The following is a 53,411-nucleotide window of genomic DNA, read 5'->3' as shown; positions in this document are numbered from 1 at the left end:
GACACGCCTAATACATTTTATGTACATTAAAGATTCCCCAGTACTAGGGACACGCCTAATACATTTTATGTACATTAAAGATTCCCCAGTGCTAGGGACACGCCTAATACATTTTATGTACATTAAAGATTCCCCAGTACTAGGGACACGCCTAATACATTTTATGTACATTAAAGAGTCCCCAGTACTAGGGACACGCCTAATACATTTTATGTACATTAAAGATTCCCCAGTACTAGGGACACGCCTAATACATTTTATGTACATTAAAGATTCCCCAGTACTAGGGACACGCCTAATACATTTTATGTACATTAAAGATTCCCCAGTACTAGGGACACGCCTAATACATTTTATGTACATTAAAGATTCCCCAGTACTAGGGACACGCCTAATACATTTTATGTACATTAAAGATTCCCCAGTACTAGGGACACGCCTAATACATTTTATGTACATTAAAGATTCCCCAGTACTAGGGACACGCCTAATACATTTTATGTGTCTATACATGTAGTCTAAACATAATTTTTTAAATCGTGAAAATATATTGTAAATATATCTTTTTCCCCCCTGAATATCAGATACAATGTATACGGTTACATGTTACGAATGTATCAAATATTTAATAGTCTATACTACTACAGTCCAAAAGCTCTTATACTCGTATGTATTACTTTCTACAACCAACAATTGGCAACTGTACATGACCCTGGCTACAAAACAAAATATGAGAAGTTTAGTACGCATTAATAAAGTTCAACATTATTCAAAGTACATGCACCCTGTAATAATTTATTCAACATAGCAATTTGCTACTGGAATACATATAAACTCAAATTGTTTAACGGTTATTTACCTTGTTTGGCCTTAAAGTTTTTCTTTCAAAGCTTTGCAGTTCACAACGGTTTTTCGTAAAAGGCACCATGCCTTTGTCAACAACTTTCATTCAGAAAAAAACCCATACGAGTTCTCGATAGCAGCCTTGACTATTAAAACACAGGTATTGCATGCTGTATTCGGCGTGTTTGTTGAGAGTCCTATTCACAAACTTAACAGTGTCCAGGTTGAAAGTTTATTTCAAACTTGGCGCATGGTAATAAACAGAGATTTGACATGAAACATTTATAAAAACTAGAAGCGTGTTTCAATTAAGAAAGAAAATCTAGATGGAAAACGTAATATGAACCAAAAAAAAAAAAATGTGTTCGTGAGGGAGTCGAACCCGGTCGTTTTAAAAATTGAAACACCTTTACATATAAGAGTCGACGACCTTATCCAACGGAACCACGCAGTAGACCATACATTACTTAGGAAAATTAACGTATAGGTGAAGTTGAAAATAATAAAAGTGAAGTCGTTTCGATTTTTTGAAATTTACCAAAAAAATGTCCTCGTGAAACAAAATTTCAAAGCGACAGTTTTTTAGAGGAAAACTCGAAGAACATGTTCATGTTAAATTTATTTTGTTTCACGGAGGCAGTTTTTCTGAAATTCGGGGATACCCCTCCATTTTAACGCTAAAAATCATATAAATCGCTTATTGCTTGATTTAAACTGGAAATAGTTTGGCTAATTTTGTCAATATGTCTTTTAAATTTATTTTCAAAAATTATTGAATCAAGACATACGTTCCATTTGGTTTTTATCATATATTTGAATAACTTAAATTTTTCCATCTTTCATGCAACACCTTTAGGGAAATTAACATGAGACGTGCAACACCTTCTTTAGGGTACTAGCTGAATTTATGTACAAATTACACACGCATTATGCATTAAAGTACAGAATCATTTATTGCATGTTTTCTTTTAGAGTTACTGCCCTTGACAAACACCTGCCATTACTTAACGAATACTGTTACATGATTTGAAAATTGAAAGTATATTGTCCGCTTATCAACTCGGCAAGGGAGCATTCAGTTGACCAATATTGATTTGTGAAGTAAAAGCCGACAGTCAACAGGAAATCGCAAATCAATCTTAAGTGAATTAACCCCCCCCCCCCCCCCCCCCCCCCCGATCTGATCTCCGGGATGTCTTGCTTTATTGTCAATGTTCTGAATTTTGTTTTAAAGCATTTGACAAGGAATCGTAAAAAATAATCATGGCATCCTGAACAAGACATACTCATCAATTCTTAACGCAGACTGTTATTGTATATAATGGAGGTATTTTGAGAACTTTTCAATAAAGAATAAAAATAAGCACGAAATGACAGAAACACGTAATAAGATAAAATAGGATGTAAACTGTCATATGTAGAGGGCAATGCTTCCATTTCGTAGAGTCATTGAGAGAAATTTAGAACACCAAAATGCTGTACTGCCCTTCGTTTTCATAGAACACGTGATTGGTTTCGCGCTTTTACGAAAATGCTGGAAGCGTGCAGAAACTCAATAAATTCATTCAACTATATGTCCAACGTGTATATATTGAGAAAGTTAATTTGTTTTCAATGGTTTGCACGGATTTTTAATGGGAAACTAATATCAAACAATAATGATTTAATCTTGTCATAACACATGTCCAGTCTGACCTTCTCACTAAATATACAAATACTGTCATAACACATGTCCAGTCTGACCTTCTCACTAAATATACAAATTGATTGTAGGCCAACATTTGTAAAGTGTTGTTAGTGGAGTTCTAATTGGACTTAATGATGTGTATACCTATCAGATTGATTTTGCGTAAGCATTGGAAAAAGTGGTATCTTCGCAGTTCTAAGTGGTATCCAAAACAAAACCTTCCCTCGATATTGCCGTTATATCATACAAATTGATTTTACGTGAACAGTTTCTCTTCTGCAGTTTTATTTAGACTTAAACTGTCTAACCGAAGATAACATCAGCATGTTGCGACTTTCGATGGAAAACTAATTAAGTCAACATGATTTAATCTGGTGTAATAAAATACTAATTCATTGGTTACTTGAACATTAGTAACTATACACTGTCCCTCTCTAATAAAATACTAATTCATTGGTTACTTGAACATTAGTAACTATACACTCTCCCTTTCTAATAAAATACTAATTCATTGGTTACTTGAACATTAGTAACTATACACTGTCCCTCTCTAATAAAATACTAATTCATTGGTTACTTGAACATTAGTAACTATACACTCTCCCTTTCTAATAAAATACTAATTCATTGGTTACTTGAACATTAGTAACTATACACTGTCCCTCTCTAATAAAATACTAATTCATTGGTTACTTGAACATTAGTAACTATACACTGTCGCTCTCTAATAAAATACTAATTCATTGGTTACTTGAACATTAGCAACTATACACTGTACCACTCGACAGCTCATCAGGAAATACTTTCTATCCCGGGAAACAATAAATGTTCTATTTTCCTCGTAGTCAATGATTTTATGGAATGATGTTACTGCCATACATCCTGACATTGTCATCGTAGCATCCACATCGGAACATCGCTATCGTCACATCGTAACATCGCAAAATCGTAACATCGCTATTGTCACATCGTAACATCGCTATTGTCACATCGCACCATCGTAACATCGCTATTGTCACATCGCACCATCGTAACATCGCTATTGTCACATCGAATCATTGTAACATCGCTATTGTCACATCGAATCATTGTAACATCGCTATTGTCACATCGAATCATTGTAACATCGCTATTGTCGCATCGTAACATCCACATCGCAACATTACCGTCGTCATATCGTACCATTCTATCACTGTGGGGACAGTACAACGTTTATTGATGCATGGAGCAGTAGTATTCTATAATAAATAGGTGCATGCTATATATGTTATATAATTTAAACTTTCTAAAGACAGTGAAATACGAAAAAGAAGATAATGTCCCTTATAATTTAAAGTGGTTCCATCATAGATACGCCAAATATTGTTCTAGCCAAAATAACTTCAGACAACACATTTGACGTATTTCCTCGGGGGAGACCGTATGGGTTTACATGCCACACTGAAGGGGGTACATTCTCGTGAATATCTCTTCATATGCTCTGAACTGAGAAATTTACAGTCAGCAATTCCAATTAATGTTAAATCGTTACCGTTAGGAAACATCACTTGCTGATCGATTCATGCGTCACGGTGCAGTGGCTGTCAATATTGTTTCTGTTCTAACCCCTTTGCTGAGCCCAATGAACGGTAGAAAATTTGTCATGAGCTAGGCTTGGTATCGATTTTCATCTTGTTTAATTGTCACCCGAAAATCGAATTTTAATATCCCTTTTAGCACCAGTGTCTGTGGTTGATCAACGTTTGAAATAATAATTTTTTTTTAAAAATTTTATTTCAAAATCTTGTTCAAGCTTATATATTCATTTGTTTTAAATGGGTATATTAAAGTACCTGAATTTCAATAGTTAATCTTTTAGTTATCACCATAGAAGACCCCGAAACTTTTATCTTGTTGTGAAAAAAGGTTATCAAAGAGAAAGAAAATTAAAAATAACACGTATTTTTAGAAATCGTATCAGAAAATTTTGAAGACAAACACTTAATAATTTGTAAGGCAGATTTGTTAATCTTCGTCGTTTCATTGCTTTGTTTTTTATAGATCGCGAGGAAAAGTATGCAATTGCACTGTGACGAACATGAAATATTGATAGTTCGTATTATTCAAAAGCAATTATCGTTATACACTGCGCAAAATCAATACCGTATTGAATAAGCATCGGTTGTTATTGAGACCTAAAACGGTATTTTCTCGCTTACATTTAACACGACTCTTCCAGGAAAACGTTAGGAATAAAAATTTTCGCACATACAACACATTCTGCTAGGGAGGGAGTATTTTCTCCTACGCCAGGTAAGTCTAGTTTTTTAGTACTCATGTTGTATAAGTCATTAACTACTTGTAGTATATTACTGTAAATAGTTCCGACTTTAGATATACATGTAAATAATAATTTACCTATCTATTATATATTCAACATCTCTATACAAAGTGACACGATGATTTAAGATTGCAGGTGAAATAAATAAACGTTAAAATATCTGCATCCTGAGACGATTGTCAATGTTCTTACTGCGATAGGAATTTTATAAACGCCGGACCCTTACTTTGAGCCCCACACTAATCTAACGTCCACGGTAAGACAACTGTAGCGTAGATGGTGATATTCACAGATATAACTAGGGGAGAGAAACCAGGTTCATAAGTTAGTGATAAAAAATAACTGTGTTAACTTTCTCTCTTCTTTAAAATAAAACGTCATAATAATTATGTTAATTACGCCTTCATTAAATGCGTAGTTTGTAAGTAGAAACATGTACATATAATTGTAATAGTATTGGTGTGATCCAATAAATTTACAGCGGAATTTCACAAATACGATGTAAAAAAGCTCATTCCGCGTGCGCAATTTGTATGTGTTTATTTGTTATTGTATGAATAGCAATTGAGAAAGAGCCTGATAAACTTTAGACTGCTTATACATTTCTTTACGGAAAGAGCACCGAATGAAGGCGTATAAATCTTCACGCAGTCTCGCCAACAGCACCGAATGAAGACGAATAAATCTTCACGCAGTCTCGCCAACAGCACCGAATGAAGACGAATAAATCTTCACGCAGTCTCGCCAACAGCACCGAATGAAGACGAATAAATCTTCACGCAGTCTCGCCAACAGCACCGAATGAAGACGAATAAATCTTCACGCAGTCTCGCCAACACATCGAATGAAGAAGAATAAATCTTCACGTAGTCTCGCCAACAGCACCGAATGAAGGATATGAAGTATTCATGTAGTCTCGAAAATGTCTGCTTACCGAGTATTAATCAGGACATAGATCATCATGATATCTGAATGGAATGTAGTTAATATAACTACATGGATAGCTTACATTTTCAGAATTTGTTGATCTCTATAAAATGTCCGGTCCTCTCGTTTTGTTCACTCCATTCTGCAAATGGTACCATGATTTTAACAAACGTGACGATACTTGCATATCATTAACTAATTTTTGCTGATAGCTGATGATATTTTTAGAGGATTGTTGGACTTTGTCTCTTTTTGACCTTTTTTACCCTCTTGTATTTCCAATATTCAAAACCAATCGCGGTAGCTCATTGGTATAGTGTTCGTAACCGGGAAGGCATAAGTTCGAGCCTCACTCGTGCCATGGCCGCGTCAAACTTAAGACGTAAGCATAGGTAGTGATTGCTTCTTTTGCCAAACGCTATGCATTTAGAAATGAGAATCATGGATCTTACAAATATGACCTAAAAATGGCGATCCCGTGTCGCGGCAGGCGTTGGCACGATAAAGAATCCTGCTACAGCCGTAAGCACATAGCATAGTGTTTCCCTAGAACTGGTGACGTTTCAGTATGAGTGAAAAATTCTTGACGGGACGTAAAACAAACACACAATGAACACTTGAACGTTTTATACACGTATGTAGAGACAACCAAACCTGCTACAAAGTTTGCCCGAGTAAGGAGAACATCAATGACGACTGCCATGCATTTGAGGAAGGAAATGAAAGGTACATATTTACTTGACAGTGTGCAATCAAATCATGGCTGCAGCAATTGGCTTATATATTCTGTATGGGTGATCGAATTAAACGTTTTGACACGCGTTTAATTCCAAGCAATTATATATTCCAGAACAAAAGAACTTACGGGTTAATACCATATAGAATGCATGCCATTAAACTTGCTTCAGATGCAGCAATTGACTTATATTTTCCGGATGGCTGATTAAGTTAATATTTCGAGACGGACGCAACACCAAGAAACCCTAACCCGATTTATCAAACGCACGGTCTGTACTGAAAAGTACTTGCATGTACTTAGATTACCTGGGGAAAACATTTGAAATATTTTTGTCAATTCCGAAACTGATAATGCAAGATTACCTATAGAAACAGGAAGATGGAGAGACATAACTAGAGATTGTAGAATTTGTCGGCTATGTAACAGACATGCGATTGGTGATGGATTTCATTATGTCTGTCCTTATGGTGATGTAATCAGAGTCATCATCTCTACAGTTTCTAAATCGATAACATCAATATCAGGTACACGGTGAGCATCGCGGGATGTATGCCCACCCCCCCCCCCCAACTCGTTCTTAGAATGATTTTCTAATGAAATCGGAAATCATTTCTATTTGTTTATTTTAAATCTTACTTCTTACGCGATGAAGACCTTGGTTTTTCTTTAAAACAAACTTTTTTAAGCAGCCCATGTATTAGATTTATCGATACTCCAAATTAATTTTTCTGTTTCGGGCCGACGAATAGGTGTTAAAGTCGAATACTGGAACTTGTCATATAATGGCATTGCATATAGTTTTAGTACAGATGTAAAAAGAACAAATACGTGTATACATCATGTACCACAAAATATTACAAATTAAGGAATATGGATCGAGTGTGGACGGTGACAAAGACATATAAAACAAAACATCTCAGCATTTCAAAGGTTAATCTGCAGTGTAAATGAAGACCAAGGAGAGCGCCTAAAGTAACCGATTACACGACATAACAGTACATACAATTAAGATAAGGGCACCTTCATCATTCTGCTCTTGTAGGACGTTTTTTTTATTGCATTTCCTGCGTTTTATTCCGATAATCTACAAGTTTTTGACACATCGATTTCTAAAATGCTGCAATGTCAGATTAACACATACAAAATTGATATGTTGGTTTTTTTTTTAAATTTCAAATTGATTCTCAGCATATATCTTATGCATGTGGTCTCTCAGCTGCAGGGTACATACCACGTGACAACACCATGCTCTGAACAGAATCTTTTGAATTATCAAAGGGGTTTCTATTGTCATCAAATTCAGTTTTAAACAGAAATATATTACTTCATATTACTTTAGAAAATATCATCGAATATCATAATATGACACCAAGTAGTCATCCGTTTAAACGCTACTTTGAGGTAGAGTAGGTACTACCAGACTCAGTAACCGCGGTTTCGAAAAATAGGTAGTGGATGATGTCATATTTGACATATGCACACTTCTTTTACGTTCCTTTTGCACTCATTTGAGACATCACCAGGTGTAGGTAAAGTATCTTAGCGCTTTACAGTGGCGGTTTTTAAGTTTACGTCCCAATGTCTGTCGCGACACAGGACATCTGTTTCTCCATCCGAAAGACCCGTGATTCTTAATTCTAAATGCCGAGCGTTTGGCGAAGGAGCAACTGCCACCCATGTTTACGTCTTCGGTTTGGCGCTGCCATGACACTTGTAAGCGGACTCCAACATTTTTACGATTTTAGTGTTTACGTTTTACACAACAAATTAAAGTAACATATCTCAAATACAGACTTGAATTTTTTTCTTCAAAATAAAAAACACATAAACCATGTTGTTAAAAGTCCAACAAATACGATTAAATTTTGATAATGCCACTGACGTAAGTTTAACTCATGTATGCTGAAATCGATGAACGTTTAAACACGACAAATCAACGGATTTGTGAGATTTCAAAGGCCCGTGTCATGCATGCTTCATCGATGTTTTTACGTCAGAATATGATCCAAATAGGTGGAATAGATAATTTATAAGCATTTCGTAAGTAATATTTCACTTTGACTGACGGTTTTATTTGCTACGTATTCTGTGACATCTCTCTGGAAGAAAACATTTCCCATTTTTTACCCCATAGAGAGAAACTTGGGTAAATTCCCGATCGACGTTCTCACCGATAGCAAAAAGTATCGTAATATTCATTTAATGAATAAGATTTGATAAATGGCTGTACATGACAAAAACTCAAAGATCCCGTTTGCGAAATTATCCATAATTTGTAAATAAGTTTTGTGTGAATTTGAATTTGCCATTTTTAGTGCAGGCTTCATTTCCAGGGAGAACAAATACATTACTTGGAAAAAGCTAAGTGGTGGTCTGCGAATGCGGAAATGAGCATCGATGAGGAATTTATTAAACAAATTAATAATCCTGTTCCACGCGTTCGTATGTCCCTTGCCACAATCCACGGTCAGCCTCCTCATTGAAAAATTGCATATATGTCAATATGGATAGTATGAAAATTACCAGTAGTCATAACAAATGTCTAAGAACAACTGACTGCACTACTCAGTATTTATCATAAATCTCTCTCTCTCTCTCTCTCTCTCTCTCTCTCTCTCTCTCTGTGTGTGTGTGTGTGTGTGTCTCTCTCGTCCAACGCTTGAAAACCCATAGCTATGTTGAAACATTGACACACAATGTATTGGAGTTTACAAAATGTATCAGAGTTTACATGTGAGGTGTTCATGTATGTGAAAAATATATTGGAGTTTACATAATGTCATGAGTTTACTTACTGTATTGGGTTCAAATTGACAAGAAAAGGAGATTATGAAAAGAATAGAAACTAGGGAATTTGTTTCAAAGTTTACATTTTCCAGGCACACACATTTCAAAGTTATAAAGAAATACAAAGAAAAACAAAAATGGATGCATGACATGGGTTTATATGTATTTTGGGGTTATATTTAAAAGCTATAAATAATGTATGGTATAAAGAGAGAATAATTGATCCATGTTCAATGTCCTACAGGGACCTGATGCATTGGAACAGAAAATATAGAATGTTGAAATATTGGTGAAATTAATAAAAATTCATGTAGTAACAATTGTATTTCAATGTAATGCATTCCCGTGGAAATCCGGGTTAGAATAGGTCGTCAGTACTCTAAGAGGGTATTAAATGGGGCGGCCCTTCGGTTGAGACCGCAAAAACCGAGACCCGTGTCACAGTAGATGTGGCTCGATAAATATTTATTATTACTACAATAACTTGATCCGAAGAGTTGGATCACGTCGAGTTGACAGGCGCGGATCATCAGATCACACGAGACGCGAAGTGTCGAGTTTGATCTGATGATCCGTGCCTGTCAACGAGACGTGGTCCAACTCTTCGGATGTAAGCCTACTTTAAGACTAAAGGTACGAGTAGGTCAAACAGTTTTCCAGATTTTTCCCCGTTATGGATACAGATATTGCCCTAAAATTGTGTCCAACCCCCCTCTCAGAGAAATACATAATCAGTTCACATTTAAGCTAAATTAGTGCACCATGACCTACTTTAGGACTAAAAGTAGGCCAAATAGTTTCCTGGACCTTTTCTCATCATGGATACATATATTGCACTGACATTTGTCACAACCCCTCTCTCAGAGAAATACATAATCAGTTAACATGTCAGCTGTATTGGTAATCATGACCTACTTTAAGGCTAAAGTTGGTGAACGTTTTGCTTTGACCTGGTTATCTGGGAAATATTTTGCACAATTATTAAACTAAAGGTCCAAGTTTATCATAACAGGCGAGTTATACAGGGGTGTGGGCAAACTTCACCACAGGTGTGATAAAGTGTTGTGATATGTGTTCAGAATGTATGTAATGTTGTTTCAGAGGGCATACTATGCTTTCAGGTTGAATTTCACTGTCCGATGGGCGTATAATGTACCGTTTGCGGTACTCTTGTTTTTTGAATGGAAATACTTTTTGATACACTTTTTATGTAGATGAATTAGAAAGTTTTTTTTAAAACAAGCTGAATAAACATATTTTCCTGTAGGTTTTTCCACAGTTTGAAGAATGCATGTGTAACTATGTGTCACTAAGGAAATTTAATTGATAGAATGATATGCTGGTATAGATTTCATAACTTTAATGCATTTTGAAAATCTGAAACTCTATAGTAAGCTTGACACTTTAAGTAAGTTCATAATACTGCACAAAGATGTGAACAAGCACAAACATACCTCATTCACTACCTTTACAAGCATACCTCAATCACTACCTTTACAAGCATACCTCAATCACTACCTTTACAAGCATACCTCAATCACTACCTTTACAAGCATACCTCAATCACTACCTTTACAAGCATACCTCAATCACTACCTTTACAAACATACCTCAATCACTACCTTTACAAGCATACCTCAATCACTACCTTTACAAACATACCTCAATCACTACCTTTACAAACATACCTCAATCACTACCTTTACAAGCATACCTCAATCACTACCTTTACAAACATACCTCAATCACTACCTTTACAAACATACCTCAATCACTACCTTTACAAGCATACCTCAATCACTACCTTTACAAACATACTTCAATCACTACCTTTACAAGCATACCTCAATCACTACCTTTACAAGCATACCTCAATCACTACCTTTACAAACATACCTCAATCACTACCTTTTTGTGAAGTCGAGCACGTTTTGGGACGTGAAGCTACATCACATTTTGATATACTTTAATGTCTGTATGAAGCAGAGCACACATGTTCGTGATTTTTTACATGCATGTATGTGAACACGTCACTTTTTGATGTAGATTACTATCTGTGTGAAGTCGAGTACACATGTTTTTGATTTTTTACATTCTGTTTGGGCCTTTTTTTTTGGAGGTACTAGTGAAGATTTTCGCTGTTAAACGCTAATTTGTTAAGAAACACTTTCCAGGGACTGACACTAACGGCTGTCCGATTGTCCGGGACAACTTAAAACGGTGGTCGGACAACTAAGTTCTGTAGTTTACCTGTCCGATGGGACAACCAAAAATAAATGAAGGGTATCCGTGAAATTTTAATAAATTCTACGTGAAAAGAGTCCTTAAAGTTTTTGAATAACATCTCGTCGATAGAAATAATCTGATAATCAATATGGCGTTTTTCTGGTTTTCCCTGATCTAAATTTAGATTGTTCATTAATATCGACCAATCAGCTTCACGGTGTATTTTAATCGCGCCAATCAGATGTCTCTATTGTCGCGTGATTCTTGGAAGTGAACAAACAGATATAGAACACTTTTTCCGAAGTTAAAATTGAATAATTTTTACGAAAAACATGTCCAAAATGAAAAATTATCAATAGGTTATCAAATAATACTTTATTAAAAAGAATTTAAGGGGAATATTCTCTGATTATTTGATCCATTATAGTCTTAAATAAAACATATTACGACGTAAGAAATGACATAAAATAAGTCAATATAAAAGTCTACTGGTACTATTTTTATTTTTTTATTAGACACAAAAATAATTTTTATTAGACACAAAAATACAATAAGTCACTGTGCAATTTGCTGCAGATCTGGAAGTACATAAATATGGCTCAACTTCTGTCTGTAACTAAGTGTTCTGCCTGCAAACATTAAGGTAAAAATGTATATACATAGATTGCTGTCTGAGTGACAGGAGTTTTGAAACCATTCAATACATTATTATTAATTAATGATTTCACATGGAGATCACAAGAAAACCAGGGTAACACTATTAATAAAAAAAAACACTCATGAGAATGCAATGCATATACATTACAGTTTTTTGTTGGTCAGTTTCGGACAAGTACATTTTCCATTCGGACAACCTAAATTTCATGTTAACTTGTCCGAAGGGACAGGTTGGTATTAAAATTAGTGTCAGTCCCTGCTTTCATTTGTGATTAGATAAACTTGGTTACCAAACACACAAATCTTTTTAAATTTCTAAACACTTTCTCATACATGTTTAGAATTTTTAAATGTTTATGAATTAAACATATAAAAAAGGAGGTGACAACAAATAGTTTAAAAGTGTTTGAATTCTAAATACATTTTCAGTGTATTTATTGTAAACTTCACTCACCATTCATCCTGCTGGTTTTTAAATAATCGCGTTTATTATTTACACGATGTGAGTTGCATTCCACGAAATTTTCCAATCTCTACCCAGAGGTATCATTCTTTACACTCGTATATGTTCCTGACGCTATTCAAAAACTTATGAAAAGTAAAACCATGTTTTGTCGCTGGTGGGGATTGCAGATGCAAAATTGAAATCAAAAGTTGAGTTAAAAATAAGATTATGTCTTCATAGGATATCCAGGATTTTCGACGCATTAAATGAAGTAGGATTTTGCTGTGTTTATTCATTATTTGATCGCACAGCATTACGTACATGAAATGAACCAATAACAAGATGGAATTTTGTTGTTGTTGTTGTTGTTTTGGGTTTTTTTAAAAACGTTTTTCCATTGAATTTGCGAGTAATGCAAAAAATAGACATGGTTTCAAAGGAAAATATTTGTCGACAATCTCAGTTTTTAGCAATATTAAATTACACAATTCTATAACAAGTCTTTTTTTTTTTGGGATACTTTATGTCCTTAAACAATGAAATGCGAAATGAAGGCGTCGGTATACTACAAGCAGGCATTAGTCAGGGGAGTTAGCCAGACGTTTCAATAGTCACCCCTGTACATTAAGCCATTTTTTTAGCATCGCCAGACAGGATAAATAAATGATTGCCCGAGACCTGGTCAACCGTTTGTGACAACGCCATGTCATCAAGCGAACGTACGGTAACGTCACTTCCGGGACAGGTTTACGGCTGTTGAGACTACGGCGAGACGACGTCATGCTGAGTTCATTCATCCTAGAACAGTATCCGGAATATCGAAACGTCATAAAATCCGCTGCAGAAGTCATTACAAGGGGTTCAACTTAAACCGGAGCCTAGAAGCTGACGGTACAGCTGGAGTTTATCGTCGTGTATACATGTAACGTTATGTGTCACGTGGCAGATTCGGCGGAGGTAGTCTGCGGTACAATTAATATTGATTGATTGTATATTGTTTAACGTCCCTCTCGAGAATTTTTATCTCAAATGGAGACGTCAACTAGACCGGTGACGGGCTTCAAATTTAGGCGTTTACTTGGCGCTTCCGGCCATTGTGCAGTGAGGGTTCTTTAGCGTGTCACACCTACATATATGTACTGTGACACGGAACATTCGTTTTTTCAAGGTCATCTCCGATGACCTGTGACATTCACATCTGATGTCGAGCGTTTGGCGATGGAACTGTCACTACCTGTTTTAACGACTTTGATCTGTCGCGGCCGGGATTCAAACCCCGGCCTTCCACATGCAGGGCGAACGCTCTAACCTATAAATCACCGCGGCAGTGGGTGATATACAATTTTTGGTTCACAAGTGGACATATTGCATTACAACCATAATTGCCAGACAGTATGTAGACGAAAATATACATCCTGTGTTAGTACATGTATCATTACTACAACAGCATGGGTAATGCAGAGGATTGAATATTAATTCAAAACAGGACAATGGGCACACACACACATCGCAAGATTGATTCAAAATTTTCTTCAAACAAACGGCATCAACGTGTATGATTAGCCCACTATGTCCCCGGACTTAAACTGTATCTGTAAGATGATATAGAGAGACACGTACGTGTGCATCACCAGCCTCGGAAATCGCAAAAACTTTGGGTGGACATCATTGGACAAATGTGACTGACTGGAAAAACATTGTTATAAATGTTCAAAATAAAGAGCCATAATGCAAGAGATTATCCCCACTATTATCAATATATTTACTTTTTAAAATTAGATGCTTCAATTTGATAATGTATCCATGATTTAAAAATTTGTAATTTTCTTTCTTTGTCTTAGTTTGACTACAATGCCTTGCGTAGAAAATTACTATATATACTTAGTTTGATACAAAATACTTCATGTACGTACGTTAACCCTATGAACTGTATGGTGCCTGGTAGTAAACAACACACTGCACTGACTACTAATTACAGTGTAAGGTGTCGCTTTATGGAGAGAGTTTTCATATTTACGTATGTGTAGTAGAAGATATGAATTATTGCTAATCATGAAATAGGGGATTCCCTCTCCTCAATTACGTTTACAAAAATTTACAGCCTGTATAAGTTGCTAATTTTCAACTGTAAATTCTTTTCAAAAGACCTCAGATAATGACAGTTTTATTTCATTTTATGATATCTAGAATCCCCAATGATAATTCATATCATAGAATGCTTTATGATGAAAGTGACAATACAATACAAAATGCTTGAAATATTATAAGTCAGTTGATAACACTATCATTTGTTCCCCGTAATTGTTGATGTCACTCAGTCAGATTTTATTGAACATTGCGTTGATTGGATGAAATGAAACACTATTCTACAAGAAATGGGACAAGATATATTCAAACTGTTCCTCTAAAAAATTAATCGTCTATCGATTTTTGCTGTATGTTGTCAATAATTAAACTACTATGGATTTTGCAAGTATGGTTTCAAAAGTTAAACTACTGTGGATTTTGCCTGAACATATTTGTTCAATGATTAAACAGCTATGGATTTTAACAACAGGGACATATCTAGAGTGGAAATTATGGAGGTTAAGGCGGTTCCACTCCTACCCACCTTTGCTGAACATGTTTAACAGAAAAGGTGAATTTTCATTTTTTTAAAAAATTTTTTGTTGTTGCCATTTTTGGGTCTTCACATTCCTTCTTCGAGCGGAGTATATAGAATCTTGGGTCGTACCTCTCCCTCATGAAAATTTTAAAGATCTGCCCCTGACCCATACCTTTTCAACAATTTAACAATAATGGATTTTTTTCCAGCATGTTTTCAATAATCAAAAGAACAAGAGATGTTTGTAAAACATATATGCCCCCCCCCCCCCCCCCCCCCCATGGTGCAAAATTGAAAATGGTTATACACATGCATCATTTAATTGATAGTAGTATCACCAATTCAATATATTGAGCAGACAATATCTTCCTATGTCAGTAGTAGATGTGAGCTAAAAATCAATAGGGGTCATCTACTCCTTATGCTGTACCAGTGTACCAAGTTTGGTGTCACTAAAGCAAATAATTCTTAAAATATAGGAAATGATTTATTACTATGTCCAGTTTAACCCTTGACCTTTGCCCATGTGACCTCAAAATCGATAGGGGTCATTTTCTCCTGAAGATGTACCAGTGTACCAAGTTTTCTGACTGTCAAGCAAAGGGTTCTCAAGATACTAAATGTACAGTATATTCCTATGTCCAGTTTGACCCTTGATGTTTAACCATGTGACCTCAAAATCAATAGGGGTCATCTACTTTTTGGGATGTACTAGTGTACCTAGTGTCAAGCAAAGGGTTTTCAAAATATTGAGCGAACAGTGTCTTCCTATGTCCAGAGTAGATTGACCTTTGACCTGAAAAACGATAGGGATCCTCTTTTACTCATAACCAGCCCACATATGAAATATCATTACAATTAAGTGAATGGTTCTCAAGATATTGAGCGAACAACATGTGGTCTACCGACAGACCCACCGACCGACAGGTGTACAAAGCAATATGCCCCTCTTCTTTGAAGGGTGGGGAAGGGCATAAAACTATTTGGAGACGATGTATTATATATGGAAGTCGATTAGAACCACACTGAGAAAAATTATATACAAGCGTTAGAATGCAAAGGAAAAAGGCGTACTAACACGAATTCTATAAATCCTGCGGCCAATATTCTTCAGTGTATAGCCATTAAGCAGTAGATTACCAGAACATATTACACAAGAAAAATAAATAAATAAGTTTAAAATCTAATACTTGTTGAGATTTTGATTTCATGTCTTTGACCTGATTAGACGTTGTGTATTGTCTTATAACAGCTGTTAAATGTAGACCTATCTTATAGCTTTTCTTAGATCTTACCTTCTGTTTTTATACTTTCGTGTTTTGCTAATACAACAATAAAATCGATAATTAATAACTTTATTGTACTATCATGAAAATGAATCAGTGTATGTTACTTTATAAATGACTTAAGGATATTTGGCATTGAACGTTCCCAGATCGATACCCCAGTAAACAAACAGGTAGCAAAACACAGACAGGTTGACCCTCTTCCGCGTGTGTGTATAGTGTGGTTCCAATGTGTGTTCAGATTAGGTCAGATCTAAAACATATATGTAATCCGTCAATATAAAGTTTTATACTTGAAATATCTTTCAAAATAGTAGACCATACAATCTCGCTTTTGTAGTCAGCATGAAATATCGTTATGGAAGCTGTCATGACGTCATGAAGTGACCTTTAGGTAATTCGTAGCTGTATAGGGAAACGATCTCCTGTATATTTCTGAGCAATAGTACATTAGAAATAAACAAGTGAAGACAACGAATAGTGATCAATTTCATAGATCCTATCAGGAATGCAAAATTCAGAGAATTAGGGCAAACATAGACCCCTGGACATACCAGAGATGGGATCAGGTGCCTAGGAGGAGTAAGCATCCCCTGTCGACCGGTCACACCCACCGTGAGCCCTATATTTTAATCAGGTAAACGAAGTAGTCAAACTCAATATGTAATTTAACAATTGGTATGAAAAACGTCGAACAGAATTCTAACCAGTGCCAGATCTGTTTACAAATTAGATCATTATAACGACCATGGAATTTGCGAAATGCTGACTTTAAACGAGGCTGATCAAACCTTAGTAAAATAAACTTATTTGTCAGTAACCTGCCTGGATTAAATAATTGAACATGCTCTTGTGTATCGAATCAGTTGAGAGACACAAACACCATACGCAGGTGACAGTGGTTAATTGATTGTTTGTTTTACGTCCCGTCGAGAATTTTTCACTCATATTGAGACATCGGGTGATCATGGAATATTGCTACACAAATATGGGAAGTTGACGATGGAGAAGCTGAAGTCATCTCAGCAGGCAGGGGGGCCCAGTTGCTCCTTATCTGTTTCTCCTCTGTGCTGAGATTTTGGCAATTCTTATAAAACAAAATAATATTAAAGGCATTTTTGTTAATGACAAAGAACACAAAATCTCCCTTGATGGCTCACTGGAATCTTTATTTGCTGCTCTTGATATTTTATATTTCTCTTTTAAATTTTCTGTTCTAAAAACAATTAGTTCAAAAATTGTATGGATTGTTTCAAAAAACTTTTTCAAACTACTGTAAGTTTTCACCATTCAAGACGGAAGCTAGACTCTCTTTACTTGGAATTCAATTCTCTGTAGAATTGGGAAAAAAACCCATAGATATGCTGTTGGACTGTTAGTCCCCGATGGTCTCTACAGCCCAGTAGCTAAGTACTTCGTTACTAGCTTGAAAATACGGATGTATATTTAATTGCTGCGATAAAATTTATAGAAATTCATTTCAAAATTAAGGATTATCTCCCTTATGCATAGCTCTATCCTAGGACGAATTTGGCTCCAGTTTTTGGCACTCTAGTTTTCCTTTCAGCTCTTACAAGTTTACTGTTATTTCGAATTTTCAAAATTTCAGCTTCAGCATCACTGAATAGACATTATTTGCCGAAATGCGCATCTGGTGCATCAAAATTGGTATCGTATAAGTTTTATATATGAATTACAATCTTTTATAGTATTTCATCAAAAATGAAGTCTCTTATTCAACAATGGAACCGACGGATTCTTACGCCTATTGGCCGGGTTTTCATAATAAAAACCCTCATTTTACCAAAACTAAATCATTTATTTCTCTCTTCCTACACCACAACATGAAAAAATTGCATCACTGCGGACAGATATATTTGCATCCATGCCTTAAACATTGTCAGTAAGGAATTCTATCAACTTTTAAACATCATCTTCAACATATCTGTACGTAGAATGAGAGTGGTGTTTAAGAAAGTCTTTTTTTAAAAGAAAGTAATTCTTGTTTTTGTGAATGATGCAAGGTAACCTCTTCGGTCTCGAAAATAGCCTCGCAGCTAACGTCTCGGCTTCCATACAATGAGATTATTAAGAAAGGCGTAATAATGTTTTGATTTCATTATTATACAGTTGTTCACTGGGGTTGAGGGCAACAGCTGATCTGTCGGACCGGTGTGCAAACTGTTGCCTAAGGACTGTTGCCCGAGACCCCTGTCGGCAACTGTTTTGTTATAAATATATAGAAAACAATTAAATCAAAATAGTATATAGGCTGTCTCTGCTTTCAAGTATTGCCTGAATTTCCTCTTCAGATGCACTGCCGAAGCTTCGTAATCGGCCATATTTGTTTACCAAACAACATGGATTATCTCTTTTCAGACAGCTGTAATGGCGAATGCAACTACCAACAGCTCGATTTCAGCCCCCGTGGTCCCCGTCCACAAATCAGTATGGGACGAGATCGAAGAGTTCTACTCCGACAAGAACAATATGGCTATGTACCTGGTCCTTCCACTCATTGTCATCGTCTATGGTGGATGCAGTCTGATATTTTGTATTCACAAATGTATGCAGTATTGTAAAAAATCAAAGAAAAGGAGAGATCGTGAAGTTTTGCTCCAAGACAACCGACGAAAGAGCATCATCACTCAGAGCCAGTTAGAGAATAGGCCCAGATCAATAGCTAGCATTCACCCGGAAGTAACACAGTCTACAGAACAAAAGCGTACCCCAACACCGTTACCATGGCAAGTTCCTGACGACTCGGAAACTGAACGGAATAAAACGACAGATGTTCCTAGCAAACGCAACACACATCCGCACAAAGTATCGCGAGTCCACACTGGAAAAACCCCTCCTCCACCCTACAAAGAGGTGGAGGATATCATTGTCTTAAGCGGTCCACAACATCCGGGATACCCGAGCAACCATTACTCAAAGAAGCAGGACTATTCTCCACTGGAACTCACAAAACAGCTCCTCAGACTCGGAGACGACGAGAAGGAAGTAAGGAGAGGAAGAAAAAAACGCCTGGTGTTCACCACCGATTAGCACAAATAAAGACTGGTGTTCACCACGGCTAGTACAAGTACTAGTACGACGTCAATTGCTCGACGTTTCAAATTGTGATATGTTTATATTATTGAAACTTTCATTCTTGAAAATAATGAAAAAGTCTATTTTTGACTAATGTTGATAGTACTTTATACTTCATCATGTTTTCATCATTATGTTTTGGAGATGCATTTCAAAATGTTTTCATATTCTTGTCGTTTAAGTATGCTTTTGCTTCGTTTATATTTTCTAATTGAAGAGTTGAACGTTACACAAACCATTCACTCCACATACCTTAGGAATCTTCACTGCAACTGAAGATGTCTTTTTTACGAATGTTCTTTTTTATGACATAACTCCAGACGCTGGAAACATGGACCAGCGATAGGTATGTCTATAATCTTATCTGTTGTTCACATCTATACCTTCTGGAATTCTACAAATCTCTTCTATGTACTACAGGAACATCTACAGATTGTTTATGTCTTCTTGATATAGAGAAATCTACACAATGCTAATTAGAGAAATATACAGTTTGTTTTCTTAATATAGAGAAATCTACACATTGTGTATATCGTCTGCTATCGAGAAATCTATGCATTGCTTATCAGAGAAATCTACAGATTGTTTATGTCTTCTTGATGTAGAGAAATCTACGCAATGCTAATTAGAGAAATATACAGTTTGTTTTCTTAATATAGAGAAATCTACACATTGTGTATATCGTCTGCTATCGAGAAATCTATGCATTGCTTATCAGAGAAATCTACAGATTGTTTATGTCTTCTTGATGTAGAGAAATCTACGCAATGCTAATTAGAGAAATATACAGTTTGTTTTCTTAATATAGAGAAATCTACACATTGTGTATGTCGTTTGCTATCGAGAAATCTATGTATTGCTTATCAGAGAAATCTGCACGTTTTCTGTTTCTACTATAGAGAAGGAAATCCACAAGTACTTTTTGTTACTAAATTGAAACACAATGTTCATTTCAGTGCGCGTCAAAGCTTGTTCCTAACATTGCAATATCCTAATTTCCTGTTTATTGTATGGGCCAATTATACATAAGCACTCTTGACGACATTTTCCCGAGAGAGGAATGTTCATCATAGGCGGATCCAGGAATTTGTGAAAGGGAGTCTAGCACTTGATCTTTTAAGTACTTTTCACAACCTCCACCCCTACCCATTTACACCCTATGATTGTGTACATAACACTTTAAGGAGATCTTGAGACAGTTTTTATACATGGAAATGGTTAGCTTATTCATTCCTTATTTCCAAAGTTCTAGTCATTCTCATCGCATACTCAGACCTGTTTTCGCAATGAAAAAAAAATGAAAAAAATAAAAAAGGAGTTGATTTAAAGGTTACTCCCAATAGGTCGGGGGTCTGGGGTAAATGGTGCAAAATCCTGCATTCTAAGGATTTTCTGGCACTTCTTTTTCACTTTAAAATTGTCTACTTCTTAACCAAAACTTTTATGCTACATATACGCTATAGGAATTAAGTGATACTTGTATCCGACGAAAATATCGTAAATATATATCAGTGTGTCGTCTTATCAATCCAAGAATTTTTAAAATGAGTTACTGGTATTGATGAATTTAAATGATGCAAATATCCACCTTTTTATCATTTTGCCTCAAAGACTCGTTAAATTGAATAACTCTTAAACTTTTTGGTCCGCAAAAAGGGGGTTCTGGAACACACACACACACACCCCTCTGGATCAGCCCTTGATCACATTTCTTGTCCTAATTAATGATAAACTAAACTGATGTTCTAACACAAAATTCCCTTCATTACGATACCGTTTTATACTCTTCTTCGGGAGATTTTTATTCAAATATTTATGAAACTGGAATTGAAAAGAGGAAGATTTGATGTTGAAGACAACAGATTATAGATTAATATGGAATTCAGAGATTGATATACTGCTTTCTGTTGGTTTATAGATTAACTATGTAGTTATATATATCAGGCAGTTTGATGCCTACATGTATATTTCAGTACAAAATTTCTCCTCATGAAGTTTTTATATGACGAATATTCCAATGGAATACAAGACACACAAGTTCGTCAGTAATGGAGAAATACTTGTTCATCATTTTGTTTCTCTTTTTTATATATACATGTAGTTTATATAGTTCCCGCGGCATCACAGTGCAATACACAGTTATCTCTCTTGTTCAATTCTCTGACGATATGCATGTACAATGTGCTTACATTCATCAAGTTTTCCAGTCAGTGAAATGAATACAGTTGTTGTACATTACAATCACTAGTTTTCTAATTACATACTGTGTGAAAAATTAAAAAAACCTCTACACAATATGCAGCTTGACTGTGTGTTTTCTCTTCTACATGTACATTGACCTTTAACCTCAGATTTGTGAAAAATCACCGATTTATTCACCCTGAAGTAGCCTAGCTTGATTTCACAAAAGGAAGCGATGACTTTCTTAACAGGTTGACTTTTAACAGGAATTAGATGACTATGATACTCCGAAAGAGAGCAATTACATGTAGTCGTTAACAGCATTTAAAAATAATTTAACATTTTGAACTTCCTGTTATTGTCTATTCGTCATATACATGTACCGAATGAGTTTATTTCAAGTACTTCCCGTTTGTAATACATGCGTTTATTGATCACTTGCTTTAAGAGTCTATTATATATTCTATCTGTTATCAACATCTACATACGATTAAATGTAGCAAATAAAATCTTGTTATCATCATAGGATCAGACATCTTCCGAGCCAAGGCTAGCAAAGATGAGGATCGGATAAAATCATGGAGAACTGGTCAATATTCCAGTAATAAAAGTGCCAAGGTATTAAAGAATCGTAAAGTAAATGTCTAATTAGTGTAACTCAGATATTATACAGTGGCGGATTTAGAGGGGGTATGGGGTTTGCATCCCCTGCTTTGGTTGAACATAATTTAAACAAAAAGGGTTATTTTTGCCATTTGGGTGTCTTACCTCCCCCCCTCCCATCTTGGGTTGCAACGCCCCTTTGAACATTTTCTGGATCCACTCCTGTTATATTCCTGGGTTTTGAAAATTTTCATTTTCCGGTGTACAACAAATATATGTTCTATAACGTTTCCCACAAATATGATTCATAGAATTTCCATTTATTAAAAAGAAAACAAATTACATGATGTCAGTATTCATATTAAAACGACTCTTACTGTCCGGATCTCCTCTCATGTCTCGGACTTGTCTCTCTGAATTTTATCATTTAGGGAATAATATGATACATAATTAAAACTAAATGCTACATTACTTTTTCATGAAACTGAAGACCTTTTGGTTAGATAATGATTAGTGTTGTAAACTTCCAAGGTCATTTAAATGAAGGGAAAGGCCACTTTCTAAAAGTGACAATTTTCAGCAAATATAAGGTGGTTGAGAACATTATTAATTATCTATTGTACATGCACTTAATCTCACTTATAACGTAATGAAAATCCAACCTGCTGTTTTAAATATACATTACATAAAAATCACGAGTATGAAAAAATACATATACATGTAACTACAAACGCAGTCATCGGTTGCGGCAGCCTATTCTGTTTAGAAAAGTCGAGAGGAATAGCCTCTCGACTTCTCTAAAGAGAATAGCGGCAGCATAGTGGCTGGTTGGTTGTATATTGTGTAAAGTCCCGCCTGAGAATTTTTCACTCACATGGAGACGTCAACATTGCCGGTGAAGAGCCTATGCTCGGCATTTACGGTCTTTGGGCAAGGAGGGTTCTTTATCGTGCCACACCTGCTGCGACAGGAAGCCTCGTTTTTTGCGGTCTCATCCGAAGGACCGCCCATTTAGTCTCCTCTTACAAACAAAAATTTAGGGGTACCGAGAAGCTATTCTAACGCGGATTTCCACGGGACTAGCGCTTAAGGCTTTCACGTCCATACCGGGGCCACGTCAAACCTAAGGCGTTTATATGGGTAGACGTTGGCTCAATAAAGAACCCTTGCTGATAACGGCCTTGAGCGCCATACATCATTAGTGACGTCTATACAGGAGTGAAAAAATCTCAAAAGGAACTTAAATCAAGATAAAAACAGACAAACTTACACAGTCAGAATTCTTTTTATGTAGTTATAAAGGAATTTTTAGATAAAACTTCTTTCCTTTATAAAATATTTTTTAAAAATGTGAAGATAAGGAACAGTGTTAAACCAGACATGAATCCTCAAAAGAATACAAATCGAGAACAGGGTATACACGGACCCATGGAAACGCAAAAGGTTGAACCAGGTGTCTAAGAGGAGTAAGTACCCCCTGTTGACCGGTCACACCGGCAGGGAATCCTCTATCTTGATTACGAAAACGAAGTAATGCGGAGTCGAACTATGAAGCACATCAGACGATAAGTTCTACATTATGACCCCTGGCTCGAGGCCTCTGCTGGTGGACTGTTAGTACCCGAGGGTCTCTACAGCCCCGTAGCTAAGTACTTCGTTACTAGCTTGAAAATACGGATGTATATTTAATTGCTGTTATAAAATTTAGAAATTCATTTCAAAATTAAGGATTATCTCCCTCATGCATAGCTCTTATCCTTAGACGAATTTGACTCCACTTTTTTTGGCACGCTGTTTTTGGCTATAATAGCTCTAAAACATCATTGTTGTTTCGGATTTCAAACATTTCGGTTGAGCATCACTGAAGAGACATTATTTGTCGAAATGCGTATCTGGTGCATCAAAATTGGTACCGTACAAGTTTTACATTCAACAAATGACAGTCATTCAGCCGGACATGTGTCATTACTGGTAGTGTGAATATACATGTAGAAGAAAATGACAACGTGAAATCATTCATTTTCAGGCGCGTAGCCAGAAAGAAAATGTCACGTACGCAAAGCACGGCCAGGGGTTTGTCTGGTGGTCGCCCTGAGACTGGAGCCCAGTAAGCAAAACCCCATGAAGCTCCTGGGTTTTACCAATAAAATCGCCTATTTTCTGGGCGTAGAAACAGGGTTTCTTGTCAATTTCCAAAACAAAAAGAAGTCATAAAATTATTTTCTAAAGTGTTTCATTATGCTGACTTGTGTACTTGGACTGACTTTACATTTGGTTTGCGAATTGTGAATTGTCCACTCTGTTTCGTTGTTTTCGACTGGTATAAATGGTAAATTGTACTGATAACAAAGACTATTCTAAATCCGTCTACTACATGTACATATATAGTGTACATTAAAGTGATATTCGACATGATGTTGAAAATTTGAAATTAAAAAAGGACTTTGAATTTGATTAAATGGACATTATAATGTTGATTGAAAATTATACCCCCCTCTCTCTCTAGGAAATGATGCGTACGCAGTTGCGTATAGGCAGCTACGCGCCCGATTTTAAACGGTCCGAAGTTGGGGAGCTCGATCTTTTTCATCTCTATTATAAATTTTGTCAAAGATTATGACAGATGATGGGCTAAATATGAAAGAAGAACTTGACACTTTGTAAGAATGATTAATGAATATCAGATGCCATAAAATTAAAATCACGTATTAAACACATCAAATCATATGTATCATCTATCCTTCTATGGTTTGTAAACAAGAAGCAAGGAAGGTTTTTCACGGGTCCGATGAAGAGGTTCAGTTTTGATTCTCGTTGGAAATTTTTTTTTATAGCTCCGTGAAAAACCTGACGATTTCAATAGATCCAGTGGCGGATCCAGAAAGGGGGGGGGGATTCTGGGGGTCGGAACCCACTTTTTGTCAAAATGTTTTACTAAAAAGTGGGTATAAATAACGCATTTTGAGGGTGGAACCCCTCTTTGAAAATCAAAATTAATGATAGAACCCCCTCCCTTTTAAATATTCATGGAATCGCCATTGAGATCGACGCCATGTTTTTCCAAACCTTTGTAGTTTCTTTAAGGTGCTAGTTTTCTTTGTTTTCATTACACTAAATTGGCTTTCGTTTCCATGTAAATTTTCTATCGTACTGAAGAAGGGACAGTTCGTCCCGCAAAGCCGACGATTTCATATTGTTTAGTGGTGTTGGGCACTTTGCTAAGCCCTTGATAACAAGTACTTAACACGACTTAGACAAAATTACTCAGGTTTCATTATAAGCTTTAAAGTCGACAAACATTCTCTCTCTCTTGATTAATATGATCAAGTATTCCTGATTGATCTGTTTGACTGTTGCGTAAAATATGTGCATATTTTAAGTAGATGAGCTGACGTCATACATGTCATATTCGTCCAGAGGAGAACATGGAGTTGTTGAGTCGCTATGCAGATGATTATAGATACCATCGTTTTTATCATCGTTACAACTACTAATGTCGTACACGTTGTCGCTAATACCCCCGGGTGATTCTTCTCGCAAATGGTTGTAAATATCTTGATTCTGGAGACCACTCGGACTGCTGACGTTATATACATTACTTTCACTTTCATTTTTAGGTAAACCACTCGAACTACTGACGTCATACACATTAATTTCACTTTCGTTTCGAAGATTGCCTCTCAGTTGCAGATGGTTGTAAACATTCTGTTCACCAGAACTTGTAACGTCATATGTGTCTTCCTCGGGCCTTGATTGTTCATTGTGGGCCAGATGATCATAAATATCTTTCTCATACTTAACTTGACCTTCGCCATTTATTCTCAGTTTTTTGTCGTTCGTAAGTCTATAATCATTGTCAGTGGCTTCATTTCCATTACATCTTGAATCCATCTCAGGCCTTTCTTTCTTCTTGCGTCTCATTCTGTTCGATAAAGAAATGATTAGAGCATATATCAATTGCACTCCTCACTTATTTAAAACATCGCACCCATATAAAGCATGTTGACAAGGGGAAAAATCAATATATGCACCCAGGGGTGCATGAGCCGAGTTGCATGGGGTCTTCCTAACCTGCTATCCAACAATATAACCAAGTTTCATTTGATTCAGTTTTAAACTTTTCGAGTTACTGTCCAGAAACCTGTCTGAAATTTCCAATCTATTTTCGGTCACTGACCTTGACCTTTGACCTTTTATCTCCAAAATCAATAGGGGCCTTGCTTTGCTGGTATCCAACAATATATTCAAATATAATTTGATTCAAATTAAAAAAATTCAAGTTATCCTCCTGAAACCAAAACTTTTTGGAATTTTAAATCTATTTTCGGTCACTTTGACCTTGACCTTTGTCCTTTTTTTCTCCAAAATCAATAGAGGTCTTCCTGACCTGGTACGTAACAATATCTTAAAGTATCATTTGATTCGGATTTAAACTTTCTGAGTTATCATCCGGAAACCAAATTTTTCTGAAATTTTCATTCTATTTACGGTCACTGTGACCTTGACCTTTGACAATTTTTCTCCAAAATTTATAGGGGTCTTCCTTACCTGGTACCAACAATATAATAAAGTTTCATTTGATTAGATTGTAAACTTTTCGAGTTATCATCCGGAAACCAATTGTTGATGCCCAACCGCCCGCCCATATCACCAAGCCAAATAGCCGAGTTCAACTTCGTTGCAACTCGGCTAAAACTGATAAAGAGGACGGTTGATTGTTACAAGCTCACATGACACAGCGAGTGGTTGATAGTAACAAGCTTACGTGACCATATGAGAAAGGTTGATGATAACACGCTCACGTAGCAGAGAGGGTGGTTGATTATGTATACAGTATGTAACAAACTTACGTAACAATAAGGACGGTTGATAGTAACAAGCTCACGTGACACAGGGGTGGTTAATAGTAACAATCTTGCGTGACACAGAGAGTGGTTAATAGTAACAAGCTTGTGTTTCACAGAGCATGGTTGAGAGTAACAAGCTCACATGACACTGAATAAGGTTGATAGTAATAAACTCACGTGACACAGAGGATGGTTGAGAGTAACAAGCTCACATGACATTGAATAAGGTTGATAGTAATAAACTCACGTCACACAGAGGGTGGTTAATAGTAACAAGCACACGTGACACAGAGAGTGGTTAATAGTAACAAGCTCACGTGACACAGAGGGTGGTTAATAGTAACAAGCTCACGTGACACAGAGAGTGGTTAACAATCTTGCGTGACACAGATGGTAGTTGAGAGTAACAAACTTGCGTGTCACAGAGGGTGGTTGAAAGTAACAATCTTGCGTGACAATGAGGAAGCTTGAGTAACAAGCTTACATGACACTGAATAAGGTTGATAGTAATAAACTCACGTGACACAGAGAGTGGTTGAAGAGTGACAAGCCTGTGTGTCACTGAATAAGGTTGATAGTAACAAACTCACGTGGTACAGAGGGTGGTTGAGAGTAACAAGCTCACATGACACTGAATAAGACTGATAGTAACAAACTCACGAGACACAGAGGGTGGTTAATAGTAACAATCTCACGTGACACAGAGGGTGGTAAATAGTAACAAGCTCACGTGACACAGAGGGTGGTTGAGAGTAACAAGCTTGCGTCATAATGAGGAAGATTGAGTAATAAGCTCACATGACACTGAATAAGGCTGATAGAAACAAACTCACGTGACACAGAGGGTGGTCGAGAGTAACACGCTCACACGACACAGAGACTGGTTAATAGTAACAAGTTCACGTGACACAGAGGGTATTTAATAGAAAGAAACTCACGTGACACAGAGGGTGGTTGAGAGTAACAAGCTCACGTGACACAGAGAGTGGTTAATATTTACAAGCTCACGTGACACAGAGGGTGGTTAATAGTAACAAGCTCACGTGACACAGAGGGTGGTTAATAGTAACAATCGTGCATGACACTGAGGGTGGTTGAGAGTAACAAGCTTGCGTGACAAAGACGAAGGTTGAGTAACAAGCTCAGATGACACTGAATAAGGTTGAGAGTAACAAGCTCACATGACACTGAATACGGTTGAGAGTAACAAGCTTACGTGACACAGAGGGTGGTTGAGAGTAACAAGCTCACGTGAACCAGAAGGTGGTTGAGAGTAACAAGCTTACGTGAAACAGAGGGTGGTTAAGAGTAACAAGCTCACATGACACTGAATAAGGTTGATAGTAACAAACTCACCTAACACAGAGGACAGTTGATAGGATCAACATGAAGAGGGCTACTACACTGCCTGCTGCAACAATGACAATCATCCAAGGGAATTCATTCTCTGCATCTCTAAAGTTGACAACTAAAATTTGAAAATTAAATTAGGGAGTCAAAATAAATTTAAAACTATTTACTATAAAAAGATGGAAGGGGATGTACATTATTGTTATGCTTTATTCAGAATGCTTTCCTCAACCAAACCAAAATAGTATCAGAATATGCAAAATCAAGAATTTTTATTGAGTTTCAAAGGATTGCCGAAAACCAACAAGCCTCAGAAATGATGTTAATGTGTCATATAGTCTATAAATAGAATGCAATGACAAGAAAACAAACATGACCTGCACTTTGCTGAGACTACATTGTAGTATATCAGATCTAAATCACGTGATGATGCCGATTAGCGTTGTCTGCAACTGAACCCCGATTGTGCGTCGCGGTTTTCGAATACCACAATAAGCAAAATATACACATCTATCAATATTTTCAGTTGTAGTATATTAAAACCAAAATAATTTCTTTTTACAGACTCATTAATTATTTTAATTGATACCCAGAAATCCATAGCGAGTTGCTTAAATATCTTATATACTGTCATTATGAAGTAATTTCATATAGCTCTTATCCTTGAACGAATTTGACTCCACTTTTTTGGCACACTGTTTTTGCCTATAACACCTCTAAAGCGTCATTGTTATTTCGGATTTCAAACATTTCGGTTGAGCATCACTGAAGAGACATAATTTGTCGAAATGCGCATCTGGTGCATCAAAATTGGTACCGTATAAGTTTTACAATATAATTGTAAATCAATAATATCCAATTGATACTGAATAAGAATGAAACGAATCAATAACATCAATTGAAATTATTTGAATATTACAAGTTATCAATAGGAAATAATTCTACCGAAAACAATAGAAAATAAATTTCTTATTTCCCCATATACACTTTCTAACACATCGACCGCCGATGATGGGGATTCTCCGCCAGAGGCACATATACCCCAGCTGACCTACTTGTTTTGCTATCTCTGTTTACGAGGGAAACGGAACCAGGTGGTGGGCTTGAGGAACCGTCTGGTTGTGGAGAGCCACCTTGTGTTATATCTGAGAATGAGAACGTACTTGTCTCCCTTGTTGTCTCCTCAGAAGTGGTTGTCACCGTGGTTGTTTCCGGTGTCAGGGCAGTAGTTGTTGCTTCTTCTGAAGATGGAACCTGTGGTACGATATCATTGTTATCGTAATTAAACAATTCTCGTAAATAAATCAGGATATTTTGAAGAAAATGACCAAGTTTAAGAAATGATGTCCAAAAAAAATTTAATTAAAAGTGAACATTTTCTTTTCGAGATTTACATAGAAACTGATCAGTGTGTATAAAAAAAAAATTGAATCTGTATTAATATTTTGATTCCTCCTTCCACAGGGGACAATTCAAAAACGGAAGTTTTGCAATGTTGATAATTATTGTGTCAAATGGACATATTTACCCTACACATCACCCTTTTCGCCACACCACATTGACTTTTGCTCTGGTATTGGCAGCTCCCGTCTGTGTTACAACTCTGGCATTTTTGTACTTCAGCAACGTTTACATTGTTACCTTCAAATGTTTTGGATAATCGTATAGAAAAGTCTACAGCAGTTTTCTACACAGTTGATTAGAATTTTCCTAATTGCATTAGTTCGTTAGTCTACTGCATGGGTATTTTCTGCATAGAATACATTGTATATTCTGTTTTGGAAAAAATTGCAAACACTTTTGGAAGGAAAATGATACGCCCCTTAATTTATAACGTCATGGTTATTTCAGATGGAACATGAACCATATATGTCTCAAACATCCTTAACGAGCTTTAGTTGTGATAGACAATCAGCGATGCAAATGCAGCAATTTTTCGTGTTACAAGTAGCGTGCAAGCTAATCTTTTTCTGAGGCGTTCAGGATGTCCAGATGGTTAAAAGGCTAATATGGGTACATCCATTAAAACATGAACTTAAGTATTTCACCGCCATAAGAGCTACATGTACAACTACTACGCTTGGAAAGCTGTGGTATCATTTCTTTTTTTTAAACAAAACTATTTCATAAAGTCTTGTCTAGCCTGTTTGATAATTTTGAAAATACCTAGTAAAATTAGCTGCGCTTAAATTTCACCATATACTAGTTATAAATGATATCGTTGTAGAAGCCTTTCTCAATAGTTTAATTCTTGTACCACAATATGATGGATTTGGTTAACGTTGTGATATGCTTTAGTACTCTGAAATTATCATTTTAGAGGGGGATAAATTTTAGTTGATTACTTGAATTCATATCCGTATAAAATTGATTGACTATAGAACAAAAAACCACAACTCTTCGCTACTCTCTAAGCTTCTAGAAACCATGAGATAGCTAATTTAAATGTCAATTTAATATTGGAGGGTGTAACAAAGATTAGAACTTCTCACCTTTGTCCTGTCTCGTGTAGAACTGTCTTTTATATCCGATCCAGTATGACGTTTTAGTGGCGCGAGGAAGTTGAGTTAAAGATAAACAAGACAACTGCATGGCGTAAATAGAGGTAATATTCAAACAGCCCTCATACGCCTGTTTCCATGGAGATTGTCCCGTAAGATCTGTAGCTAAAACAATGCAATAAACTTAACTTCTTTTATTCTCCGTCTAATTATTGAACCTTATTTAGAAATATATGTATTGCATAACAATAATAGATATAATATCATTTCAGTTCAATTCTTCATTCACTCAAAACTAAATCACAGAAGTCTGATTATGTGATCTATAATATTCAAGTGCGCAAGTCTGGTGAAGATCAATTCAATATTCAGCAACAGAGGTCCGGTCACGTGATATACAATACTATTCCACAGAAATCTTATGATACTTCTTGTAAGCATTGAATACGCGAACGATGCACACATAGAGGATCTATTAGGAGTATTTCAAAGCTTACCTGGTTGTCCGTTTTCACAGGACCTGAACTTGTGGATTTCACAATCACGTGCCTTTAAAACAGCGTTTCCACTTGTCCCATCACATTGAGCACTCATACAATTACCATCAACATCAGAAACGCTTGAAACTAGAGAAAGACATTGAAAATGATGTTTATACTGCATCTATAAGCGGGTAATTAAATTCATTAGAACGACAGTTGAAAATCTTGTGAGACTAGTCACTAAGTATATATAATATTAGCTGTGTTCATTTCATTTGATTTTTGCGTCTATAATCATGCATACAGCATATCCCTAGTCTATACAAAGTGGCCTGAATCCATGAAGGCGGAATACATCCGGGTCGTTACGTTATCCACATTATCTGATTCCCCTAAACGTTTTCCCCTCACACGTGGCAAGTGTTTGTTTTTGCATACTCGTTTAAGGTTTTTATTTTCGCCCACTCGTGATAAGTGTCTATTTTCCTCTATTTGCGAAGGTGGGTTTTATTTTGGTCTACTCGTGTTAGGAATTTATTTTTGTCCACTCGTGTGATGTGGTTTTTCAACCACTCGTGAGAAATGTTTATTTTCGTCTATTTTGTATTACATGTATGTATTAATTTTCGTCTATTTGTATTACATGTACGTGTTAATTCTCACCTATTTGTATTACATGTACGTGTTAATTTTCGCCTATTTGTATTACATGTACGTGTTAATTTTCGCCTATTTGTATTACATGTACGTGTTAATTTTCGCCTATTTGTATTACATGTACGTGTTCTTCTTCTTCTTGTCGTTCGCCTCTACACTTGGATTTCTGCTTCCTCTACGAATCTGGTGGTCTTCTGTAAATCCTCCACTGTTCCAAATATCTTTCCTGGATGGTTGTTGGTAATGGCCATATCCTTTGTCTCAATGCCTGATGGTTCTTGCATGTCTGTAGAATATGTGTTGTATCTTGTTCTGCCTCACCACAGGGACACATTGGGGATGGTACCACTTTCATCACTCTGTTCAGATGTTTGTTTAGTCTATTGTGTCCTGTCCTCAGTCTGAATATGACGGTTTGTTCAGGTCTCGACAGATGGTGGTAACTGTCTTGATGGTTGGATTTTCTGTACAGAGATTTTATTATGGTTTTCATCTCTGCAAGGCAGACTGGGTTTTCCTCTTGTTGTTGTCCAGCACCTTGTTTTGCGAGAATGTCAGCTTGTTCATTACCATAGACTCCACAGTGCGAAGGGATCCATTGTAGCACTGTTATGCGACTTTGAATGTTAAATAGCGCCTGTTCTAGTGATGGTAGCTTGTTGTTTGTCAATCCCTGTAATACAGACAGAGCATCTGTAAAGAAAAAAACTGGAGTTGTGATATTGACTTTGTCTGTGATGGTATGTGCAGCATGACTGATGGCTTTTTCTTCAGCTTTATAGTTGGAACAATGCAAGCCTGTTGGTATTGCTTCAGATTGTCGCTCTCCATTTGGATATTGGATGTATATACCAGCCCCTCCGTTTTTTATTGCATCTGTGGATCTCGGAGCAGCAAGGGCCCCAGAGATGCAGTGTGTAGGCCCACCGGCGTGTGGATATGCCCTAGCACTCATCAGCCTTGTCCCAGCTATGGGTCAAATAGCTCTGCTGCCTTGTGGATACCCATTTATGAGAAAGGCTAAGGGAGAGGTAACCCTAACAGAAATCCTAAGTGCTGAAGTCGGAGGTGATTGGGCCATAACTGGCGCACTTTAACAGACCACAACACCACGCATTTAAAGCCATTATGACAGGTATGTGTTAATTTTCGCCTATTTGTATTACAGGTATGTGTTAATTTTCGCCACTCGTTTGATGTTGGTCTTCGCCTTCTCTTGATAGTGTTTATTTTCGCTAACTCACACATATGGGAATTTTGATGGGAATAATTGAATGAAAATTCCCATATGTGTTAGGTCGTTATTTTCGCCACTCGTGTTAGGTGATTTTTCCACCCACTCGTGATGTTTATTTTCGATCACAGTTTTGTTAGTCTTTTACTTTCACCTACTCGTTTTAGGTTTTATTTTTGCCCACTCATAAGTGTTTATTTTCACCCAAAAGTGTTAGTTGTTTATATTCGTCCACTTGTGTAAGCTGTTTATTTTCATCCACTCGTGTTGCACATATAGGTGTCATTTGCACTCACTCGTGTTAACTAGTACATGTAAATTACCCCCCCCCCCCCCACACACACACACCACACACACACACAAATGTATTGGATGTTTGAATCCACGAACGGACTGACTACATCCTGGTTATTATATCCCCCATTCGTGCTGGGTGTTGAATGTTTATTTTCCCATTCACATGTTGGATGTTTACTCGGCATTACCTAAATAACTTGAATCCACGTACAGGCTGGCTATCACCCGGCCGTTATTTGTGCCCCCGCACGTGTTAGGTGTTTCCGAGTTGCTACACACAGTCCAGTTCGAAACTCTGCTAGACTCAAAAGCGAACAAACTATTGTCTGCTGCAGAGGATGGGATACATATACAGGTGGAGCCTCCCTACAAAATGAAAATGATACCAACATGTTAAATATCCTACTGAAATCACAATCTGAACATCCAGGCTACTCAATCCAGGATTTATGTATATCAATGTCATCCAATAAAAAGATATCTGAATACTAGCTTAACGCTATAGAATAAAAAAAAACCAGTCAAAAGGATATCTAAATACCTAATTAACTAGACTTTTTGAAATCGGGGCTTAGATTTAAGTCTGTTTTGTAGTTAATTATCACAACGGCGAACGAGCTATTAGAATTAATTACTATAAGGATAAAGAAGACGAAATGCATGTAATGTTGTATACTTTGAAAACACGATATGTGTCCTTTAATGTCATCCAATAAAAAGAATATCTGAATACTAACTTAACGCTATCGAATAAAAAACAGTCAAAAGGATATCTGAATACTAACTTAACGCTATCGAATAAAAAACAGTCAAAAGGATATCTGAATACTAATGTCATCCTATAAAAAGATATCTGAATACTAACTTAACGCTATAGAATTTAAAAACAACAACCAGTCAACAGGATATCTGAATACTAATGTCGTCCAATAAAAAGATATCTGAATATTAACTTAACGCTATAGAATCAAATGGATATAAATACTAATGATAACAAGGGATAGTCAAAAGCATACTGAATTTTTATGTTTATCACCGGGAATTCAAACAAGTATTCATCTCTTTGACCACACAATAAAACCAATTTCATTATACAATTCTGAAATATGGGATGGATACATAGGTTCATGGAATAAATTAAAATCATCATCACCATTTGATCCCGACAAACTTTTTAAATCACTGTGAGAAGCTTCATCAAAATTATTCTAAATGTATTCTTGGTGTACATAAGAAAAGTAAAAATTTTGCTGTACTATCAGAATTGGGGAGATTCCCTCTACATCATGATATTTTGAAATCAATCATTTGTTATTGGTACAGGTTTGAAAACCAAAATGAATTTAAACTACTTAAGGATGCTTATCTATGTAGTAAATCTTTACATTTCAACAACAAACTGTCATGGTACTCACTAGTAGAAAAAGCTTTAGAATATGTTAAAATTGGATATCCGTTAAGAGATTTTAGTCAGTATAGATTTAAGAAAATTGTAAAGAAATTACTCTGTGATAAATACACTGAAACCTGGTACAATAATCGAAATAAATTAATTGATGGAAAACTGTGCACTTATTTTAAACTTAAGGAGCACTTTGGTTTTGAGAATTATCTTAATAAAATAAAAAATATTGACGAATATGTAACAAATGCAACTCTGGTTCATTAGGTGATGAGATTCATTTTTTGATTAAATACGAAAAGTTTGTTGATGAAAGAAAATCTTTTTGTGGTGCTATAGAAAAAACAGTTAAATTTTTTACCAAACTCAATGATGAACAAAAATTCATTTACATAATATGTTCTGAAGAGCCATTTATTCTAAATATAACTGGAAAATTTATTTTGAACAATATATAACACTATTTGTATATAACTATGTGTTATGTAATCACTTCTTTCTTTACTTGTATATGTACATTATTTGTATGTATTTTCATGCTGCCCCTTGAGGGCCCTTGATTGGAATATATATATATATATATATATATATATATATATATATATATAAATATATATATATATATATATATATATATATATATATAGTATCTGAATACTAAGGAAATATAATCAATAGGATATTGGAATGCTAATGATATCCAATGAAAGGACCAGGATATCTGGATTTATGGTATTCAATCACAGGGTTATTTGAATGCTAATAACAACCTGTCCCAGCGATTTATGAATAAGATTAATTGATTAAATATTGTTTAACGTCCCTCTCGAGAATATTTCACTCATATGCAGACGTCACCATGACCGGTGAAAGGCTGCAAAAATTTAGGCCTATGCTCGGTGCTTATGGCCATTGAGCAGGAAAGGATCTTTATCGTGCCACGGGACCTCGGTTTTTGTGGTCTTATCCGAAGGACCGCCCTTTTAGTTGCCTTCTACGACAAGAAAGTGGTACTGAGGACTTATTCTAACCCGAATCCCCACGGGACTATGAACAAAATAATGGTATACAATTAAAGTGATATCTGAATATCAATGATATTCAATCACAGGGATATCTGAACACTTATATACATTACCAGAGGAATTTGAATACTAATGGTATTTAATCACAGATATATCTGAGAACTAATGATATCAAATCAAGATATCTGAATTGGGATAGTATATCATAATTATACTGATGATATCCAATTATACTGATATCTGAAAAATTACAGAGATATCTGGATAACACTAGCATCCAATTAATCAATTGATTGATTGTAGGTTGCTTAGCGTCTCGCTCTAACCTCTCGGCCACCGCGGCGGTTAGGGGGATCCAATCAAAGCAATATCTGAATACTGTTGTCATCTAATGAAAGGATATTAAAATAGTATTGGTATCGAATCAAAGGTTTATCTGGATACTAATTATAGAGTCCAATTAAAGGAACATACCATTATTGTGGTGTACAAACACTACAACATCTGGCTCCAAAGACGTGGGTATCCGAATACAAGTAATATTCAGACATTGATAATTGAATACACAAATAAATTATGGTGTTCTATAAATTGCCTTCGGTACATGCTAAGTCCCTATACGGACCCCCTGAAAGCTTGATATATATTAAAGACTAGATAGACAGTTGATTCTTCAATAAAAATGGACAACGAAAATATTCATATCTAGTGATCAGTCATCCAAAAAATTACTAGTTTGTTAAACATCGCTCTGATTCCACGCACAAGTACTCTGAATTTGAAATAAAAAATATACTGGAGTTCCTCATTGACAATATCTTCGTAGATTTTGGTGAGCAGGTCTTCCTACAGTCTCTTGGAATTTCCATGGGCACGAATTGTGCTCCTTTGTTAGCTGGCCTGTTTTTATATTCTTAAGAAGCAGAATTTATTCAAAAACTTCTACGTGAGAAGAAAAAATATCTTGCTGTGGACTTCAATGCGACATTTAGCTATATCGACGACGTTTTATCTCTTAACAATAATTTTCATTCAAATGTTGATTCGATATATCCCTGTAAACTCGAATTAAAAGACACAACAGTGTCGTCCACTTCTGCTTCATACTTAGATATTTATTGAAAATAGTTATTAATGGCAAACTAACAACTCAACTTTATGATAAACGGGATGATTTCAGATTCTCCATCGTCACCTTCCCATATTTATGTAGCAATATTCCATTATCACCTGCATATGGTGTTTATATATCTCAACTGATTCAATACACAAGAGTTTGTTCTGTGTATGATAAATTTTTTAATCGAGACAGGCTACTGACAAACACGGATCTAGTTTGCCAATACAATCTATCATTAGATCAAATGCTGTATGACGTGTTTATACCGATTGCTAGGCCGTTCTTGAGACATTGGTTTTGACTACGAATCACTGATATACAATATGTAGGGCTCACGGCGGGTATGACCGGTCGAAAGGGATGCTTACTCCTCCTAGGTACCTGGTCCCACCTCTGGTATATCCAATGGTCCGTGTTTCTCAACTCTATTTTGTATTGCTTATTATGAGATTGATCACTTGTTCGTTATCTTCACCTTTCATGTTAGAAGATATCATTAATGTATAATTATATACAAAGCAAATCCATTCAAAGAAAATTTCATTTTTCTTCTTTGACATGAAACGTACAATAATAGCAAATATCCTGTACTTATGACAGATCTCCTGACAACTCCCAGGAGACGGCCATTCCAGCTCGTGTGTAGTGACGTCAGCTATCTGTGTTATATTGTTGCTGTATTCCCATCCTACAACAAAATGGCGCTGTATAACAAAACAGACCTAGTCATTGAACCGGGTATGTGTTAACCATACACATCAATCCAGAATTGATATCATACGGTCATTGCATTTATATTGATGAATATTGGCAGAGTTGGGTTTTAGAATTCGCGAACTTGTGAGCAAATTTTTATATCCAAAGAATGGCAATATACACCATAATAATTTCAACAACTCCTTTATTACATAGTAAAACCATACGTAAGTTGTTTTATGCTGATAATTCAAACAATTGTAAACATTTTTAGAAACTAAAGAATTATTGGTTCTCATATGATTGATTGTATATTGGTAAACGTCTCGAGAGATAATTTCTCACTCATAGGGAGACGTCACCATAGCCGGTGAAGGGCTGCAAAATTTAGGCCTATGCTGGGCGTTTACGGCCTTTGAGTAGGGAGGGATCTTTATCGTGCCACACCTGCTGTGACATGGGGCCTAGGTTTTTGCGGTTACATCCGAAGGATCGCCCCATTCACTCGCCTCTTATGACAAGCAAGGGATACTGAAGACCTATTCTAACCCAGAGCCCCACGGGACGGTTATCATATGAATGTGTGCAGCTAATATAAACAGTTAGGCACGTTTTTTTTTTTTACCAATTATATCGATTAATCTAGTGAAATGTTTGAAATTATGAATAGCATTATTTTCTGGTTCTTAACTGGAAATCAGGATCGATATATGGTAAGAATTTGATACTTAATGGATAATATATCAATACAGCTACCAAAACTTGAGCTGATTCGCCATATTTGTTTACAGCGGAAGTGTAATAACGTTAACTAGTAACCAGAAAGTTTCGGTGCGGATTCTATAATTTCATGAAAAGTTGACAGTCAATAATGGACAAGGTATTCTCTAGAATTTATAGACATTTTATTGCCGTATGTAAATATGTTATTTACTGGCCATGGACAACGACCCAATCATTGATATTGGTAAATACTGACCATCAACAATAATCCAAAGGTTGGTAAATGTAATAGTATATACTAATCATGAACACTGATCAAATCATTAATATTGGTACATACTATTCATCAACACCGACTCCATAATTGATATTACTAGACACTGACCATGAACACAGATTAAATCACTGATATTGGTAGTTATTGACCATGAACAAGAATCTAATCATGTATCATTATAAACCATATACACTGGCTCAATCATAGATACAGGTAGATATTGACCATACACAACGTCACAATCATTGACAAAGACATATACTGACCATGCACAACGTAACAATCATTGACAAAGACATATACTGACCATAAACACCGATCCAATCTGATAAGTACTGATGCATTCCAGTCCAGTACTCATTCCCTGACGTCAGTTGTCGGATGACTTCCGGATCAGATCGTGCTTCCTGTTCGCTGAGCATTGTGCCATTTCTATCACGACATGCCTGTTGTCCTCCACTCCACGACAGTGTTGTGTTAAGCAAGACGATTGTTGTGTTATCATCCTTACAAGTGCCTACAAAATATTGAACCCTTTCGAGAGCAAATTCTTCTCTTTTTTAATTGTGGATGTATATATATGTGGCGTGTCCATATAATTTTCTTGATATTTATGAATGGGAAGGTGGAGGAGAGAAATGGAGGGGAGGGTGTCAAGTGGAAAAACAGTCAGAGAAGGGTGAAATGAAGTCTCAGGTCCACACTCTCCTGTGTCGCATAATTTACGTTCCGGGCTATACCTTACTTCTTTCCCGCGTACATTTGGTTCCGGCCATAATTTTGGTTCCGGACACAGCTAGAACTTTAGTACTCTGTACACCATATCATATATACTTAAAAATACCATAGAAAAATTTCATCAAAACACTATGTGCTAGACATTTAGAACGATGTATATAGTACTCTACTTAATAAATATCTCAGGTATTGTCGTGTCATATAGGAATCAATCAAGGACTTCGACTGTTTCCTTATTGTTTTCATTTTCATTTTCTGAACAGTTTTTCAAGGTAGAATGAAAACTGGCACGTTCGCGGTTCACAGCTAGATCAATCAGATTACTTTCTACTAGAAAGGCATTTATATTTCAAAATATTATTGTATCTATCCTCCACTTTTGAACCATCCATGATGAGATTTCTCTGGTGACTGTTATTCCTCATTAATTGCACACATCTCTAGGATAAATGAACGGGAATATGGAGTTTATAATCAGACTAATAGTATTGCGTTGTAATGATAGAAATCTCTGTAATTCCATACAAAATCAGAGTTTTAGTCGTAGACTGTGTTTCTAGAACGTAATGACTGATACTACTTCACCTGAAGCCTCAGGTAATCCTAAGGACAGCTAATCCTAAGTACAGCTAATCCTAAGTAAGTAGAGATAGGAATTCTCATGGACTTCATGAAGTAAAGTTAACGGTCTTCGTGTATCTGATAAGTTTCACTTCAGTAAGACTTAGTTGTCACAATTACGCGTACTAAACTACCAGTATAAGATAAGATTGTAGTATGATCTATTCCGTGTAAACTTACAAGTAACTTATGACAAGTGTTTGATTATGAAAGACATGAATGAATCAATGAATTTAGGAAACTCACTTCAACTAAGTTGTTTTATTCTAACTATCCCTTACGCAAAAAAAGTAGTGAAAAAGTTTTAAAAGGAAAGCGTTCTATTTCCTGTAAGGAGGTAAAATTCACAAGGAGAAAGAAAACAAGCATAACTCAAGATTACGGAGGGGGGGGGGGGTGTTATAAATGATTGACTGCTTGTAATTTGCCACTGCACTAACATCTAGTTGTGTGAGAGGAATCATAATATCAGTGGGTTTGACTAGTGGAATGAGAAGTAAGGGTACCAGTTAATAGGTACCAGTTACAGGAAGGTCATAGTTCGAGTCACTTTTGTGTGAAACCTACATGTAGGATGTAGACATAGGTAGTGACTGTTACTTTTCCAAACGCACAGCATTTAGAAGTGAGAATCACAGGTCTTTTGGATATAACTTTAAATAGGTCCCATCTACAACTGTTGAGGTCAAATTGAAATTTAAAAAAAAAACATTCACTTGAAAAATTGAGTAATATGCAAACATTCAAAACTTTCGTGAGTTTAAAGATTGATTCGTAATACTCTATCTATTTATTTATAACAACAGTAAAAGATGTACAAGCATGAATGTACAATTCCTAATAAATGAAAAAAGGCATAATTGCGTCAATCAAAAGCGAGATGAAATAGGGGTATATTTCAAAACAAATAATGGTACTATTTTTAAAATATCGCCTTAAACAACTTTGAAATGGAAATTACACTGGCTAAAATTCGAAACATTACATGAATAATTCACTTAATGATTTCTATACAGACTTCAGACTACAGATTTAATGTAGTTGTTGCCAAAACGGAAGATAAACAATCATTTCAAGTAGACCGTGTTAAAGTTTAGGAATTGTAGCTGACTGGTTTCTAGATGAATTCAATTACTCAATAGATTTTAACAAGAAAGCAATTCCATTTGGATACTACATATTGTAGAGACATTATCTATTGCTTGATAAATCTAGTTAGTTAATGTGATAAAACAATGTCTATTTGATTACAAATATCAAAGTATAGCAAAGTTGAATGTTATCGCGGTGACAAAGTCCCGAAGACATTGCGAATGGGAAAAGTAATGTTACTGATACATTGCAGTGTGTGTATTACATGTATATTGACAAGGAAACATTCTATGGTAACAAATCCTCTGCTAACCCTCCCCACTTCCCTCTATTTCCTTGTTTTAAAATTATCAATTTTCTTGGATTGAAATATCAGAATGTGGAATGTCATTTGAACACACGCGTATGGTCATTAATCAAATATGACAACGTTTTTATGATTGTGGATAATAATGATTAATGAAAAGTGTCTGTTTGTGGTGCAATTCTTCATATTAATGCAATGCGCACATTTGAAAGTCGACATAGAATATAAATTCTTCTCATCCAAAAATGCGATAACTGATAACGGTGGGGGAATTGTAATCGTGGAATGCGCGGTGACCAGCTACGGGTATTACACCGGTCCAATCAAAATGAACCTAATTGTAGTTCCATGTATTTTAAAGATTTTTTTTTTTTTTTTTTTGATGCGCGATTTAAACCCACTATTCTTTTCTTTTAATTTTTGTACCTTTGATTATGACATTTTGTGTAATTTGTAGAAATACATGAAATTAATTGTTTATAAAGGAATTATTTCGTATTCCTGACGTGCACTCAGGCTGTTTACACACCTGTGAAAAACACGTGGATTTGAGGGTAGTCTTATTTGCGGGTATTTGTTTCTAAGAATATGCCAGGTAGGGTGTTGTTTTTCAGGTGTCGGCAGCCGAGACAGGTAAGATACATAAAGAACATTTCCGACTGCATTATTTGGCATTAATTTAGCAAACTGATTTTTAAATATTTTTCCCTCTATATACATGTAGTAATGAAAAAAAAATTACCGGTGTGGTATCTACTGTCCCACAGCAGTAATCTGGGTATGTCTTAATCAGCCAATGAAAACGATTGATGTAATCAGCCCGTGCTTTTTCCAGTTCACCGGGTCTATAGAAAACTTCTGTTAACGGTATTTTTATTTTTCGAATGCGGTAGATATATCTCTATAAACTATGTAGATTACAGCTTTGATTTATTGTACTCCATAGTTTACAACTTTACGTATCTTGTAACTGTTTGAGAAAATCAGAATTTGAAAAACGTACAACATACTTTTATTGATAAATAAGGGTTCACAATAAGTGGAATTGTGATTTAAAACATCTATAAACTATTCATAGTTAATGGACTATATTTATCGATACATATAACAACACCCCCCCCCCCTCCCCCCGCCTATGATTAATGGTAAAGCTTACTTGGTTTAGAGGTCGTTAATTACAAGAATGCCTTTCTTTTTTATCATACACCTCCAAAGGTGATAAATTTAATATTGCTTATATTACTTGTAAATTGTTAGCTATTTTCTACTTCCCATGATCTATAGTTTACCATTAATAACATAGTTTCTATAGTGCAAAACTTTGTGCGTCATGTATCAATGTACGATGTTTTAGATTAACAAATTGGAACCAAAACTATTACCAATCTATCGCGATTTCAGTCATTTCATCGTAGCTGCTACTAAGGGCAAAGTTGTTCAATTACGTATTGTCTATCATTTTTTCTATAATTATTTTTTGGGGGGACACCCCATTCTCTTCACATGGGTAAAGAATTGTTCTATCATCTGTGTTCGGGTTACATTATTTCTTAGCATCCTACTCTCTGAAATTCATGCCAGATTCGTATCAAATCAGTTCATCTCTCTTTCTCTTATTTACATGTACTGTATGGCTCACGCACATTTGATACGTATATATTTAATTAATTTGATGTACATGTCTTTCAATAATATTATGATCGGTATATGACCATGTATCGCAAAAATCCTCTTTGTTTTGTGTTCTGTACATGCACTACATAAATCTACCATAAAATTCAGTCTGGAAAACGGTATACTAAAATTTTGATCAATTTCAGAGAGAGAGAGAGAGAGAGAGAGAGAGAGAGAGAGAGAGAGAGATGTGTGTGTGTTACCTAAGTTGCAGTTACATGTACACCAGATTATCCACGAAACAATTATTTTCATGACCATCACGGACGATGTCCACACTACACACTTGCCGAGGAAGATGAGTACAGGCGACTGTGAACGGAAGGCGTCAATTAAGTATGTCTATAGTTAGCAAGTCCGCGTTGTTTTGTCGGGGTCGGCCAGCCATGAAGTGGTGGTGAGGGTGAAAACAAGGTGCGCTCATCTGTGAATTTTGATTAAGATTACCAAATGTATGTGAACCGTCCTGTACATTAAGTCTTGTCCTTTTAATCGTGATTCAATTATTTTTTTACCAGCCGGTACCTCGACCCATTTCACTACTTGGTCATCCGCTTACAGAACCAGGAAGTAGAAATTAACCTCTGTAACATGCCCGTATAGGAAGCTGACTACATGTAACATATTTCCTGAATTATCTATAAACAATATTTGAAAAAAAAAAATTAAGTTTATTAAGCAAACATGCAGAAACTAATTTTTAAGGCAAAATAAACGTGTTTAAAAATCAAGAATATTTGTTGTACGCACTACACATAAAGGTCTGTCTAGCCAATGTTTTCCATCTGATACTTGGAATATACTCTTGCCAGTAAAGAAAGCTCTAGGTGAAATTTGCTTCATTTTGCACAGTGTACATGTAAATCCTAATAACGATATTCCTCCATGTAATGTTAAACTAAGAATATTCACTTATTGCTCTCCATGTTCGTTGATATATACAATAAGGTGTTTGTTGAAAAATCTTGAAAGCAATTGGCCTACATGTATACAATAAAAAATAAGGTGTATCGAATTCTTCTTTTCATATCCTAATTCATATATCAATAAGGTGTTTTGAAATTCTTTAGTTCATACCGTACTTCACAAGAATATTTGCAACATGTATAATTATTCAATTCTTAATTACATGAACAAAGTAATGTTTGTTATCATGCATGTAATGTAAATGTTTGTAGATAAAGTCTACTAGGGATTTACCTTTCACAGATATAAGTTTATTCAGGTACTCGATGTCGGATAAAAATCTAAATTCAAATAGTTAAGGGTGGGGATAAAAACTTCCGTAAGTCTCTGTCATCCGACATCAATTATACTTTAGTGGGAAGAAAAGACAAGTGGTGGTTAAAAGCCACATAGTGATATTACATTTTAATGAACATTTAATAGTTTTAATGAACACGTTCATTTGTGAATAAACAGTAGATAAGGTATACAGTGTTATTCATACTCGTATGGTTTGTTTTTTAACTTGTTATTCCATTATTTTCAAAATTCATCATACCTAGTTTCAAGAGGGATCTTGGTGAAAACTATGTGAATTTAGTGTTTTGTCAGACATTGAACTTTTGATCTCGGTCCTAATTTCCCCCTAATTTATTTTTATTACAAATTATGTTGGGGAAACCCGAAGTTAGATAGTTATATCTAGTGAACGGGTGACCTACCCGTATTAAATACCATATTTTTTGCTTTGAACAAATATTAGAAAATCTTTTTAATGTGTAATAATTACATTCTGTACGACAAAACACTTCAACCCCGCCAAGGAGATACACCACAACGCGTCTAACCCGCAGTGATAATACAACATGTACACCTCTATAACCCGCAGTGATAATACATCATGTACACCTCTATAACCCGCAGTGATAATACATCATGTACACCTCTATAACCCGCAGTGATAATACAAGATGTACACCTCTATAACCCGCAGTGATAATACATCATGTACACCTCTATAACCCGAAGTGATAATACAAGATGTACAACTCTATAACCCGCAGTGATAATACATCATGTGTACCTCTATAACCCGCAGTGATAATACATCATGTACACCTCTATAATCCACAGTAATAATACAACATGTACACCTCTATAACCCGCAGTAATAATACATCATGTACACCTCTATAACCCGCAGTGATAATACATCATGTACACCTCTATAACCCGCAGGGATAATACATCATGTATACCTCTATAACCCGCAGTGATAATACATCATGTACACCTCTATAACCCGCAGTGATAATACATCATGTACACCTCTATAACCCGCAATGATAATACATCATGTACACCTCTATAACCCGCAGTGATAATACATCATGTACACCTCTATAACCCGCAGGGATAATACATCATGTATACCTCTATAACCCGCAGTGATAATACATCATGTACACCTCTATAACCCGCAGTGATAATACATCATGTACACCTCTATAACCCGAAGTGATAATACACCATGTACACCTCTATAACCCGCAGTGATAATACAACATGTACACCTCTATAACCCACAATGATAATACATCACGTACACCTCTATAACCCGCAGTAATAATACATCATGTACACCTCTATAACCCGAAGTGATAATAAATCATGTACACCTCTATAACCCGCAGTGGACGCCTCTAACCTGCAGTTATACTACAAGAAATACCTCTAACTGGTGTATCTCACCGCGACTTAAAGTATCCGATCCCTACCCCCCCCCCCCCTCACCCCCCCCCCCCCCCAAAAAAAAACCCAGTCAAGAATTGATTGTTATGTCATGCAAAATTTAGTATCAAATGAAAGATAATTAACATACACAGCGATTCAACAAAAGAAATTTCAAAATTGACAAGACATATAAGAAATATATCAGGTGTGAAGCTGCCTATATGCAAGTACGCAACTGCCTACACATGAGAGAGAGAGAGAGAGAGAGAGAGAGAGAGAGAGAGAGAGAGAGAGAGAGAGAGAGAGACTTTGCCGTTAAGATAATTATTGTGCCTAAATATAACTGCATTATATAATCTCTGTTTATAATTTAATCAGGATCATAATGTCCAATCAATGTTTAATGTCAAATCATTAACATCATGTTGAATATCACTTTAATGTACATCATACAGTAGATGTAGTAGACGGATTAGGATAGTCTTTGTTATCAGTGCCATTTAACATTATACATGTATTTTCGCACCATGCTGTCGAAAACAACGGTAGGAGGGGGAATCGTAAAACGAATGTGATGTCAGTCCAAGAGGAGGAATCGTAAAACGAATGTGATGTCAGTCCAAGAAGAGGAATCGTAAAACGAATGTGATGTCAGTCCAAGAGGAGAAATCGTAAAACGAATGTGATGTCAGTCCAAGAGGGAGAATCGTAAAACGAATGTGATGTCAGTCCAAGAGGGAGAATCGTAAAACGAATGTGATGTCAGTCCAAGAGGGAGAATCGTAAAACGAATGTGATGTCAGTCCAAGTACACACGGTGAGTTGGTATAAAATAAAGCACTTTAGAAAATGATTTTGAGAAATCTTTTGGGTTTGGAAATTGACAAAAAACCGTTTCTATAAACAAAAAATAGCTGATTTCATTGGTAAAACCCAGGAGCTTCTGGGGGCCTAGCCCCTCGGCCCCCACAAGGGCTTTGCCCTTGCCCACTGGGGGGGGGGGGGGGGGCGCATGGCGGCCCTCAGAACCCTTTCTATGCTTCGCGTACACTTGTCTTTTTCTGGCTACGCGCCTGGATATGTAATAGAAATTAACATTAATCCCTATGAGGAAAACACATTTCTGATATATAAAGTCAATTAGAATATAATTTCCAAAGAAAGCTCATGATGAAAAGATGCCTATTACCACAGTCTTTCAAGATATGCAAAAAAAAAAAAAAAAAGTAAAAGTCACCATACAAATGATGGGAATATAATTGCTTTTATGGATCGGATACCTTAAGGAGGTATATTTCATCGTCATAATGGCTTACTTCCTTTCAAAACATGAATGAAAATATAAATATTTGTAATACTTGTCTATTTCTTTTAAATTTAATTGCCTAGCTGAATAACTCAGTAGGTTAGCGTGTTGACTGTTGATCGTGGGTTCGAATCCACAAGAAGTTTTAACCCCCCCCCCTCCAAATCATTTTCTACTAAAACTGCATATTTTGACTTCATAAAATAAATCTAAAAGTTTTCGATTTCAAAATATTGTTTTACATATCCTCCAGATTTTATCATCAAATTTCTCTGGTGTAGTATTCCTCCTTAAATACAGACCTGCGACTTTCCCGTAGTGATGATAACGTGTATAGGAGCATATCTAACATTGGAGTTTCCCGTAGTGATGATAACGTGTATAGGAGCATATCTAACATTGGAGTTTCCCGTAGTGATGATAACGTGTATAGGAGCATATCTAACATTGGAGTTTCCCGTAGTGATGATAACGTGTGTAGGAGGATATCTAACATGGTGCGTACCTGACATAAATCTTATCGTGTCTGACGAGCAGTAGGGACTAGAGAGTCTGTACGCTGTTTACGTTCCATTCAAGATATTTTCACTTGTGCAAAGATGTGACCACCTCCAGGTGAAGTGCCACAATTTCTGACCCAGGAATGACGTTTACAGCCGTAGAAGTGAGACTTCTTTACTTTGGTACATGTAACTTGTTGAAAGAACAATCACTCGTACTTATGTTAAACGTCTTGGATCTAACACAGTATCGGGAATCGAACTCTGGACTTCGAAGTGAACGGTCTCATCACTAGGCTATTACGACCTGTTCTATCTTGATAAACTACAAAAACGCAACTTTTTCAGATTTCCAAGTGTTGAATATGATTTTATTTTCAATTTAGCTAGCTGACATTATTTTTTTTGACATCTTAAAGCAGGTCACTGACCTTGTGTGGCTACGCGTCCGACTCAAAAGTGCAATGCCAATAACCGGCTTAGCTAGCCCGAGGTTAATTAGCATACCATACACATTTAATATATTTTTCGGGTGGGGCTCTATGTACAGGGGTTGTCTAACATCGAATATTTCTAATTTTATTTATCACTTGGTAAGAAAAGGATTGAAATACAGTCTGGATGACAATTCTCTCTTAAAATGCAATTGGAATGGCTGTAACCGGCATAGCTAGCCCAAAGTAATGCGCTTTTTATAGCGATTATTTCAAGGGAAATCAAGCGCTGAGCTAACCTCAATTCACAAAAATCTTTTAGATAATTCAAACTTGTGTAATCCTATCACAAATACGCATTACTTTGGGAGTCTAAAACGTGTTTGAATTTGCTAATGCATAATGCTTTAATAAAGGGACTGGATCACGATTTTTGAGAAAAATATTTTTCATTTTTCATGTTAAACATTAAAAATATAACTCATTTAATGTTGACAGCCAAAATTTTGACTTTCTGAATGCAAGAATAAAAACAATATTTTAGCCTTAAATCTCTGTTATGTAAACAAAGACTCGAGTCTTTTAATGTATACAATCAAACCAGTGAAACAATAATTTTGTGATATAAAGCATCTTAATTCCGCAGAGTCACAAATTTTAACTTTTAGAGGACACATTTTACCCAAAGAATGGTTGAAATTTGAAAGATATGATAAACTTTGATCAATATTCATTTCTTTCGAAAATTTCGTAAACAATAACATACCACAATCATTGTTTACAAAACAAATAATAAACTCCCTAAAATGAGCTTCTGTGATAATGTATAACCTTAATTCTTAAGTGAAATCTTTAAAATATATCAACAAAAACGGAAAACGGAATTATTCAGATCTAGTGATCAGTCATTCAAAAACTTACTTTGTTAAACACCACTCTGATTCCACGCACAAGTACTCTGAAGTTGAAATAAAAAAAATATGCTAGAGTTCCTCATTGACAATATCTTCGTGGTCTTTGGTGATCAGGTCTCCAACAGTCTGTTGGAATTGCCATGGGCACGAATTGTGCTCCTTTGTTAGCTGACCTGTTTCTATATTCATATGAAGCAGAATTTATTCAAAAACTTCTACGCGAGAAGAAAAATCCTCTCGCTGTGGCCTTCAATTCGACATTTAGATAATATATCGATAACATTTTGTCTATTAACAATAATAGCTTTCATTCATATGTCGATTTGATATATCCCCGTGAGCTCGAAATAAAGGACACCATAGAGTCGTCCACTTCTGTTTCATACTTAGAAATTTTATTGAAAGTAGACATTAACGGCAAACTGACAACTCAACTGTATGACAAACGGGATGATTTCAGCTTCTCCATCGTCAACTTCCCATATTTATGTAGCAATATTCCATTATCACCTGCATATGGTGTTTATATATCTCAACTGATTCGATATGCAAGAGCTTGTTCTGTGTATAGTCAGTTTTTAAATCGAGGTAAACTACTGACAAACAAGTTGATAGTACAGGGGTTTCAACAGTCTCGATTGAAGTCAGCATTTCGCAAATTCTATGGTCGTTATAACGATCTAGTTCGTCAATACAATATCGCATTGGGTCAAATGCTGTCTGACATGTTTCATACCGATTGTTAAGCCGTTCTTGGCACACTGATTTTGACTTCGGATAACTCCGTTTACCTGATCAGGATATAGGGCTCACGGCGGGTGTGACCGGTCAACAGGGGATGCTTACTCCTCCTAGGCACCTGATCCCACCTCTGGTGTGTCCAGGGGCCCGTGTTTGCCCAACTATCTATTTTGTATTGCTTATAGGAGTTATGAGATTGATCACTGTACGTTATCTTCACCTTGCATTAGACAGTAGATTTTGGTCATTAAAAGTGAAAAACAAAATTTTGGAGAAAATCTTGAATCAGTCCCTTTAATGCATATTTCGTAATATTCAATCGGTATATACCCTTATCTGCATCGAATTTATATCATAGCGGTAATGATTTACAAAGAGGTAAGGCTATACCGGATGTTGCCTAACATTGGAGGTTATTCTTAGTTTTGATTTCCCTTGAAAATCGTGTATATGCCGAGATACAAAAGATGTGTTATCATAATTTGTGTAGGTTTAACGTTATCTAAAACGTGAGGACCCGATAATTTGAGACAAACACGGTCAAATAAACATATGAGAGTTTTTCATATATCTTTATATATATATATATATATATATATATATATATATATATATATATATCGTGCCACACCTGCTGTAGCCTAGGTCACGGAAGCCGTTTGACTACACTGCATTGACAAACATGTAGGTACGGAAGCATATAAGGGCCGCGGAAGTATCTTTTATTAGTTTGTTATAAATTACTAATTTGTTATAACAAAATATTAATTTTTTATAACAAAATATTAATTTTTTATAACAAATTTAACAGATTATTAATACCGTATTTACTACAAGAGATCATAATAAACATGCAATCGTGAATTTTCTTTTCATAATCTCCACATACCAAAGGTCTACGTCAAAAGATAGCTATGGCCTGGACAAACTTAGTATGAGGAGCGGAAGAAGAATTCACACTAAAACAATATGTCCCCTTTCTGGGAAGGGGGGGGGGTGTAATTATTAAGCAATATTTTTAAAGAAAGAATGTGAAATACTATCGGTACAAAAACTTTTCAATCAATAACATGCATATATTTTCAAAATGGGTTTCCTGCTAACTGAAAGTTATGTGCTCAATATCAGATCTAGCATCATGTACTAGAAGGCTTTATAAGTTACAATAATTCACAATATTAACTAAAGTGGCAATAAAGCAAAACAAGAGGTTCATGGGCCTTAAAGATCGCCCGAGTCTGAGCTAATCTGCTAAAGCTAAATATCATATGAATAGAATTTACATTATATGTAGCTTAGATATGCAACCAGGAAAATTAGTATCGATTTCATAGCCTTTTGCAGTAGTGATACTTTTAACTAATGCTCAGATTACCAATACAGCATGTGGGACTCTTGTTAAATTAACGATTTTAAATAGGAATTTAGTAACTTGAAATAACAAATTGATAATTTGTTATAACAAATAATAATTAATAATAAACACAAAACTCGAATAACATGACCGGTATCTCTTGCGGAGCATAAAAAAGAATAGAAGGCACCTACAAGGTGTTAACGACCAGATTTACTACTAGAACTGAATGTGATGTTTCGTATAGGATCCCGTGGGGATCCGGGTTAGACTAGGTCCTAAGTACCCTTTGCTTGTCGTAAGAGGCGACTAAATGAGGCGGTGCTTCGGATGAGACCGCAAATACTGAGGTCCCGTGTCACAGCAGGTGTGGCACGATAAAGATCTCTCCCTGCTCAAAGGTCATAAGCACCGAGCATAGGCCTAAATTTTGCAGCCCTTCACCGGCAATGGTGACGTCTCCATACGAGTGAAATATTCTCGAAAGGGATGTTAAACAATATTTTATCAATCCATCGTGTAAGACCATAATAAGACGATTGACAGATATAATCGTTTGATTTCAAAGAAAACAAGTTTCTCAAAAGAAGCCGTTTTTGCCCACAAAGAATACAATGGACAGTGGTAATCAGAGGCCATTTATCATATCTAGTGATAAAACAAAGATTGTGCTGGGAAATAATAAGGAATACGTATGGAGGAAAGCAGACGAGAGATTGAGACCCAAGTGCCTTGGTTTGCGTGGTGACAGAGAGACATGTAGAGCCTCCGTCATGTTTTGGGGCTGTATCTTGTCATGGAGTAGGAACCTTGAAAGCTGTTGATGGGAATATGAACAGAGAAGTGTTTCATGAGAATTGTTAGGCCGTTCTTGGTACACTGATTTTGACTACGGATAACTCCGTTTACCTGATCAAGATATAGGGCTCATGGCGGGTGTGACCGGTCGACAGGGGATGCTTACTCCTCCTAGGCACCTGATCCCATCTCTGGTATACCCAGGGGTCCTTGTTTGCCCAACTCTATTTTGTATTGCTTACAGGAGTTGTGAGATTTATCACTGATTGTTATCTTCGCCTTTCATATTGAAGTTTTGAACGAATGTCTTTGGTTTGTTGCAAATCGTTGCGCTTGCGTTTTTGAAGAGGATAATGCACTGTGTCACGTTTCATTTAGATCGAATGAATGGAAACAAAACATGATATAGAAACACTAACCCCCCCCCCTCTACAAACACACAGAGAGAGCCCATACCTTAACATTATAGAAATTGTATGGAAAGTGTTTAAAGTTCGAGAGCAAAGGCAAGAAAACGACATCAGAAATGCGGAAGACCTGAAACATGTTGTTCAAGAGTAATCTCCCTTTGAAGGAGAATAGGTACTGACTGTATTGCGTTCTTGGGGACATATTAAGAAATATTAACCAAACAAGTATGCAACATTTAATTGATAAAAACAAAACAACAAACTTTTAATGGTTGGTTTCTGTGACTTCATCTACACTCTATACAGTACTATGTTTGAGGCCCGTGACTTCATCTACACTCAACACATCAATATAAGTATGAGGCCCGTGACTTCATCTACACTCTATACAGTACTAAGTATGAAGCATGTGACTTTCTCTAAACGCTATACAGTACTAAGTATGAAGTCTGTGACTTCATCTACACCCTATACAGTGCGAAGTATGAAGCTTGTGACTTCCTTTACATCCTTTAGATTAACATGTTAAGAAGTCCATCACTTCATCTACTCTATATACAGTACAACATGTAGGTATGAGGTCCGTGAGTTCATTTGTACCCTATAGAAAACTTAGTATTAGGCTCTCGACGTCATTTTCACCGTTTACTAAGTACGACGCCCGCGACTTCATCTACATCATACTGAATGTAAGGTGAAGATAACGAACAGACTTAATCTACATCATACTGAATGTAAGGTGAAGATAACGAACAGACTTCATCTACATCATACTGAATGTAAGGTGAAGATAACGAACATACTTCATCTACATCATACTGAATGTAAGG

At 36.0% G+C, this 53,411-nt stretch overlaps 2 protein-coding genes across 4 annotated transcripts; one reads left to right on the top strand and one right to left on the bottom strand.

The window, feature by feature from the left end:
• The first annotated feature begins 4,666 nt into the window (after positions 1-4,666).
• LOC125657773 (uncharacterized) lies at positions 4,667-21,915 on the top strand. The gene is made up of 2 exons (XM_048888532.2): positions 4,667-4,822; positions 18,902-21,915. Exon 2 carries the CDS (start codon positions 18,911-18,913, stop codon positions 19,571-19,573), a length of 663 nt encoding a protein of 220 aa, XP_048744489.2. The 5' UTR covers positions 4,667-4,822; positions 18,902-18,910; the 3' UTR covers positions 19,574-21,915.
• A 791-nt stretch (positions 21,916-22,706) lies between these two features.
• LOC125657771 (uncharacterized) lies at positions 22,707-44,028 on the bottom strand. 3 transcript variants are annotated; one of them, XM_048888529.2, is made up of 10 exons: positions 43,649-44,028; positions 39,321-39,530; positions 37,887-38,005; positions 33,959-34,136; positions 31,598-31,726; positions 31,092-31,265; positions 30,128-30,240; positions 29,763-29,853; positions 28,606-28,717; positions 22,707-26,324 (listed from the first exon to the last, which is right to left on the bottom strand). In XM_048888529.2, the coding sequence occupies exons 1-10, from the start codon at positions 43,704-43,706 to the stop codon at positions 25,778-25,780; spliced, it is 1,731 nt and encodes a 576-aa protein (XP_048744486.2). In that variant the 5' UTR covers positions 43,707-44,028; the 3' UTR covers positions 22,707-25,777. The 3 variants fall into 3 exon arrangements, with proteins under 3 accessions (XP_048744486.2, XP_056005795.1, XP_048744485.2); XM_056149820.1 differs by having other exon boundaries at positions 29,655-29,853; positions 31,092-31,259; positions 43,649-44,015; XM_048888528.2 differs by having other exon boundaries at positions 29,655-29,853; positions 43,649-44,014.
• Positions 44,029-53,411: the final 9,383 nt, after the last annotated feature.

The sequence above is a fragment of the Ostrea edulis genome, chromosome 9 (genome assembly GCF_947568905.1).
Source record: "Ostrea edulis chromosome 9, xbOstEdul1.1, whole genome shotgun sequence".
NCBI lineage: Eukaryota > Metazoa > Mollusca > Bivalvia > Ostreida > Ostreidae > Ostrea > Ostrea edulis.
This window is presented reverse-complemented; position numbering and strand designations above follow the sequence as displayed.

Coding starts and splice junctions, on each gene's coding strand:
- LOC125657773 (XM_048888532.2), top strand. CDS start 18,911: ATGGCGAATGCAACTACCAACAGCTCGATTTCAGCCCCCGTGGTCCCC.
- LOC125657771 (XM_048888528.2), bottom strand. CDS start 43,706: ATGGTCATGAAAATAATTGTTTCGTGGATAATCTGGTGTACATGTAAC. Junction 31,266..31,597: donor CTGTGAAAACGGACAACCAG/GTAAGCTTTGAA, acceptor GCATTGTTTTAG/CTACAGATCTTACGGGACAA. Junction 28,718..29,654: donor AAACAGAGATAGCAAAACAA/GTAGGTCAGCTG, acceptor TTCAAATTTTAG/TTGTCAACTTTAGAGATGCA.